This window comes from Coenobita brevimanus, chromosome 93, assembly GCF_032717465.1.
Source record: "Coenobita brevimanus isolate Jiangsu-jjx chromosome 93, ASM3271746v2, whole genome shotgun sequence".
NCBI lineage: Eukaryota > Metazoa > Arthropoda > Malacostraca > Decapoda > Coenobitidae > Coenobita > Coenobita brevimanus.
The window spans coordinates 45,599,465-45,671,553 of NC_137046.1; the positions used below are offsets into that span (position 1 = coordinate 45,599,465).

At 41.8% G+C, this 72,089-nt stretch overlaps 2 protein-coding genes across 3 annotated transcripts; one reads left to right on the forward strand and one right to left on the reverse strand.

Annotated features, from left to right (window-relative positions):
• Positions 1-20,660: 20,660 nt before the first annotated feature.
• On the reverse strand, positions 20,661-44,412 carry LOC145412521 (facilitated trehalose transporter Tret1-like). The gene is made up of 7 exons (XM_080282415.1): positions 44,298-44,412; positions 27,647-27,708; positions 25,220-25,370; positions 23,925-24,087; positions 22,460-23,272; positions 21,781-21,916; positions 20,661-20,885 (listed from the first exon to the last, which is right to left on the reverse strand). Exons 1-7 carry the CDS (start codon positions 44,344-44,346, stop codon positions 20,703-20,705), a joined length of 1,557 nt encoding a protein of 518 aa, XP_080138541.1. The 5' UTR covers positions 44,347-44,412; the 3' UTR covers positions 20,661-20,702.
• A 7,242-nt stretch (positions 44,413-51,654) lies between these two features.
• On the forward strand, positions 51,655-58,883 carry LOC145412619 (uncharacterized). Of its 2 annotated transcripts, none has more exons than XM_080282537.1 (3): positions 51,655-51,840; positions 53,815-53,920; positions 56,693-58,883. In XM_080282537.1, the coding sequence occupies exons 2-3, from the start codon at positions 53,816-53,818 to the stop codon at positions 56,855-56,857; spliced, it is 270 nt and encodes an 89-aa protein (XP_080138663.1). In that variant the 5' UTR covers positions 51,655-51,840; position 53,815; the 3' UTR covers positions 56,858-58,883. The 2 variants fall into 2 exon arrangements, with proteins under 2 accessions (XP_080138663.1, XP_080138664.1); XM_080282538.1 differs by having other exon boundaries at positions 56,702-58,883.
• The last annotated feature ends 13,206 nt before the right edge of the window (positions 58,884-72,089 follow it).

Genomic DNA, 72,089 nt, shown 5'->3' on the forward strand with positions numbered 1-72,089 from the left:
AAAATTTAAGTAAAAAAAAAAAATAGTCATACCAGGGTTTGGCCAACGTTTGGTGGGGTAGGATGGTATTTTTACCCCCATCGCTATGCGGGGGAATCGCATCTAGGCATAACGTATCTCAGGGTCTGCCTGTAGCCTTCCTGTCGACACGAGGCTATCTATCTATCTATCTATCTATCGTCAGACACCCTAATCCCATAAGGAGTGGCCACTTCATTTAAGCAGGATGACTTTTACATATGGGTATTATTTTTTTCAACTGATTGCCTTGTATCAGCACTCAATTAAAAAAAATACCCACACGTACGAGTCTTCCTGCTTATACAAGGTGGTCGATATGAAATATGTCTGTATGTAAGCTTTCCATCTTCTAGCCAGTGCTCAATACAAAGAAATACCTGTATGTAATGGTTTTCCTGTTGATATGAGGCACTGAATATGAAAAAATACCCATACATAAGAGTCTTCCTGCAATACAAGACCTCGATGTGAAATAATACCCATATGTAAGAGTTGTTCTGCTTATACGAGGTGCTTGATATGAAAAACTACCCATACGTAAAAGTCTTTCTATTTATACAAGGTCTTGATATGAAAAAATACCCATATGTAAAAGTCTTTCTGCTAATATGAGGTGCTCAATATGAAAAAATGCCCATAAATAGGTGCTTTCCCACTTATACAAAGTGCTCAATACAAACAAATATCCACATGCAAAAGCTTTCCTGTGCATGCAAGATGTTCGATGTGAAAAAATACTGATTTCTAATTATTTTCCTGTTCACATGACGTAACCAGTATGAAAAAAATACCCATAAGTAAGCTATTCCACTTACACATAGTCCCCAGTACAAAGAAATACAGTATACATATGTTCAGAGTTTTCCTGTGCAAATGTGGTGCTTGATATGAAAAAGTACCCATTAGTACTAGTCTTCCTGCTCATACAAGGCACTCAATATGAAAAGAAAAAAAGAAAATACTCATACGCAGTTTTTATGCTGATATAAAGTGCTCAATTAAAAGAAATACCTGTACTCATAAACAGGAGTTTTTATGCTAAGAAGTGCTCGATTAAAAAAAAAATACCAATAGCTTTTATGTTGATATGATGCCCCTTATTAAAAATACTCATACACTAGAGCTTTTATGCTGCTATGAAGTGCTCGATTAAAACAAAAATACTCATATGAAGGTGTTTTTATGCTGATATGAAGCGCTCGATTATAAAAAATACTCACATGAAGTTAACTGATATATATGATGCGCTCGATTTAAAAAAAAATACTCATAAGGAGTTTTTATGCAGATATGCCGATAGGAGGTTAGTGAGGGATGTTAAAGTTATAGGAAGTGAGGAGTGTGTGCAGCAGCACAAACTATTGATTTGTGATATGGTGCTTAAAGAAAAAGTGATGAAAAAGAGGACTTATGTACCTAGGAGGAAAATATGGAAGCTGAAAAACCAAGTAGTAAGGGATACCTTCTATAGCGAGTTGAGGAGAGTGGTGGATGAACAGGGAGCTGTAGACAGAGGCGTTAATGAACAGTACAGAGCCCTCAAGAACAATTTCTTGAGAGTTACTGATGTAACATGCGGCTGGACAAGAGGACCACCAAGACATAAAGTAACTTGGTGGTGGGATGAGGGTGTAGAAGCTGCAATTAAGGAGAAAAGAAGGCTTTTCCGGGAATGGAAGAAGGGTGGTAGCAAAGAGGAATATTTGGCTGCTAAGCGTAGGGCTAGAAGAGAGGTATACAGGGCAAAGTCTGAGTCACAGAGACAATTACTTGATAACCTAAATCATGGGGAAAGGAAAAATATATTTAGGGTGGCAGGTCAGGTGAAGAGGGATAATCGGGATATCATAGGTGAGCAGTGTGTGAAAATGATGAAGGAAGGGTAGTGGTGAACAGTGAGGATATTAAAAATGCATGGAGAGAGCATTATAACCGGTTGTTGAATGAGGAGTTTGACTGGGACAGGGAAGGTTTGGAGCCAGCAGATCCAGTGTCTGGCCCTTGCCTTTGATTGATACTGCTACTGTGAGTGAGGCAATAGGCAGGATGAGGGTGGGGAAGGCAGCAGGTGTGTCTGGGTTGACTGCTGAAATGTTGAAGGCCTCAGGCGATATAGGGGTGAGTTTAGTCACTGACCTGATAAATAGGATTATTTATGAGTGTGTTGTCCCAGATGACTGGCTGAAGAGTGTAATTGCAAATGTGTATAAAGGGAAGGGTGATAACCTGGAAAGAGGAAATTATAGAGGTATAAAGCTTTTAGATCAGATAATGAAGGTAATGGAGAGAGTTTTAGAAGGTATGATTAGAGAAAGAGTGAATATTGATGAGATGCAGTTTGGGTTTATGCCAGGTACGGGGACCACTGGTGCCATATTCATTGTTCGACAGCTTCAGGAAAAATATATTGGTAGGAGAAGGGATCTTTATTTTGTTTTTGTTGATTTGGAAAAGGCCTTTGACAGTCCCTAGAGAGGTGGTGAAGTGGGCAATGAGAAAGCTTGGCTTGGAGGAGTGGCTGGTTAGGGTGGTTATGGCCATGTATGTGGGTGCTCACACCCAGGTGAGAGTGAATGGAGATTTGAGTGATGAGTTTTCCGTGAATGTTGGTGTGCATCAAGGGTCAGTTTTGAGTCCCATGTTGTTTATCATGGTACCTGACGCCCTTTCACGCGACTTTAGAAACGGACTCCCGTGGGAGTTGTTGTATGCCGATGATTTGGTGCTGATTGCAGAGAATGAAAGGGAGGCGGGGGAAAGGTTTAGGAAGTGGAGAGATGGTATGGGGCAAAAGGGTTTAAGGGTAAATGCAGATAAAACAAAAGTGATGATATCTAGGGTTGGTAGTGGTGCTGACAAAGACGAGGGAGAGTGGCCATGTGCAGTTTGCCACAAGGGCGTGGGAAGTAATTCCATCTTGTGCAGTGTGTGTGATAAATGGGTGCATAAGAGATGTAGTGGTATCAGAGGTAGACTGCGAGATAATGCTGATTTTAAGTGTACGGCGTGCCGGGGTGAGCAGGTGGAGATTGTCAGGCGTGAAAGGATTGAACTTGCTGGTGAATCTCTTGAGTGTGTGGAAGAGTTTTGTTATTAGGGAGACATGTTGTGTGCTGGAGGTGGGGCTGGAGCTAGCTCTGTGGCTAGGGTGAGAGGTGGTTGGAAGAAGTTCAGGGAGCTCTTGCCTCTCCTGACATTGAGAGGGCGCTCCCTACGTGCTAAGGGGTCTTTGTATGCAGCATGTGTTAGGAATGTAATGCTGTATGGCAGTGAGACCTGGGCAGTGAAGGAGGAAGATATTCGCCGGCTCAGACGTACAGAAATGACAATGATTAGGTGGATGTGCAGTGCGTCCCTGCGTCCAAGACCTGGAGGGGCTGGGTTTACAATGGAAGAGTTGACATGTAGGATGGGACTGGAGTGTTTTTTGGTGTGATGAGGAGAGGTAGATTGAGGTGGTTTGGACATGTAGAGAGGATGGGGGATGATAATTGGGTGAGGAAGGTGAGAAGTGTTAATATTGGGGGTGGGGTTATGAGGAGCAGACCGAGAAAGACATGGGACGAGGTCATTAAGTGTGACCTTAGGGTTAAGGGACTGAACAGGGAGGCTGCAATGGATCGTGCAGCGTGGAGAGCCGCCATTAGGTGACCAAGGCCGACACATGCAAGCATGTTGGAGCCTTTAAAAACGAAACGAAACGAAACGAATATGATGCGCCTGATTAAAAAAAAATACTCATACACTGGGAGTTTTTATGCAGATATGATGCCCTTGATTAAAAAAAATTCCTGAGTGGACAACCTAACCCCTACAGATAACGGGGGTTTTCCTGTAAAAACAATTCAAATTATTATCATTATATTTACCTGCCATAGCAGTCGACACTGGAGTATGCATCTTCCCTTCGGAGGAATCGACGAGCCTGGCTGTAGGACCTGCCCGGACAAGGAATCATCACGGCCTGGACGAAGAGTCATCGGAGCCCAAACGAAGAATCATCGGAGCCCAAACAATCATCGGAGCTAGAATGAAGAATCCAGCTGGGCCTGCCAACAGCTCTAGACTCTCCCCATCCCCCCTGCCCCAGGACGTGGATGGTGAGCTGCAGTGTCGGTTCAGAGGCACATCCCAGACCATACACCATAGGACCGTACCTTAAAATGAAAAACGCCTTATTTTCTATATATGTACACCATTAAAATTCTCAAATATCACCAAAAAAATACCCAAATCCAATAGGTTCCTTTGCCATGTTAATTTCTAAAGCCTACCCATCTTGCTATACACTAAGATGGCTGACATGTTTGACGATGTAAAACTGCTTCCATTTTTCCTGCTCGGGAGCACCTGTGGCCGTTCCTGTATCAACGCCATTTTAATTTCACTAAAAAAAAAAAAAAAAAAAAAAAAAAAAAAAAAAAAAATCCCACCACAACATGAAAAGGATATAATAATCTACAGGTCTTTTCCATCCCCTTAATGGATGGAGGCAATACTCGGTGATTTAAATTGACACTCAGCCTGTCTAGTTAAATGGTCGCCACCGGGGCCTTTAAATCAAATGTAAACTTATTTCACCTTCCAAAATATTGCACCACACATCTACTTAATTTTCGTTGATATTAATCTCCAACGCGTACTCATGTACTGACGATATTCAAATCCAAAAAATAAATATGGATGCTTGAAATAACATGAGATTTAAAATAGCACCCTCTGCTAACTCGGTTTTAAAGGGACGTCTTGGATGCCTGGGGCGCACACCATCCTATATCGTCCTTGTAGCTAATAATTATACACTATATCAACCAGCTCCAATTCTCCATAAAGACACCAGATACTAATAAATATACAGACATGATAATTACCGTAAAAGTAAGCGAAGAAACACCATAAATAATAATAAATGCAGTCATCGCTCACCTCCATCATCCCCGTCTCATCTCCCACAATGCTCCTGTGACGTCACCCTCCACCCGTAAAATTATATACTTTTCAATGGCAAATTTTATGCACAGAAGCTCTTGAATATATTATCAGCTGTTCAAATAATAATTACTGTGCAAACTTTGTAATGAAGGAAGTAGGAAGAGGTCTACAAAACCTACCAGGCCACTTAGATTCAGGTTCACCCGATGACGTAGCAATGTCTTCAGAAACGGAGGAATCGTCTTAATTTGGGCTGGGATCAGGAAAGCCTTACTACACAGTGTACACAGAAAAAAATAAATTGAAATTTCAAATGGGGAGCCAATAGGGGGCCAGTGGGGGGCACCTGCATCATAGTTAGGTGAAAGTCAGAAATGTGAGACTTAATAAATAGTGATAGGTGGTGGCAACCATCATCCACTCACTTGATGTTGTGCTGCATACTTCTTCCTTAGCCTTTATCATTCTTTTTCTGTGCCTGCCCTCCTCTATTCCTATTTCTCCCATCTTTCCTGTCACTACTTATTGCTTTTCTTTCCGTTACAGGTGGCTTTACATCGAGTGACAAGCCAAATGGTTTCCTGTAAGCCAAGAAACCATTTACAACCCTGAGTGGTAACATATAACCAAACCATACGTGCTCCCTACGTGTTAACAAGTGGGTTGGTGGAGGGTTAGTGCCCCTCCCCCTAAAACAAATAACTCAAAGTCAAATGGCCACCCCTAACAGGATTATGGCGTCTGGCAATCGATAAACAGAAAAATGTGAATAAAGAGGCTGTAAGTAGGTAAAAAATGGAGTTAGATCAGGATATCAAAACAACTTTCATCACCTCACAATAAAACAATTTCATCTTGAAACAAAAATGCCCTTGACAGTTATATCTTAGTTATCTGTTTCCTTATCTAACACTAGCAGGCATATTACTGTACATAAATTACCTGCAAGAAATCAATATATATAGAATCAGGGATGGATAATTATCTAAACTTTCTTACTTTGTTTTCACAAAAACACTAAGATATCCTTAACTGAAATCTAAGACAATAGTTCCCAAACTTTAACATCTGCCGGAACACTTTCTCAATCGCTGTTGCTTCTCGGCCACACACACACACACACACACACACACACACACACACACACACACACACACACAGATTATCTATAGGATGATGATTACATATAATTATTAGAGGCTGTATGATTTCAGACAGGATAATCACCAGCCAACATCATTACCACTACTACCACCAACTACCGCTATTACCGCCAATATCACCAACTACCACCATAACCACCACCCCCACCGCGACCAACTACCACCATTACCACCACCACAACTAATTACAACCATTACCTTCACAACTAATTACCACCATTAACTCCACCACCGCCAGCTACTATCATTACCACCCATAACAACTACCACAATTACCACCACCACCACCAACAACAACTACCATCATTACCACCACCACTACCAACTACCACCATTACCACCACCAACAACAACTATCACCATTACCACTCCCATCATCAACTACCACCAATTACCACCACCACCAGCTACCACCATTACCTCCACCACCACCAACTATCACCATTACCACCACCACCATGAACTACCACAGTTACCACCATCACCACCAACTACCACCATTCCCACCACCACCACCAACTACCATCATTGCCACCATCACCACCACCAATACCATCACACCACCATCAACATACACCAACATTACCATAACTTAATCATTTCTGAATGGATTAGTCAGTGCTAGGTAAGTTCTTTCTTAACACACACACACACACACACACACACCACACACGTGCGCACGCGCGAGTTCATGACACGACCGTATTCTTATACACTTACTTCTCTTGTAGAGCCATGGGAAGGAAATGTGTGTGTGTGTGTGTGTGTGTGTGTGTATTCTCAGGGAGAATACAGTGAAGGGGTTAACAGCCTGTATCCACATTCACGGCTACATGACACTCGACATTTTTTTTTCCATTTTTATATAATTCATTTTCATTCAGTCATAAAAACATTATCTAATCTATAATACTATTACTATAGAAACTATTTTCCCTATGAAAAGGAAAGCAGTGCGTGTCAGTCCTGTCATATTACTCTTTTAACTATTTACTGGCACTCTTATCAGTCACTTCTTAACATTCCTTCGCGTATTTCATGTTGTTTTACTACAGTGTTCATGCCATTACAATATATTTAAAATGCACGATTGTTGTCAGTTATAAAACAAAGTAAAACGAATAGAGAGAAAAAGTCTTTGGAGTCCCCCGCCCCCCTCCTTTTGACAAGTGCTGGATTCGTCCGTGCCATGTCTGAGGTCCTGACATTCACGTACCACCTGCACGCTTCTTCCACAGGTGCTCATTATTCATCGCACTCCCTGATATTTTCTCATTTCTCTAACTCTGTGCTGCTGTTTTAACTTCAAATTTCTTCTCCATTGTATCTCAGATACATTAATCTAAAAATATATATATATATAGCATATCACAGACGGCATAGTTATTTTCGCAATTGGGCCACTTAAAGTTCGTGTTAGGTCTGATCAGTTTCACTAATTATTCCTCAGTTTTACAGCTGCGCTCAGACAGACTTCACGTACAATTTCTTGTCTCGGCAACTTTTATATATTTAACCAGTCTGAGATGCAGAACAGTATCCAGATCTAAACAGGAAGTAGTATGTTATTGAATATCATGATGGGCAAGACTGTTTCAAAACTTTACAGTGCAAAATAATTGATGGCGTTCGTAATGTCTGGTTATGTGTGATCTGTGTTGCATTTTGGTGATATTACTTCGTACACAAGAATGTCAAAAGCTATTCCCTTCTCGACGTATCCCTGGCATTAGTCTGTACGTGCTTTAATTTCCAACAAGGCGACAATCAATGTCCTGGTGAAGTTGTGTCAATTAAATTATGTTCGTGTCAAGGTTCACCATCAAGAGCGTCATGGTGGTGGTGATGGGAGTGTGGTCCCTAATGGTGCTGGTGATCATCACAGGCCGCATCAGTACGACAAGGAGGCAATTGGCATGGGAGGAGGTTCCTGGTGACGGGCGGATGGAGTTCAAGATAGTACGAAGGGAGGGGTCTGGTAACACGGGGATGGAATTCAAAACACCGCGGGGGGAGGGGCCTGGTGATGGAGTTGTGGAGTTCAAGACACCACAGATGAAGGAGCCAGTTGACGGGGAGTTGGAGTTCAAAATACTGCGAAGGAAGGGACCTGGCATGGGGTCCAAGATACTGCGGGGACGAAAGAGAATGGACTCCACCATACACTCGGAACGTGAGGTTAGGAATGAATCTGAAGCAAGGAGTAACAAAGGCCCTGCAGGAACACTTGCTGGTAAGAAACTATTGAGACATATTGTAATGCAATTGTTACTACACTAGAAGAGAAAGAAGAGACTGGCGGTATTAGTGTGGATGCCTAAGTAAGTTTTATTGCCACCCTTATTGTCATTTTGTATAAATGGTTCGTTAATTCATAAAGGAGAATTAATATTCAATGTCGTACCCAATTTTGTTACAGGTAACCAATGTACTGATCGCGACAGGGCACATTTTCGGCATACAGGATTTTGTACCAAATCGCTGAATACAGACGTCTCCTTGAAATGCTTATGTTTCAGAGTTTATTGACCCCTCTCTACTCAGTCCTCTGAGTTCTGTTTGCTATCATTACACTAGTATTCTGAATTATTTCAGATGATTTTACCTGAGTGAGGTAGGCCACCAGTTCCAAACCTGACAAATATCAAGTGAAATGAAAGCTAAAAGTAAACACTCTTTGTCTCATCACCATGCGTATTGCGATGTAGGAATACTGCCGATATTATAACTTTGCCTAAATTCCAGGCCCCGGTGAAAGCAAGAAGGTGGTATACAGACAGCTGGGAAGGAGAAGCGATGGCCCGTCTCACTCATGGTGGCCACATGATCCCAAGTGTGCCAAGTGAGCAATAGTTTTATGATGTTCGTGGTTAGGTGGGTATTTAATTAATTTGTCTATATTAAAGCCTTATGAGCAATATCTAATTTGACCCTGTTGTACGAGACTGATTTAATATAGAACATATACTGTGTAGGCGCTAACAAGGGGCCTACACGTGGTGGTGAAGTGCACCTTAAGTGGAGCAGTTGCAGCGTCCACCCAGGAGCCAAACTTCATATTATCCAGCACCTGTCAATGGGAAAAGACCCTGGTCCGATCCTGGTGAAGCGCCGTCTACAAGTGTTTGCCCGATCTCTGTACTGTGTAAATAATGTGATGTAGGACGGCCCCGCAGATGCACTTGCGTACATGTGAGCGACGGGTCTCCTCGACGAGAAAGACCGGAGTAAGCAACAACAACAGCCGTGTATGGTACTGAGCGTTCGTAATCGAACTGGTATTGATTTAAGAATTTTTGTAGCTTATCTGTCATAACATTTAGGCAACATATGACTGTATACTTTTCCTTACCTTTAGCTTTCTTGCATCATACACGAACATCATTGTTATTTTTAGTGGGTAGGTGGAGAGAAAATCTGCTATTTCTTTCTTCCGTTTCCTGATTCTATACGTACTTTTTCATAATCCCTCACCCATGTACTTACTATAATTTGTATACCTTAACCTGGCCCACAGTTCCGTCATTTTGCAGCTTATATCTCTTAGTACAAATGTAAAGTAGTAGTGCGGTCCAACATCCTTAATGAAACTTCCTTGTGATTAACAGTTTAACACCATATTCTAGAGTTAATATCCTTTACAGTTCGATGGTGATTATCCTACAAGATAAAATGGAGAGAATATAACGCACTATTCACTCCACTTTATTTCGCTACTCCTGCTCTTCCACATCATTCATTTCTTAGTATTTCCTCTCCCACCATGCCACTTCCCATCTCCAGTGAATGAAGATAAAGTTTTTGCCTTAGTTCCACCTGCATTCCTATTTTCATCGTTTATTTTGCAACCTACTAATCTTTTCCTCATTCTAACTCAGTATTATGCCACGTCATTTAATTCTTCTGACTTGTTTTACCTCATACTTGCTTTTTTTTTTTTTTTTTTTTTCATCGTAATTTCGCGGCCGATCTTCCAATTTTCAGTGTCCATCCTCCGGTTATCTTTCTTCCATTCTCTTTTCATCTTCATTCATTTACCTACCTTCTTTCTCACTTCTGCTCTCCTCCTTCTTCCTTCCTTCCTCCCACTCCCCACTCTCTCTCTCTCTTTTCCATCCTTCATCTCTTTCTCCTCCCTTACCTTCTTCCCCACTTTTTCTCCCATCTGCTTCCCTCCAATCCTTTATCCATTTTTCTCCCCTTCCTCTGTTTCCTCTTCTTCCTTTCTTTCTCCATCTTTCCCTCTTCAGCTAGCCCTGATCCTTAGCTCTTTCCGTTTTCCTTCCATATCCCTTCCTATTTTCATTTCCTTCCCTCCCTCCCTCCTTTTTCCTACCTGCCTCTTTCCCATCCTACCTGCTTCCATCGCTCTCTGTCTCTCTCATTTGAACATTACGATTCACCTCTCTACCATCCTTTCCTCTTCAGTCGCTCCCCACCCCCCATTTCTTTTGCACTCCCTTTCTACTAACTCCGTCTCCATTCCCTGGCTTTCTCTTCTCTCCTTCCTGTTCTCCTCCTCTCTCAAAATTTCCCACCAACTCTTGTGTTGACGCCTGTTGGCCTGGCGTCTTAAAACACCATTCATGATGAAATTCAGGCGCTGTACACCTCGGTTCGAATCGCTAAAAGGCTGCTTGATATTTTTAATTGTGTAAAAGCACCATGAAGTACAAGTAAACCGTAAATCCTCTAACCTTCAGCATTCTGAACTGTCATCTACTTGTACATTTTGCAAGGGATACCGTTAGACCGCCTATCACTATTAATAAGCCCGTCCATTTTCATTTCTCTGTCTTCCTGCCTTCCTCCCTTCCTGCGCCTCTACCCCAGCCTGACTGTGAGGTACGGACGCAACATCTCTGCCACTCTACTGCACTCCTATCCCCGCTCCGGCAACACTTGGGTCCGCTACCTGCTCGAGGGAGCCACTGGCATCTTCACCTCATCCATCTATAAGGACTTCTCGCTCATCAGGGCAGGTGTGTGTCTTTGTAAAGCTCCCCCAAAGAAACTCGAAACGTGCGTCCCACTCTCAGATAAATAATTATATAGTTGGATAAGTGAATTAATTGCTCAGTAAATTAACTGTTTCGTGAATGAATGGTTATGGTTGAGAATGTATGAGGTAATATGTGGATAAATGAATGAATGAGTTGGTGAGTGAATAAACTGGTAAATAAAACTATATTGCGTGATGTGCGTTTCAGAAATGAATAGGTTCACATAAACTCTGAATCTTCTCCCTCTTGGACAATGGAGAATCATGATCCATGGCAACAAGTAGTTTTTTGTTTAAACATATTGAAAAACAAGCTTAGGAATATTTTTAAAGGAATGAAAAAAAGTCTAAATAACTTTCTAGAAAATGTAAACACATCAACTTCATCTCAAACCAAATTCTTACCTAGATGTGATGAGTAGGATTCAGAAACAACGGGAGAGGAAGCATCTAAGAAGGGAAAGTGACAAACAGCATATCCCGTAATTTGTTTGCACATCATCATCATTATCAGGCATTCAAAGTCCTGGATTCATCTTACAGGCAATGCATTCTCCAGATTTTTGTAGGCGCTTCACAATCAAGTAAAAAAACGAAATACTGTCAGACTCTTGTTTTGTGCTCCTCTGTACATATTTCATCCACCCATTTCGATTCTTTGTCAGTTTCGTTGCTTCGTGAGCTTTCGTTTCTCGCTTTTTCACATACCTTTTTCATGGTCTCCCACTCCACCTTCCATTCTCTCTCTCTCTCTGTCTCTGTCTCTCTCTCTCTCTCTCACACACACACACACACACACACACAAGGGGACGGGTGTGTGCATGTGTGAAGGTCACAGCTTTGCCCTTAGATCGGACTATATGAGCTCTCAGCTCCCTTCCGGGAGGGCAAAAAGCTGACGATCACGACCATCAAGTGATCCTGACCGACCCGGTGAATTACTCACACACACACACACACACACACACACACACACACACACACACACACACACACACAGATGCGCGAGCATATCCTGTCAATATCCGAAAGGTTATTGGCAATTTCGGAAACATGAGCGCTGAGATATGCATTGCTACCAAAGATAAAGCTGTAAAAACAGCCCAATCTTATCTTAAAGAAATCGCTAATTAGCATCCAGAGTCTCGTTCCGAACTAAGCGATTCTCTTGATGGAGAGTTTTAACCGAGCGATACGCTTGATGGAGAGTTCAACTGAGCGATACTTTTGATGGAGAGTTTTCTACTTCATCTGGAAGCATCAGACAATATACACAGACTCTGCTCTTAGACTAGGGGATTTAACTGGATGCATGGTCTCACTATCCTCATTTTACTCTAACCTGGTCTAAAATTCCTGTCTCTCCATCTTGAATGCTGATTTGTAAAAACTGAAAGGCACTAGGTTATGATGGTTGTCACGAAGAAGAGCTAAGGAAAACATGTAGTGCGGTACCACTTTTTCATTCTGCCAAACAGCTACGTAAAATAAGCAGCAAAAGGACAAAAACCTGTGTCAAGTTAGTGTAAAAACGGTATACCATGATCTTTGCATCATTCTTCATCTCACACTCACGATGACGCTCCACACATCCACACACTCGACAGCTGCATCGACAACATCCATAGACTAACGACAAGGTTCATTCGTTTTTTCTCTCTTACGAATAATGATCCTGAACAGCGACGTCGTTCACCCAACTACATTACTATACATGATTCCACACTGATGAATAACTGGTAGAATAATAAGCATATTGGAAACTGCGCCTTGTGTTGTTTCTTCCTCATGATTCTCTCCAGCATACACGGGACACACACAAACTGACACCTGCATGTAAAGTTGTTTCATGGTCCGTTTGTTTTCATCTGGCAACAATCTATAACCCCTTTTAGCTCAGTTAAATGACAAGTGTAATTAGAATGGGGGATAAATTTGATTAGTAACCAAGGAGACTCATTCCTACCTCATACACAAGGCTCACCAAAGATCATGCAACTACGACTTAGTATTCATGCTGTAGGAGTGACTCAGTTTTGCCAGATGAAAACAAACCGACTATACTAAATTTACTCTACTTTGGCCATATTGCCACCCCTCAGTCCTGAATGCTTAGTTACAAGAATAGAATACCACTAGAATAAGACATTAAGTAGCGAAGTGCCATGGAAAGAAGGTGGACCCGTAGTATTCTCTTTTCCAGTTACTGACCTACGTGAAATAAGCTTCGGAAGCATGAAAATATAGGCCAAGTTAAGGTTAAAAAAGTATAACACTCATATTCCGCCTTACTGCTGTCCTACACACCACATACCTGTTGTCAATAATTAATCATACACTTCTGACTCAGTTTATGCAAGCGAGACGGAGTAGCAATTGCAACTGGGCAGTAAATCATCTGTCTGAACGCTATGTAAATAATAATAGTAACAAAGACACAGAATAATTCAGTGGAGGCGCTTTACCCCTTCATTACCATACTGTCATTTGTAATTTAGTCTGGTTAACGCTAAACGATTTTAGTCAGTTGAGAGGCTGAAAGGTTAAGTGTTAAGTCGTGTGCAAGTTCCTATGAGCATGTACAAGGTTGTGCATATGCAGTGTGTGTGTGTGCGTGCGTGTGCGTGTGTGTGTGTGTGTGTGTGTGTGTGTGTGTGTGTGTGTGTGTGTGTGTGTGTGTGTGTGTGTGTGTGTGTGTGTGTGTGTGTGTGTGTGTGTGTGTGTGTGTGTGTGTGTGTGTGTGTGTGTGTGTGTGTGTGTGTGTGTGTGTGTGTGTGTGTGTGTGTGTGTGTGTGTGTGTGTGTGTGTGTGTGTGTGTGTGTGTGTGTGTGTGTGTGTGTGTGTGTGTGTGTGTGTGTGTGTGTGTGTGTGTGTGTGTGTGTGTGTGTGTGTGTGTGTGTGTGTGTGTGTGTGTGTGTGTGTTTGTGTGTGTGTGTGTGTGTGTGTGTGTGTGTGTGTGTGTGTGTGTGTGTGTGTGTGTGTGTGTGTGTGTGTGTGTGTGTGTGTGTGTGTGTGTGTGTGTGTGTGTGTGTGTGTGTGTGTGTGTGTGTATGTGTTTAAAAGCGTAACTGGCTTGCTCAATTTACCATGATAGAAGCAGTAGCTGAAGTACTGAGTGATCAAGGTATAATAACTGAACTCGTGTCCCATCTGTATCATTCACTGTTAATATTTGCTTCTGCACTGATCTGTATTCGCTGCACAGATCAGATGAACGGTATCACAAAAGTATAACAAGGTAAATCAGGTAAATTATTAAACGCACACTTACTTTCTAGGGTACCTGGGTGAGCGGTCGAAGATCTGGTACAGGGACACCATCGTCACCAAGATCCACTTCGTCAAACACCTGGTCAAGTTCAGCACCGTCCCTGCCATCACCATCATCAGGAACCCGGCTAGGTGCCAACACAAGCCTAACAACAAGTCTCGGGGTCTCGCCACATTTGGGTCGAACTTGGAAACGGAGCCTTACTCGAGGCGGTTTATGAGGCTTTGAAGTACCACTTTCTTGGCGCTTTATTTTACAAGCGACACCTTAATTCCTTTATATTACACTTATTTCCTTACAGTATCGACATAATTTACATGAGTAACACACATGTGGATATTAAGGTGCAATGTGCAAAATAAATCGCTAAACAAGACGTGCTACGAAATATTCCGAGTCACCTACAACAATATCAACATTTCGAGACACACTGTTCGATCGTGTAGGTGAGAATAAAAAACTGGATCACACCGTTTCACCGGTTCACGTTCTGGGCAAGCTCTTCTTCAATGTAGGTGACGGTGAGACACAAAATGCCCAGAGAGTTGACCAGTGAATCCTAACTTAACCCAGACCTACACGGCTGAACAGCTGGGGTCAGAATATGGGCCGTATTTTAGACGTCATATGAGGCTTCGAAGCACCTCTTCCTTAGCGATGTATTTTGCATAGTACTCCTTACCATTCTTTTCTATGCTATTTGTATCGTTTCAGTATCGGCACAAAGTGCCTCGCCATCTAACATGAGGATCTTGAGAGACAATGTGCAGAATGAATCACTATAGTAGAACTGTTACGAATTTTCCACGGCCATTTAGAATACAATTTTATGTCTGATTCAGACCACAGTGTGGCGAGGCCCTCAGGCTCATAACCAGTATATGAAAACTGATGTACTGTACAATGACGGCTCGTGTAGTTTAGTTTTGCTGTTACCAAACGATTTTATTTGGGTATAGAGAGACCCTTAATGTAGAAGCTAACGAAAGCTATAAGTAATCCCTCCAACTTAAGGCAAATAAAGTAATCTGGATACATGCATGCATACATACACATATACATACATATAAATGTCGTAGGACTGAATCTGTTAAAACACTGTAAAGATGCTTAGGAATTATTTGTACTTCGGTATCTACCATTCTTCGAGAGTTGCCCACGTACTAAGTAGTGGGACAGTATAAGCTTATGATCTGGTGTTTCACTGTTGTCTCTGTAGATATTATTCCAGTACTCATCATATCAGGAGATATCTGTCTCATGTGAAAAAAGAAAAACTTATGATCAGTATTTGACAATATTAATTTGCGTATGTTCCAGGATGCTGATATCGCTGTATAACTACGAGCATGTTAAGAACAGACGGTACAAACACACGGCTGTAATAAACGCCGCTCTTTACAATACTACCGGTAAGGAAGATCACCAGGAGCATGATATATATAATTTTTGAAGGTTACTTAAGGTGTCAAAAACGATGAAACTACTGTAGTAGGCTCTGTGATAAGAAGGTTATTTCTTTGTTCACCCTCTGCTTGCCGGTTCCTAACCCTTTGAACATCCCATACTGTTTCCGATTTAATATTTCTAACATCAGATGACGCATGATTATTTCAGACAAACACCCATCACAGAAAGGTTAGTTACACATGTGCATTACAAATTGTTTTTATATATTAGTCCATGCCTTGTTGGAACTTTTTTCCTTTTGTATTCGCATATATGATGACCTCGAAAGGCCTTATGAACAAAAATGGCGGTTTTACGTTACGAGTACAGTACCGACGTTTCCCTGGCCTAAAAGTTTCTAATTTTACCCGAAAGTAAAAATTTGCCGCGTTAAAAATGGGGTTTATAATGTATATAAAATAATATAAATAAAATTTTTATATGGAACATCTTCATCACTTACTAAAATTCATCAACAGTCTTATAGAATGGTATGATCAAGCCCCCTGATTTAGATACTGATTTTTAAAACATGATGATGACAAAACATGTCTGATCTTCCTGTATCGTCACAGACACCACCACAATGTGGGATGCAGGTTAATTTCATGTGTTCAACAAATGGTCTTAAAGAAGAAATAGGGTCTTCCTGACAACTTCGCGCTTTCAGTTTCAATAACATGACCGTTATTTCTTTGCCAAAAGAGTTCCACAAGTTCGTGGATGGAGCTCTAAAGAAATGGCTGTGGACGACAAGGGTGTGCCTGGAGCAGACCAGGCGGCGCCTCCAGCTTCTGTACTACGAGCACATCCGAGACAACCCCATCAGGGAGCTCAGGAAGATGCTGGAGTTCCTGCAGGTGGCGCCTGACGAGGAGAGGCTGGCTTGTCTGCGGCGCCATACTGAAGGTGCGGCAAAGAGTGGGCAAAGAAATCTCAACCCCTTCACGCAGCGGGAGTGGGAAAAGATAGACAAGGCGGTGAAGGAGGTTCAAACTCTACTGGCCAAGCGAGGATTACCGCCTCTCCCTGACTACTCCAGATACAACAACTGAAGAAGGACCAGGAGTGGGATTCTCGAAAATATTTACGATCGATTCCCTGTCGTAACTTCGATCTGTTTTTGACAGAAGATCAAGACTAGAAGTTTCTGTAATTTCCTTCCCTTGTCCCCAAAAAACTCACAATTTTTCTCTCGTAACTAAGATGTTTTTGCAGAAAGAACAACAGACATGGGAAGACTGTACACTCATCTTGCCATTCCTGAAAGAGAAAAAAGTTACGAGAGGGAATCGATCTTAGATATGTCTGAGAATTCCATCTCAACATTGCACGAAAAGTATTAATAAGAAATGCAAGAACAGTGAGTCCTTGGTATATACAGCTTGTTGACGTTCTTTACTGCCTGTGAAAGTTGTGATGCTTTAAAAAAACTTATCCCGGACTTAGACCCGTATTCTAGGTGGCTTTGGGAACTTTGCAACGCCTCTTCCTTGCCTATTTGTTTTGCATTTTACACTACAGTATACTCTTGTATGTTTTTGATGCACGCTGTGTGGCTATCAACACAAGTAGCATACAAAACAATGTCAATGTATTATTTGCAAACGTTACTTACAAAACCTACCTTATAACGAGAGCTGCCTTCGATATCCATGCGTTTAATAATCTGAACCTAGCAAAAAAATTTCCATGTTCCGAGATGTCTAGTAATTCTGAGTCACTAAAAATTTAGGTTAAGATCAAGCAAGAGTAGCTTAATAAGTGAAATAAGAAAATAAAGGATATGATTACTGAAAACGGACATACATTTACTTTTAATCTCCTCGTTCCGTGTTTCAAAATGTAAACCACAGCACGAGTTTCGATAATTTTTTGGTTTCATATATCTAAAAACTAAAACGCTCTCACAGAACTACAAGCCTTTGCAGTGTATAGATTTACTCTCTCTTTTGCAGCCATGGATGCATCTGAGTATTTTGTTCAAGCTACAGGCCACTCCGTGTGGATATCTTCGTTGGTCACACACTCTTTGACAGTTATCCTACATCTTGGTAAACCTACACCCCACTAGAATCGTTTTGGAAGCGACTATAGTACTGATATCATCCGCCCACTCTTTTCATCTGAATGCAAGACTACCGTCATTGTTGACTTGATCCTTAACCTTCTTGATTATCCTACGGTTCCTACCTTTACTGTAAGCAATCACAGTCTGTATTCCATTGAGCCGCCAGTTATGATGAAGTCCGGTGCATCACAAAACCTGCCAGGATTCTGCATGCAAGACGTTATCCCTCCCTGAACAGACCAGGAAATGACTGGCATAATTACTGTCTAAGGTACCTCCTAACCTTGCCTTAGATTTAACCAGAATTTCTCAAAACCATCATAGGCTCCACACAACACACAAAATGAAGAACAGCGTAGACTAGGCCTGCCATGGAAGAATGAGAGTACAGTGGGGGACCAATGTGAGTATATGGGAGTCCTGGATGGCGCCAAAAATTGCACAGAACCTCCCCTGGTCAACAAAAGGTAAGGGTGGCGTTTCGCAAGCAAAGTCTTCGCAGGCCAGCTGATGCACCTAACTATCGTCGTGACTGGTGGCCAATGGATAACAGATTATGGCTGCTTGCCATACAGGCACTGTAATCAGGAAAACTAAGAATGATGTCAACTATGGTGGCAGACTTGCATTCAGATGAAAAGAGTGGGCGGATGTTATCAGTACCACAGTTTCTTCCAGAGATATCCCAATTGCATAGGCGTTGCCTAGTTCGATAACGGCCAAGCGGGATGTGGCAAAGATGTCCACTTGGAATAAACTGTAAATCCAGACTATTATATTCACCACAAGGAAATTCGAGCAGTCCAGGGGTTAAACAAGACAGTTTGGAACCCTTCCAGTGCCATAATTTCCTCATTTTGAAGTAAATCACCCTGTGATGTCATATAAAATAATGGTTGAGTCTATAGAAGGGTTAGGCCCTCGGAAAATGTAGTGCACAGTTGAAAAACTAACCGCCCTGAGGCAAGTGAAGACATTTGCTTGGATTGTACAGCAACTGTATGATCAGAAAATAAAGGCGCATGACATTATGAGAGCAGTAAGTAAGTATTTCAGCCTTAGTGTGTGACTGTGAAGCTGTGTGAAACAATGAATTCTGCAGAAGTTATGTACTGTACAAGCATGCCCATGGTGCACTGAAATACATATCATATGCTGTACCTGTCTGTTATAAGGCAATCTATTGAAAGGAGTAAAAATTATTAGTTTGTGTTTACATGTACCCCCATTGTGATATTGAAGTTTATCAAATGATTTTAACAGAAGTGAATACTGTACACCCATGAACATGAGTCTGTCGAAAGTCTACCAACATTGTGTCCTGTCTTCCGTATTTCTCATTTCTACCCAAACAACAGAGTATCCTTCCTTCTGATACTCTTTTGTTGCGTTTCATATTAATACACATAAAAACAGGTCGTGTGACACTTCCCATTGCCACTACCAGCAGAGAAGTGTCGTCGACCTTTTGCTGACGGCTGTACCTCATTTTAATACGAGGATGTGTTAGCTCAAATTATATACATTAGAGATATTAGACTCCTTGGTCCGTATTCTTGTCGGTTAAGAAAACTACCTAACACCTCTTCCTCAGATATTTATTTTACTTATTGCTCCTTACTGTCATTTTTTTTTTTTTTTAATAATTCTAATACCAGCAATTTCGGCATAAAACACAAGTCGATATTAACCAGCCGTATCCAAAAATAAATCGCTAAGGAAGAAGTGATAGGGAGCTCCCTTAACCGACATAAATACAAACCCTTGAGCCCGAGACCTTTCTTCTTTTCTTTTTCTTTTCTACACCGGATGATTATACTGAGAATAAGAGGGAACCCTAGCATTACCAGCGTTTATGAAGTTTATATCTAACTCTCAAACTTAGAGGGTTTCTTCTTAACTAAACTAATCTTCTCAGGGTGGCAGGAATATGACACAAATGACGTTGGTTTGTGATGGGGTTAACTTTTATGTAGTGTTTCTTTTTGCTTTGTTTTATTTCTTACCTCTCATTTGCTGTTTTTAAAATGAATATACGCTAAGTCTCCTTCGCCGTATACAAGAAGAAAGGCCAGCTATTATCACTTAACCACTTCTCTGCGATGACATGTATGCCTTTTGTTGGTTGGAAGGTGGGTTAGACATGAGGGTGTATTCTAGGTGGCATAAGAGACTTCGCAGCACCTTTTCCTTAGCGATTTATTCTGCCTATTGACAACGCAGCATTCTTTTTTCTTTATTTCATTTTAATAACGACATAGTTCTATCAGCAACACAGCAGAGGGTACTATGCCGTACTGTGCATTAATCGCTAAGAACGATGTGTTGCGAAAAATCCAAAGCCACTTAGAATATGACCCACAGTGTTATTTTAACCACTAAATAAGAGGGTTTTTAAAATGAATAAAATCGTCTGTGCTATGAATTAAGTAAAAAAATAAATAATACGGGATTCATGGGGTTAATATTACAGGTCCTATTGTAAGTAGTTTTTAGAGATTTCGTAACACCATTTTTTTAACGATTTATTCTACATAATACAAATTTTTATCCTCCGGCGCTAATGAGGCAAATTAGGCTAATACTAGAAATATACGAAAAAGAAAGGGGATCATTAAGGTGCAAAACTCATGATGAATTGCAGATAAAAGGGTGTTACGAAGCCTCCTGCGCCGCCTAGAATACGCCCACCTATCCTAAATTTATCCAATCTTCTTCCACTTTCCATCCAACATCCCTGTCCAATCTACTTCCACTGTCTATCCACGTACCGATCCAATTTTCTTTCATTTTCTATCCAACGTGCTCCCCTTTGGTTTCTCTGACGAAGGCAAAACTAACGATGATGCCGAAGACACAGACGGCCGAGCAGAACCAGTAGAGGCCCGCGGGGGTGAGGGCGTTCTGCATGGGCGTGAACAGCGCTAGAACGGCCATGTTAAACAGACTGCCCACCAACACACACACACTCGACATCTGTGGGCAACAGAGCTCTCATTAATTGACAAAATGTAATAATGATATTTGAAAAAAACACGATTTAAGATTTATGGATTCACACACACACACACACACACACACACACACACACACACACACACACACACACACACACGTGGCAGGTTGTCATAAAAAAAAAAAAAAGATTCACTGCCCTACACTTATTTCATTCCGTATGATGGTCTTGTTTTCTCCTTGTTTTTGCCATAAGATAATCGCCAACTCAGATAAGAATCATTCGTTGTGAAGGGGTCTGAAGCAATCTCCGTCGACCATTTCAATATTATTACATCTGCTCTGTTTTACTGCTGCTGCTAAACGGTTTTATTTATGTTGGGTCTCGTAATGATGAAGTTAAAACTGAGTAGGCATGGATACATGCTTGCCCCAAAACACGACGGTCCTTTATCTGCCATGAGGATTAAAGGAGGTTTCCCTCTACGTATGCCGAGCCACAGGTCGCACTGAGCAATAAGGCAGAAAAAACAATTTACTCTCATTACGGGTTTCACAAATGGCTGTCTGAAATAGACTTGACTCGTAATCCTTATGTTCTTTATGAAATGTAACTATATGCACCTTGAAATATAAAAGATAAATTTTATAGCTTAAAACAGTGCTCCTATGTGCGATCGAGTAAAGTATACTGTATATGTATGTATGTACAGTATGCATACTCGTATATGTGTTGTGTAGGTCTACTGTATATACAGTCGGGGTCATATTAAAATATTCACCCACTCTTGGCACAGTCCTGTCCTATCTACCCTCCTGTCACTATGGAGTGAGCCAAGGGAAGCAGGCTGTAGGAGGACGAGAATCTCCGCAAAGTGAGTGAACCGTAGGGTAAGCGAATCCTATCACTTCTCACCTGCGACCTGACGGTGGTGGGAAAATACTCATAGGCGAGGATGAATGGCACGGGCATGATCCCGCCACTGGCACCAAACATGAACACCAGCAAACACACCACGGGGACCCACGCGTACACCTGCGTCCAGCCGGATCTGGTGGAGAGGGAGAGAGAGAGAGAGGTCGATTGTTACTTATGATTTTGTCGAGGGTGAGAAACTATACCGCTTTAACTCTCACTTGGCCGAAAATTGCCATCTCTCCGTCTTGAATGCTAAGTTGTAAAAACAGGTTGACACTAAAATATGATGCTAGTCACAAAGTGCTATGAAAATGATGTAGGGACGTATTACTGTCTTTTTCCTCCATTGACTAAACTGAAATTTGCTGCAAAAGGACGAAAATCGCGGCCAAGTAAAGAAGAAGGAGTATAGTTAAGCTGATAGTCTGTTCAGATGATTGTTGATTTACGGTCCCTGTATGTAGGAAAGGAAAGTCTGTCTTGTTATCTGTTGATTATTCTAGACAGCGAGTGAAGCGAACGATCAGGAACACTATACTGTACTACATGCAGAGCACATTACCAAAATTTATAGCTCATTCACTTAAACGTTCATTTACGGTGTTTGTATGTGATAAAAATAGCATTTAATATTTAACACGAATAACGTACCAGTAAAAGGAAAATTTTCACTCACTTCATTAATACTGTCGGATAGACTGTTGCGTTGCTGATGAAGGTCCCTGGTGTGATTCCTAATGCTTCGACAAATGAAGTGTTCTTACCAGTCAGTGTCATCTGGTTAGAATTTACATATAATGAGTTCTCCTGTGTTTGCTTGCAGTATAAGTATGTTCCAAAAACAACTTGACAGACAGCTCCAATGGTCAGTGAGATTATCAAGCACTTGCGTCTTCCAATGACGTCTATGAGGTAGATAGAGCTACAAACGCCGACGAACTGGGACATGAAAACAAGCAGAGTGGCCACCCTCTCATCAATGCTCGTGCCAGAGGTGTGAAATATTCTAGTGGCGTTGACAATGAACAGCGTCAGACCACAAAAATTATGGACAAAGAAAAGAGTTATCACGACAGCCAATGACTTTGCAATGGCCGGCTGTCGGACGACTCTGAAAACTGACTCCTTTTGAACGCCCTTGTTTTTTTCTTTGAGATTTTGGAGCTCTTCCTCAATGTCTACAGCTGGTCCTCTTAGTGCTTTGAGTAATTTTCTAGCTTCGTCCTCCTTTTTCTTAACGGTCATATATGAAGGACTCTCTGGAAGGAAGAACATGGAAATCATGCATGAGATGCTGATGCCTATGGCCACGAACGGTATTTGAAACCAACGGAGAGCAAAACCCAGGCTGACGGTAAAAATGAAGCCGAGGATAATGAAGAGGGTCGTGAGAAGGGACATGCCTCCCCGAATGCTGGTGTCCGACAGTTCGACGATGTAAGTAGAGCCAGAAACCGTCGTCAGGCCACACGACATTCCGTTGACGAATCTGTGAAGGTAGGAGTGCGCAGTTTAGAAGCCATCATTTCATGCCATGGTATTAGTGCAATGAATTGTTCATGTGGAAGAATAAACCTTACGCTCAGCTGAAAAAGTTGTTTACTGAGAAGATTCAGGACAGTATTCCGAGAAGATTCAGGATAATATTATCAGGGTTTTATCCTCCCATTAAACAATTTTCTGATATGCGGGTTGCTCTTAATAACGGACTGTTGAGCATTTTATGATTGCAAATGACATTAACGGATGACAAATGTCTGACTGTAATGCAAGTGCAAAAAATGCGTAATTTGGTCTAGTCTAACCTACTAAAGTCTAATTCACCTAAACCCAACAGTTTAACCTTATCTCAGCTGGTTTCCTTTAGCCTTCCCTGGGCCCTACTGGTTAGTCCTAACATCTGTAGAAACTTCAGTCACCAATCCTCTCCTGCCTAACTTTTCCCTCAAGTAACGACTCCTCTTTTGCCTAACTGTTGCAAACCTCAAGTAACGACTCCTGATCTTTGCGAATCTTCCAGCAAGCATGACAACTGGGGATGGAACGAGTTTATTAAAAGAGGTCCATTCCTTAGTTATACTGCTTGGTGAACTAGGACAATGGGGAAAGGGGGAAAGCAACGACTCTTGACTTTTGCAGACCTGCCAGCGAGCATGACTGGTGGCGATGGAGCAAGCGCCACCAGACCCCAGCCCAGCAGTGCGGGGAGCAGCAGCAGCATCAGAACACGCCGCCTCCCCAGCTTCGCCACCACCACCCCACCTAACCACGTCCCCAGGATGGACCCAGCCGACACTGTGCTACCTGCAGGGGAGCAGACAGGTATATTAGCAAACATTTTCCTACTGAATGGTTAATGATCTATCTATCTATATCTATATCTATCTGTCTATCTACCCATCTATCTATCTGTCTGTCTTTGGTCTGTCTGTCAGACGCTCCAGTCCCGCAGGGGATGTCCTCCACACCGGCTTGTCCTCCATCATCGTAAGGTATTCTCTCCAACACACACCAATGATTCATATTGCCTTTCCATCTCATCCTCGTCTCCTCCTTCCCCGATGATCCTCCACTCACATACTCTCCAGTCTCTTCTTATGGCCAAATCATCTCAAGGTACTACTAACTGATTAACACCACGACGTTCCCGTACCCTCTCATTTTTTTTGTTTTTTGTTTTTGGCTTTCTCTGCACGTGACTCCGCACGCACCTTTCATATAATCTATTACTATTCCTCCTGCTCTTAACATATTGTCTTCAAGCAAAGTCTAGTCTCATTTCATCCGTTAGTACTTCATTGCTCACCTCCCTATTCCTTTAAACCATCATCATCATCATCATCAGCCTAGCCTTAATTCCCACTAACACTTATGGTTAGAAGGATTAGGAGAACCATCAACCAAGTGCCCAGTGAAAGGGGCAAGACTGCAGCGAAAACAGAGACTGAAGAAAGCCAGTAAAAGGAAAGGAGTTGATAAGACGAAAACCCGATTCTGAAGTGCTTTACGTAAGACCCCCCCACACACACATAATATACGTGTGTTATACTTCCCACAGCTGCTCATGGATAAAGAAAGTAAGGAGTCGGCTTAGTATACCCAGTCTCGGGAAGCAGATTTTGCAAAGGGGGGGTGGGTCTTTCCATGACTGATCCCGAGAGAAAAATACCCCAAGGATACTGAGATATCAAGGATTAAATTGTGTATTATTGGTGCTTCGAAGAACTGCTAGGTCTCAAGAAGCAGACTGCTTACTTTGTGTCTTAGTCGAATAACTTGAAAAAATAAATATATAAATAAAATCACAACACTAGTGAGTGAAATTGATTTTTCCTGTCCAACAATTATTTTAGTGATTACTAAATTCTCAAATACGAAAATGTTAGCTGAAACAGAGAAGAGAAGAAGAAGAAGAAGAAAAGAGATAAATACCAACCCAGCATGTCCTCCTGCGTGAGTGTGAGGTGGATCTGTGTGCCGTAGATGGTGGTGTTGGATGCCCTAAGATCTGCGAGGGCGGGGTTTGGCCAGGTAGCCATCATCCCAATGGAGAGGAAAGATTGACACACACACACCACCATCAAAACCTGCGGGAAGAGTTGAGGCGTCACGTAGGGGACGTGTTTTTGTCGGCCTAACCCTTCAGTCCAATGACGTATTTTTCCTTTATTCTTGTTATCTCCAAACAAATTTATTCAGCCCAGGAGAGATCTCTTATACTGACTGGGCTAATGCAGGCTGCAGCTAACTCCTCCAGTACAATAAAACTGACTGGATGGGAAATCAATAAAACAAAAAACACGTCATCGGATTGAAGAATTTAAAAGTTTTTCTAGCGCCTCTTCCTACGCGGTCCATTTGCATATACTGCAACACCTTATTGCTCTCTTATATGAAATGCTGGAGAAGGATGCCTTAATTTGGTGGCAGGAATATACGTGGGAGGTGGAGATGCCCGATTAGTCAAACGTCCCTCAACATCCGCCCTATTCCCCCAAACGGAGGACGGTGGGCTGCAGGAAAAGGGTAACTTCAGCCAGCAGTCCACTGGGTTCACATTCAGATCAACATGAGGCTACAACTACTACTACGTTCTTGCATTTTAGCTAAGTCTTGTTCCAAGGGTCGTATTCTCGTTACGGGCATTTCTTTGTCCATCTTTCACAGCGACATATCTTGACTACTCGTATTATGTGTAACAATAGTTTTCATCGTTATTTCTGCACGGTGTCGATATTACGCTATTACCGCACACTAGATCGTTATTACTCTATTACCGCACAATATACCGTTATTAAACGGATACGAATATCATAAAAATATAAAATTAATACAGTATGTAAGAAGTGTCACGAAATCTCCTAGGCCTACACCAATCAAAATACAGCTCATAATTAAGTTTGAAGCTTGGTGCAAGACACAGTAACTCCACTGAGTATGAGTAAGGTGACGTATCCAGACGATTTTATTCGTCTTAGTGGTGACCAGTTGTAGTGAAGGGGTCGGTGATAGCTATATCTAACACACACACACACACACACACACACACACACACACACACACACACACACACGCGAGTTCGAAAAGTCTCTCGTAAACTGAATAAAATCGTCTGGAATTAGTAAGAATGACAGAATTAGATATCGGACTGGAAAAGTTACTGGGAGGTGAAAATACTCTCGGTTAATCTATAATACGTGTATATACTGGTACTTAGAGGTCAAATCAAGGTTGCCTTCATCACGACCCCGTGGCTACCTGGTCGTACAGTATGTCCCTTTTATGCTTTCAGGATCCCATGTCTCAATTGAATGGCGAGGGCTGGAAGATACTGGAGTTGTCCCGACCATGAAAGGATTAATGGTGACAGTATCAACACCCTCACGATCGTAATATGACTTACTCTCAGCTGAACAAATTGTTGTGCGTTAGCAGGAATATAATACTTGACCTGCCCCGACTATAAAGAGGTTAACTAGTGATGAGTGGAATCCACAAAATGCAGAATATTTTTCTAAGGAGTTACTGGGTCGTGTTCTCGGTGGTTTAGGAGCTTTCGTTACAACTCCTCACCGATTTTTTCTGCCCTTTGGACCTTACTATCCTCTTGAATGTTAAGGGGGCAGACTATGATGATGTTAAAATGATTGGCTATGCAGAGTGGTCCGTAAATAGCACTCCATTAGAAATTCAAGTGGCGGTGTCCTGTGTGTTGCGGGAACGGCTCAGTTGGCTAGTGTGGGTGTCGTTGGGGTATTCAGAGTAGGAAGAGAACAGATGGTGCAGGGCAGATACCAATAGTCGTCCCCACAACACACGATATATCACCCGACACTACGATGATGGAGCGTTATATAAGGGTCACCCTGTACAATTAACGTACGATGGAATTTTTCAGTGTAATATACAATTTGAATCGCTCAAGAAGAAGTGCTACGAAGCCTCCTGTACCAGAGAGAATACGGGCAGTTGACATCCATGGGAATCGTAACTACATTAAGAAATATTTCACTGGTCATTGATCTGTTCTCTTAGTGGCAGTTTAGTTGGAGCTTAATGCCTCGTGGATTCCATATTCAGTCCGCTCTTTCACCATGAAATAATGGCTTGTTTTAACGGTAGTTTTAAACCTTTCAGTACTGGGATGTCTTTTTTTTTGTACTTTATTCTTGCTACCTCCAGACGATTTTATTAAATGTGCAAAGGACCTACAGACGTGTTGTTTTAAATAAAAATTATATCTAAGTCATCTAGTTCGAAAAGTTTCTCCTGAACTTAGCAAAATCGTTTGGAGGCGGCAAGCATACGAGTATATTACCAAATACGTCATCGTAGTGAAGGGGTTAAGGATATTTTTCTCTACCTGCTTGAGTATCCTGCGAAAACTGGCGAGGCGGGTCTCCTGTTGTGGCTGCATCTTGGACCCTGTGTGGTAACACTTGTATTAGTATAAGCAAAACCTGTGCTCGTATATTAATTACATCCGCACTCACAGAACGACAGCAGGTGCTGTATTTTGAGCGGCGCCTGTGTGCACGCGGGTGTGTTTGTGAATAAACTCAGTTTTTTTCCTCCATTTTGACTAAACTAATTGGAAGGTTATTGGATAGTTAAAGTAGAAACCTTTTTTTTTTTTTTTTTATTGCAAGGGGTCAAAGGTTATAGTGTTCCTCCTCGTAACATAGGGTTTGGGTGGAGTCACCCCCTCCCTACACTATTGCCATGTTTCCTAACCCTACGATGTATAACGCCTGTGGTTTGTGTAGTAGGAATGATACATAAACATAACTCATACTAATATAACTGTAATGAAAGTGCTGACATGTATCAAGGAAGAATAAAACTATTCTGCATACTATATTATACGATAATAGAGAAACGTGGCATAAAAATTTGGCAGTGTTGCTCTAAAAATATTCTAATTATTATTTACTTCCCCAACACTTCTAACATTGCTAATTAATTTAGCAAGTATAATTGCAAGAAAATTTGAAGGGATAAAAGTGGGAAGAGGCGATCCTTTCATAATTAAAATAAATATATCAAACAGCTCTGGGGTGGCAGCACTCACGCGACACGTGTTTGTGTGTACGCTGTGGGAGGTCACCACCCCCCTACAGGATTTAGGCCTATTGGGGAAACCTCTATAAAAAAAAACGCGCCGTGACTTTTACCTCAAGGGTGGTGCGGAAATAAAGTCAAAATTATAATCCATACATAAAAATGGAAGTAAAAAACCATGGATGACACATAACAAAATCTAGCGAGAGAGAGAGAGAGAGAGAGAGAGAGAGAGAGAAATAATAATAATAATAATAATAATAATAAAACTTTATTTCCACTAAACAGTGGGTATTCTTATACATTATACAGTAGTACAGCATACAGTATGAAAGTTCTATACACAATATAATACAAGTTGATACATATGGTGGAGAATAGTGACAGAGAGGTAAATGGTTTAAAAGGTGTGGGGACACTTAGGTTAAAAATAGATCAATTAAGGGATTTAGGAACGAAGGCAGTGGGAAGGATTAAGACAGATGGGATTGTAAGATTAGGGAGTTTGAGCAATAGGGTAGAATGTATGCTCTCAATAAAAGTATAGCAATTATCAACGGCTAATTATTATACAGGTGTTGATGGTGGGGGTCTATATTTATAGGAGGTGTTGGTGGTGGAGGTATAGCGGGTGTTGTTGATGGGGGTGTTGTTGGGGGTAGGGGTATAGGGGGTGTTGGTGGCAGGGGTATAGGGGGTATTAGAAAAACGGAGATCACAAGAGGGAAACAGTGTCAAGGTCATCGCTGATGGAGAGGTCAGCTCGGAAACGTGGCAACAGTGCAGGGAGGGGGTGACTCCACCAAAACCCTACGTTTCGATCTGTCAGACTATAGTAAACGGGCTAGGTCAAACCTTGGCCAACCAAAATAAATTTTTAAAAACTTATACCAAACTTGGGTAAATGAAGTTATTCAGTGTAGAGAAGAATCAGTCGATGGTCAAGTCACAGAGCATGGTCAAAGGTAGAGCTGTACGTGTGACTGTTAACAAAATACGTATATTTTAACAATCTGATTTTATCAAACTTGTTGCAAGGGTTGAGGGTCCGTCACCGTGTATATTTTTTGTTTTTTAAAACAACAGATCAAAGGTCAAAGTCAAAGGGCAAGGTAAACTTACGCACTTTTTATCCGCTTTAATAACTTTGTGGAAGGGTTGAGGACAGGGCTAAAATACAAAAAAAATAATTTTGAAAAGTCAAACATCAAGGTCACAGGGAAAAGTCAAAGGCAATGGTCACAGGACATGACCAGCTTAAATAATTATGATCTGATTTGAACTAACCTCAGTAAAAGTGTTAAGGATCATGCAAAAATGAAGGGATTAAATGCTGAGCACAGTCAAAGATGAGGGTCACGGGGCAAAGTCCAAATTTGACTGGTATATTTGTTTGTGAACATAATATTTAACCCGCCCCGTCCCATCAACTTATGGGTACGTTGCAACGATTTGCATTTGCCAGTCCCGGCGACGTACCGGTACGTCGTGCAATTGCAATGTGCATAATTTCGACAATTTTCAAATTTCGCGCTTGATTTGCGGTACGTATCCTCGCATGACCTTCCCCTACCTGCCACCAGGCAGGGACACTCGGCAACCCCGCGCGACCCGCACTAACCTGCCACTCGTCCACTCACCTGGTAGCAACGGTCCTGCTCAGACATGGCTAAGAGAGGTCTCTCAGACAGTGAAATTCAAGCCGCCCTGGACACCTTTACAGGCGACAGTGATTCCCCACTGGACGACGAGGTTATGGATAAGGATTATGTGCAGCCAGAGGAGGAAGAAACCACCAGCAGTGACGAGGAAGTTCCGTCTCCCAGGAAGCGGCAGTACGTGACTTACCGTGCTGCTAGAGAGGGGCAGCAGGCAAAGAAGGCACGTGCAACATCCTATCCCTATCCCCAACGTGATTTGGAACCAGAATTCGAGGACGAGGACGATGACAATGACCATGACGGAGCCGTGGGACGTGCTGCCACGTGGTATGGACGTGAGGTCATAACTCATTGTGGCCCAGAGTGCACACCACGTCATAGGAGCAGGTATGGGCCTAGCTTTTTGTTTGGGGAGTTAGGAAGTGAAGTGGAGGGAGTGGGGAGTGAAAGGGAAAGTGCAGGGAGGATTAGGGAAAGTGAGAGTGACGTGAGTGACTCATTGCTCTCCCTACATAGTGTGAGGCGGCGTAGTGGATCACGTGGGCGAGTGCGGGTGTGTTCATTATCACGTGGGGTTGTGAGGGAGGGGGAAGGTGGGGAGGAACCACTCCCAAGCACGTCTTATGCTCCCCAATATCCCCTAACACGTGGTTGAGCTAGGGTGCGTGAGAAAGCACGTGGTGTTGTCATGGAGGGGGAAGGTGGGGAGGAACCACTCCCCAGCACGTCTTCTGCTCCCCAATATTCCCCTATTTCATCCCCACAGCCCCCTAATGTTCCTCAAGGCCGTAAGGGTAAGGGAAAGGGAAAGGGTAAAGGCAAAGGGAAGAGGAGTGACAGTGGGGAAGCCCTCCGCACTCCTTCTCCCCCACCTCCCCAACCAGGATCTCCTCCCCATCCAGACGAAGGCGGTGATGGGGATGATGGGGACGAGGGATTTGTGGCGTGGAATTGGGAGGATGGGAGTGATTTTTCTCCCCTCATTCACCCCTTCACTGAGCAGGGGCGCTCTGGCTGCATTGCTCCAAGAATTCACCGTAATTCCACCAGGTTGGATTTTTTCCACCTGTTTTTTAGTGAGGCATTTGTGGAGCAGATTGTATACCATACCAACCTGTTTGCAAGCACCCAGCGCCTAGAGAGTGAAAGATTGGGAACAAGGAGTAGGCATTCTATCATCTATGATTACCCTGTCTCCCTTCCAGAAATGTTCTTATTTTTTGCCCTGGTCCTTTTGATGGGTATTATACGAAAGAACAGAATTCCTGCTTAATGGACTAGGGACCCTGTTATGTTTACCCCAATATTTGGTCAAGTGATGAGCCGTAATCGGTTTCAACAAATTCTAAGTCGCCTCCATTTCTATGATGCTCATGATCCTGCAAATGCAAACAACACTGATAAAATGAGGCGAATTAGGTTGATTTTTGATCACCTCAGGCAAACCTTTCGTTCCTCATTCTATCCCTATAGAGACCTTGTCATAGACGAGAGTCTCGTGTTGTGGAGAGGCAATATTTCATTTAGGCAGTATATACCCAGCAAAAGGCACCGTTTTGGGTTCAAGATCTTTGTTATGTGCGACTGTAGGACTGGATACGTGCAAGACATAGTCTTGTACACCGGTGCACAGACAGACATAATAGAAGATCGAAGTATTGGACTGTCGGGAGCAGTGGTAAAGACGATGATAGAAGACTACCTTCATCGTGGTCACGTCCTCTACCTGGACAATTGGTACACTAGCCCTCTTCTCGCTCGTTATCTTCACACACATGAAACTGGAGTCTGTGGAACAGTGAAGGTGAACCGGCGTCACATGGCCAAGGTAGGGCGGAAACTTGCTAGGAATGAGGTTGTCTTCTTCAAAGCCAACAACATCCTTGCAACTGTGTGGAATCACAATAGAGAGGTAAGCCTATTGTCAACGGTTCACCGCCCCTTGATGCACCGTACTGATTCAGTTGATTACCGTAGCGAGAACAGGCGTCGTATTTGGAAACCTGAGTGTGTCATGGACTATAATATAAACATGCGCCTCGTGGACCAGTCAGACTCCATGATATCGACGGTAGAGTGTGCCAGGACCACGATGAAGTGGTATAAGAAACTGTTCTTTCACTTGCTAGATATCACTGCTCTGAATTGCCACCACCTTCATGCCATGACAACAGGAGTTCAGGAAACATTTGAAGGGTTTGTGCGGGAGCTCACAAGAGAAATCTTTGCACGGTATGCTGTTGAAAGGCCCCAACATCGCACCCGCACTGCCCCTATTGCACAAACTCCCCTGAGAATATCCGGCCGCCATTTCCCCACTCCTATCCCTCCCCAGCCAAACAGACTTAGGCCCCAACGCAGGTGTCACGTGTGCAGTAATTCCCAGGTGAGACTCACGACACAGAGGAAGGACACCCGCTATGAGTGCGTGCAGTGTGACGTGGGTCTCTGTATTCACCCATGTTTCAGCGAATATCACACGTTGATGCAATTCTAATATGGTGTGAATGCGAAAGGACGCTGAAATTATGAGGTAAATGCGACAGACAGACGCTCAGTGAAATTATCAGTCATGTTGATCTCCAAATATTAGTATAAAGTGCATACGGGTATAACATAAGTGCAAAAATTGTATGTAAGTGTATAAATATGCCGTAAGTGGAAACATAAATAGCGAGGGTTTTATGATGCGATATTCTGTCGCTCAGTGCAATAAATACGGCCCGTAATTATATAATTATTATTATTGGAAATGCTTACGGGTATAAGTTCAAATTATTGTAAGTGCTGAAATATATTCTAAGTCAAATATTCATAGCGTGTGTATAGAGATGCGATATCCTGACGCTCAGTTGAATGAATAAAGCACGTAATAGTGAAAATAAAAGTCAGCAAGTGGTAAAGTGTGTAATATATGTGAAGAATTAGTATATAAGTGTGTGAGTATTATGTTGGTCGAAACATTCATTGCGAGGGTATTTTCATGCGATATTCTCACGCTCACTTGAATAAATAATGCCAGTAAGTATGTACAGTGCAGTATAGGGGTGTAAACGTGTGTAATGTAAGTGGGAAATTATAATTGGAGTGAATAAATAAAGTAGATGATGAAACACGAGTGTTTGAGATCGTGGTTGCTACGTGAATATGCGCTAGCATATCGCTAAATGCCCTCGTAATGAATGAAAATAATTGAAAACATTTACAGTGGTGGAGGAAAGGTTCTATGTAAAGGGAAAAATAATAAGAAAGTGATAAAACAATTTGGTATGTAGAAATACGAGTCATAGCGAGTGCGCTTACTAAGCTGATGTGCGCTAGACTTATGCTGCATGTCATCATAATGAATGGAAACATCTGGAAACACTTACAAACAGTTGTAATTGGTAAAATGTCATTGAAACAGAAGTATACAAGTAGAAAAAATGATAGGTTGACTGATACAAGAAACTTAGCATATAGCATGTTACGACTCGGACCAAACTCGCTATGCTCGCGCGATGGTACAGTGCTTATTTTTCATATATATGTGTCTGAAATCCATTATATTGTTACTGTTATTGTTTATTAGTTCAAATTCAATAAATATAGAGGTGTTGTGTGTTGTTTCTCCCAGTATTCCTTACCATAGAAAACGTGAGCGCCTGGCATGTCCATTATAGAACACGACACCTGGCTCGGGGGACCTCACCTGTATGGACCACTTATAGACCGCGGGAAGCCCTTTCTTTGTGATTTTCCTTCGTTTCTCAACCTAAGCGGAAGTTTTTGCCCCCCCCAAAAAAAAAATTCCAAAAAGGCTCGGGAATGGGGGATGTCCGAGGGGCGGAAAACCTCGGGACGTGACGGGTTAAAACAATTATGATTTCACTTGGATTAATTTTGTAGATCAGCTGACGGGCATCTCAGGGGATGACCTACTGCCTTTTTAGGAGAACAGATCAAACATCAAGGTCACAGAACAAGGTCAACTTACACTGTTTTTATTCGACGTGGACTACAGTAAACTTTGTGAAAGGTTCAGGCTGAAACAAGGATAAACATATATTCATTTCTGACAGCAATCAGTCAGAGGTGGAGGTCATGGGAAAAAGTCAGCGTCAAGGCCAAGGGGCAAAAGTTTACTCAGATAGATCTGCCCTGATCTAAGCAAGACTTGGTGGGAAGGTTAAACGTCAGGCAAGAATGAAGTAATGCAATTCTGAGAACTGTTTGTCAAAGGTCACAGTACAAAGTCAAATATTCGGCCCACAGACCAGTTGGTGGGCGTGGGCGTTGCACCCTCTGTGTCTCCCTTGTTTCTTCTCAAAAATTTAATGCTCAATAAAATTCAAACTACGAAGGAACAACTTTGTGTGTGTGTGTAAGAGAGAGAGAGAGAGAGAGAGAGAGAGAGAGAGAGAGAGAGAGAGAGAGAGAGAGAGAGAGAGAGAGATTATTCATCGCTTACAGTGCAATTCATCATCAATTATACGCATGCTAAAAAAGAAAATATTAATAAGAATACAGTATTACACAAAGTGCCTTAAAAGATTACTGATATGACTAAAAAAATCCAAGGTAATACGAAATACATGTGCATTATGATATTAACTGCAAAATGGCAGAAACAGTTATAGAAATACATTTTAAAATTTACGCTTCTCCGCTCCTTCCCCCAACACACACACACACACACACAATAAATAATAATAACACAAAGCTGACACAGCAACTGATTAGAAACAATCGGATTTAACCTATTCAGTACAATGAAATTTTTCTTTTAAGTTTCGCTGCTGCCAGACGGTTTTATTCATCTTTTGCAGCGGAGCCGTCCGGTTATATCAGTGCCACGGTGATAAGTATCCTCTTTCAGCACCTGTCATTGAAATGAAGGGGTTAAACGCACACACACACACACACACACACACACACACACACACACACACACACACACACCTGCCCATTATTCTCAATCACTAGATTCACATATTTCCAATATATCTCCGTATAAGAAATTAACGCAAGCAACGGCTTGCACGTGTTCACCTTGCTCCATGGCGCCGTTTCCAGATATTTTTTCAACAGGGACATAACAGGTAAATATTTTCTTTGGTGACTTGATACTTCAGAGTTACCTAATAATACTTTCAGTATTATGCAAAACAAGACTGCTGATAGAGGCCTGCTGAAAATAAATAATTATCTAAATTCCAAAGTTTTTTATGTCCCTGGTACCGGTAACCACATTAATGAACCAAAAGTTTAACTGGTAATACTAGCTTTCGACCTATGAGGCCCCGGTTGTGTTACTATCCAGACAATAATTTTAATTAGCCTAATTACATATATATATATATATATATATATATATATATATATATATATATATATATATATATATATATATATATATATATATATATATATATATATATACACGAGTATATGTATCCCCCTGAGGGACGTGGTTTCACGACAGTCAACTCATTGCTAAATAAAATCATCATCATCAACATCTTTAACAACTCGTTTTCTAACTAACAACGGAGAGAAATGAAATAATAAAGAATTTAAAAAATATATAAATGAGCGGAATTTATGAAGGGAAAGTGCTAGCTCGAAATGTCTAGTAAGTATACAATTTAATCCCTTCAGTACGATGATGCTTTAAAAAAATTTTATTCTTGCTAGTTCTAGGCGGATATACGCCACACAGGGGAGTACTCGTATCTTTGAACTATAGTGGTTCATTCCGACCCTGTGATGTGATCGTCGCCCGTATTCGCGGGAGATACCGAGCTCTGCGGAAGTGACTAGACCACCTTCCACCGCCAAGCCCTGCGAATCATGTAATGTTACCATGGCTGACTCATTCTCCCATCACTTCAGTGTTACCCTTTTAGACCCCCTGGATAATTGTTTTTTGCTTTGTGTGTCTGTTTTATTACAAATCGTGATGTTCTGGTGCATCGTCACCCTTTGTCTAGATTTTTAACACTCTAATACACTGACACACAGGTAACATTAAAAAAAAAAAAAGTACTTTGAAATAAGCAATTAAATGCTCTGTATGTTTGTAATGCTTTATCTGTTTGCTGTTTTTAAACTTTCCTCATGTAGAGTTGTGACTCCTTATTGTGTTACTAGCTGAAAACTGTACGATAACCTTTGCCCATAGTTTGCTCTCATTCAGCCAGTCCCAAAGAAGGGTGACCACTCCCAACCCTCCAACTATCGTCCAATTGCTTTAACGTCCTGTATTTCAAAAGTTTTCGAGTCAATTCTTAATAGAAAAATTTTAAGGCATCTTTCCTATCACAACCTTCTTTCCGATCGTCAGTATGGGTTCCGTCAGGGACGCTCCACTGGCGATCTTCTCACCTTCCTTTCAGACTCCTCGTCATCCTCCTTTCGGGACTTTGGCGAAAGCTTTGCCATTGCACTTGACATCTCAAAGGCTTTCGATCGAGTCTGGCATAAATCTTTAATTTCCAAACTGCCCTCCTACGGTTTCTATCCTTCTATCTGTGCCTTCATCGCTAGCTTCCTTTCTGGTCGTTCTATAGCCGCTGTTGTAGACGGCCATCGTTCTTCTCCTACATCTATCAACAGTGGTGTTCCTCAGGGCTCTGTCCTATCACCAACTCTCTTCCTTTTATTCATCAATGATCTTCTAAGCTGTACATCTAACCCTATCCACTCATACGCTGATGACTCCACCCTTCACCTTTCCATTCGGTTCCCGCAACGCCCATCTCAACAGTTACTTCCACAAACAAGGGATGAGGCTATGGCACACCTAATGTCTGATTTGGCTCGTATCTCTGACTGGGGTAAAAATAATATGGTTGTTTTTAATGCATCTAAGACTCAGTTCTTACACCTATCAACCCGACAAAATCTTCCACAGGTATACCCACTAATGTTTAATAATATTCAGCTTAATCCTGTATCATCCTTGAACATGCTTGGGGTTTCATTTACTCGGGACTTATGTTGGAAAGATCATATTACATCTCTTGTAAAATCTGCTTCCAAGAGATTGGGTGTGCTAAGCCGACTCCGCTCTTTCTTTACCCCTGCACAATTGTTGACTCTATACAGGGGTTTTATCCGCCCCTGTGTGGAGTACAACTCTCATGTGTGGGGAGGCTCCCCACATACAGCTCTTCTCAATAGGGTGGAGTCAAAGGCTTTTCGTCTCATTAACTCTCCTCCTCTTACTGACTCCCTTCAACCTCTGTCTCTTCGCTGCGCTGTTGCATCTTTATCTCTTTTCTATCGCCACTTTAATGGTCAATGCTCCTCTGAACTGTCTGCTTGCATTCCTCCACCTCTACGACGGGCACGTAGCACCCGTCAGGCAGCAAACTCTCATCCCTTTTCTGTCCAACTCTCTAATGCAAGAGTTAACCGTTACTCCCAGTCTTTCATTGACTGTAGAGGTGGAGTAGACTGTAGCACCAGTCGAGCAGGGCAGTACTCCCAAGGTGGATGGAAAGCTGATGACAAGGAGTGCTGGAGCTCCCGTTTCATCAGCCCTCAGGACTAGCTCCTAACCATCCCCCTTTGCTGAACTTTTTCAGTGTCTCAGTTACACAGAGAGTAGGCCAGCATGCTCTCCAGTACAAATTTCTCTATCTATCTTCACCAAACTACATGCACAGTACACACTACACTTCCTATTCAAAATTTACCAAAATGGCGTCAATTCACCCAGCCTCGGAGTCCCCAGGGGGGGGGACCATAAATGCCCCCGCCATCTGCCCCTCTCCCGGTGACGACTCGAGGTGCCTGGAACCACTGTCTGACTCTCTTCTTCTTCATTTCTGCAACATTCGCGGCCTTTCATCTAACTTTCGCTCTGTTGAGCACCACCTCTCCTCCTCTAAACCTCACCTTCTTTTTCTAACGGAGACTCAGCTGTCTGAGGCAACTGACAGCAAACCCTTTTCTGTATCCTCCTACTTTCTCTATACTCATTTCAAAGCCAAAGGTGGCTGTTGTGTATACATACGCAACGACTTATCTTGCTCTCGTGTTCCTGAACTTGATTCTTCTGAATTCTCCACTCTCTGGCTTCGGCTTTCCTGTCACTCTCTGACTAAATATATCTGTGCTGTTTACTTATCCCCTAATTCTACTGACTATCAAAAATTCTTCGACTATCTTACTTCTACGATGGAACACATTCTGTCCATTTCTCCTTTCTCTGAAATCTCCATTCTTGGAGATTTCAATGTTCACCACCACCTTTGGCTCTCCTCTCCTTTCACGGATCCACCTGGTGAACAAGCCTACATCTTTTCTATCCTTAATGACCTAGAGCAGCTTGTACAGCACCCTACCCGTATCCCTGACCGCCTTGGAGAGAGCTCCAACATACTTGACCTCTTCCTCACAACTAATCCTTCTGCTTACTCTGTTAATCTTTTCTCTCCGTTGGGCTCCTCCGATCACAACCTTATTACCTTAACCTGTCCTATCGCTCCAGTACGGCCTGCGGACCCTCCAGGGAAACGTCGTCTCTGGCATTTTGGAGCTGCGGACTGGGAGGCCCTCAGGCAGTACTTCTTTGATTTTCCCTGGAATGATTATTGCTTCCATGGCCGTGAGCCATCTGAGTGTGCCTTGCGCATTACGGAGGATTATTCTCTCGGGCATGGAAGCATACATTCCTTTCTCATATCCTTTGACTAACGCAAGAAAGCCTTGGTTTAATCACGCTTGTTCTAATGCTGTCCGCAACAAGGAGAAGGCCTACAAAAGGTACCGGAGCCAACCCACCCCTGAATCACATAATCTTTACGTTTCTGCCGGAATCGTGCTAAGTCTGTTCTTCGCTCTACTAAAAATAATTTCATCCATACTAAATGCTCTCAACTCTCCAACTCGAATTCTTCCCGCTCCTTCTGGCACCTTGCCAAAAATCTTTCTAACAACTTTACCTCATCATCCTTCCCTCCTCTTTTCTACTCTGATGGTTCTGTAGCTATTTCTTCTACTGATAAAGCAGATCTCTTCGCACAGAACTTTCTCCTCCAATTCCACCTTAGACGATTCCGGTTGCTGTTCCTCCATCACTTCCCCCTCTGACTTCCTCATGGCTGACATTAAAATTTCTTCAGTTGATGTATTTTCTGCCATTACTGGCCTCAGTACTAACAAGGCATATGGGCCTGATGGGGTCCCTCCTGTTGTTCTCAAAAACTGTGCTTCTGTGCTTACACCCTGCCTAGGCAAACTATTTCGCCTTTGTCTGTCAACTTGTACCTTTCCTTCTTGCTGGAAGTTTGCTCTCATTCAGCCAGTCCCAAAGAAGGGTGACCATTCCCAACCCTCCAACTATCGTCCAATTGCTTTAACGTCCTGTATTTCAAAAGTTTTCGAGTCAATTCTTAATAAAAAAATTTTAAGGCATCTTTCCTATCACAACCTTCTTTCCGATCGTCAGTATGGGTTCCGTCAGGGACGCTCCACTGGCGATCTTCTCACCCTACCTTACAGACTCCTGGTCATCCTCCTTTCGGGACTTTGGCGAAAGCTTTGCCATTGCACTTGACATCTCAAAGGCTTTCGATCGAGTCTGGCATAAATCTTTAATTTCCAAACTGCCCTCCTACGGTTTCTATCCTTCTATCTGTACCTTCATCGCTAGCTTCCTTTCTGGTCGTTCTATAGCTGCTGTCGTAGACGGCCATCGTTCTTCTCCTAGATCTATCAACAGTGGTGTTCCTCAGGGCTCTGTCCTATCACCAACTCTCTTCCTTTTATTCATCAATGATCTTCTAAGCTGTACATCTAACCCTATCCACTCATACGCTGATGACTCCACCCTTCACCTTTCCATTCGGTTCCCGCAACGCCCATCTCAACAGTTACTTCAAGAAACAAGGGATGAGGCTATGGCACACCTAATGTCTGACTTGGCTCATATCTCTGACTGGGGTAAAAATAATATGGTTGTCTTTAATGCTTCTAAGACTCAGTTCTTACACCTATCAACCCGACAAAATCTTCCACAGGTATACCCACTAATGTTTAATAATATTCTGATTAATCCCGCATCATCCTTGAACATGCTTGGGGTTTCATTTACTCGGGACTTATCTTGGAAAGATCATATTACATCTCTTGTAAAATCTGCTTCCAAGAGATTGGGTGTGCTAAGCCGACTCCGCTCTTTCTTTACCCCTGCACAATTGTTGACTCTATATAGGGGTTTTATCCGCCCCTGTGTGGAGTACAACTCTCATGTGTGGGGAGGCTCCCCACATACAGCTCTTCTCAATAGGGTGGAGTCAAAGGCTTTTCGTCTCATTAACTCTCCTCCTCTTACTGACTCCCTTCAACCTCTGTCTCTTCGCCGCACTGTTGCATCTTGATCTCTTTTCTATCGCTACTTTAATGGTCACTGCTCCTCTGAACTGTCTGCTTGCGTTCCTCCACCTCTACGACGGGCGCGTAGCACCCGTCTGGCAGCAAACTCTCATCCCTTTTCCGTCCAACTCTCTAATGCAAGAGTTAACCGTTACTCCCAGTCTTTCATTCATGCAACAGGTCAGCTCTGGAACTGTCTCCCTCTGTCTGTATTTCCTCCTGCCTATGATCTCCAGTCTTTCAAACGCAGTGTGTCCAGGCATCTCAAAATGATCGGATCTTGAATTTGGCTCTCTATTGTATTTTGTTTTTCTCTTGGAGGGAACTGTTACTGCGGGCTCATGGCCTTTGGTTCCTTCTTCCTCGCATTAAAAAAAAAAAAAAAAAAAAAAAAAAAAAAAAAAGGTCAGCTCTGGAACTGTCTCCCTCTGTCTGTATTTCCTGCTACCTATGATCTCCAGTCTTTCAAACGCAGTGTGTCCAGGCATCTCAAAATTATCGGATCTTGAATTAGGCTCTATATTGTATTTTGTTTTTCTCTTGGAGGGAACTGTTACTGCGGGCTCATGGTCTTTGGTTCCTTCTTCCTCGCATTAAAAAAAAAAAAAAAAAAAAACAGACCTTATGGTCCTTTCGAGGCTGTTTGGTACAAACACAAGTCAAAACATTACAAAATTCCACTCAGCCTACATCAGCTCGAACAAAGAAATCAAAACAAAACAAAAGTTCTACTCAGTTCCGAATGGTTATGAACTGTTCTTACTGGTGAAACAACATACAGTTAACACTCACCCAACTGTAGCTCTAATTTACACAGGGTAATACTGATCACTTCCACTGAATGGTAAATAATCTAAAGGCGAAAAACGATATATAGCCTTCATTAAAGCTTCAACTACGAAAGGGCACTCTTCCACGCTCAGTTAAGTCGTCTCAATATACATTATCGTACAGTAACACTGATACATGGTCGACTGATTGCCAAACGGTTATATTATATGCTGAAGGGTCTGCTGTACTCCGAAGGTCGCATCGCTAGGCTTCAAAAGACATTGCTTACTGAACCTAAAGAAGTGAATCGATATAGATGTATGGATCTGTACTTTAAGGATAAATAAATAAATAAATAGATAAATAAAAGCCGTGGTGGCAATGCAACTGTACGGGCTCTGCGATTGTTATCTTCGTGCAGGTGAGGAGGTTGTACTGACAGCATTCACGATCACTCGCGGTGTGGATGATAAGGTGAGATATGCCACATGTATGATTACATATCGTGGTGGTATGGTGGTGGATGGGGTGGAAGGGACGTGATGTGGGTGGCACTGGAGAGCCTTCGCAACATCTCTTCCTTAGCGACTTTTTTTTTGCATATTACTGAGAACCTTCGCAACACCTTTTCCTTTGCGATTTATGTTTGCATATTACAGGACAGCCTTCGTAACACCTCTTCCTTAGCGATTTGTTCTGCATATTACATAAGAGTCGTCGCAACACCTTCCTTCGGCCTTTATTCTGCATGTTAAAGGACAGCCTATAAATGGGTTCAGGAAAACCGTGTCTTATCTCCCAAGTTCGAAGTTTTCCCCTAAGCTTAACAAAGTCGTCTGGAAGTACATTATTTGTTGTTGTTGTTACTGTTATTATTATTATTATTATTATTATTAGTTGTTGTTGTTGTTGTTGTTGCTGTTGTTATTATTATTGTTATTACTGTTGTTGTTGTTGTTGTTGTTGTCGTCGTCGTCGTTGTCATTGTTGTCCCAAGATCATCCAAACATAAACCTGGTGGACTGCATGCTGAAGCAGTCCCTCCCTTCCAGCCCACCATCCACCATAAGCGAAAATGGAGGGAACTGTAGGACTTTCATATAGTCGGATTTACATCATCGGATTACATGGGTTAACAATATCTATCTATCTATCTATAGCCCGACGCCCTAATCCCGCAAAGGGTGGCCGCAGACAAAACGCCTCCAAGTCACTCTGTCACCCACCATTTGACTACCCTCCCCCCAACTCACCCCCCCCTCCCTCATATACCTCTCAACTCCATCCCTCCACCTCATCCTCGGTCTACCCCTCCCTCTCCCTCCCTCCACCTCACCTACATACACCCTCTTAGTCAGTCTTTCATTCTCCATTCTCTCCACATGTCCAAACCACCTCAGTGTATTTCTCCTAATCTTCTCAACCACATCCACATCTACCCCACAACGTTCCTTCACTTCTTCATTCGTCAACCTGTCCCTCCACGTCACTCCACATGCTCCTCTCAAGTAACTCATTTCCACTGCTCTCACTCTTGACTTGTTCCCCTCTTGCAAGGTCCACGCCTCGCTTCCATACGTCAGGGTAGGGATCACAATGCCATCATGCAGTGACTTCTTAACTTCCATACTCACCTCCCTATTTCTCATCACTGCTTTCAGTGTACCAACAACCTTCCTTCCCTGCTGTACCCTTTCACGTACTTCATCCCCCAAAGTTCCATCCTTACTCATCACACTACCCAAGTACTTGAATGCACTCACATTCTCCATATCCTCACCATCCAACCTCACTGCACACTCTGTGACTTCATTCCTCTCAAACACCATAACTTTACTTTTGTTTACATTAATTTTCAGCTTCCTCCTCCTACACACTGTCCCAAATTCATTCACCAAACCTTGCAACTCCCATTCATCTTCACTCAACAATACTGTATCATCAGCAAACAGCAACACCGGAAGCTTCCAAATCTCACCCTCATTCATTAGGGCCAGCCCCACATCCACTGCCCTACCTTGCACCTCCTTTACAACCCCATCCATATATATATTAAACAGCCATGGAGACATCACACACCCCTGTTTCAGTCCCACATTGAGATCAAAGAACTCACTCAGCTCACCATCCACTCGCACCGAAGCCCTAGCTCCCTCGTACATACTCTTCACAGAACTCAACACCTTCCCCTCCACTCCATATATTCTTAATACCTTCCACATACCTCGCCTATCTATTCTGTCATAAGCTTTCTCCAAGTCCATGAAGGCAGCATACACTTTCCTTCCCTTCTCTAGATACTTCTCTACTAAACATCTTAGAACAAATATCTGATCTACACACCCTTTTCCCTTCCTAAATCCCCCTTGTTCTTCTCCAACTAGCTCCTCTGTCATATGCCTAACCCTATCAATGAGTATTCTACCATATATTTTACCAGTCACATTAAGAAGGCAAATACCCCTATGGTTACCACATACTTCTCTCTCCCCTTTTCCTTTGTACAGAGGAACAATTATACCTGATTTCCAGTCCTCTGGAACCCTTCCCTCTTCCCAAGCCAATCTACACAACTTCCATATCCACTCCACAACAATCTCACCCTCATACCTCAGCATTTCACCACACACTTCATCAATTCCTGGGGCCTTTCCCAGCTTAATCTTCTTCATCGTTTCCACTACTTCCGCCCTACTGTTCTCTTCCTCCCTCCTCTCATCTCTTCTTCTCCCAGCCATTCCCCAACCACTTATACTCACACTGCTCTCATTCTCTACATTCAACAAATCCTCAAAGTGCTCCTTCCATCTCCTCAATTTCTCTCTCTTCTCCACCAACAATCTATTATTCCTATCTTTCACTCCCCTATTATTTCCCCTTTCACACTGCCTTACTTTCTCTACCTCCTTCCAAAACAATTTCTTACTCTCCCTCCATTTCACACTCAGATTCCTCCCAAACTCTTCATCCACTTTCTTCTTACTCTCCTTCACCAGTCTCTTAACCTCCCTTCTCCTGCTCACATATACCTCTCTCTTCTCTCTCTCTCATCTTCTCCCCTACCTCTACCCGCCAACCATTCACCATATGCCTTCTTCTTTTGTTCCACAATATAATGAGATCATAATACTGCACTACCACACAAAGAACACTCACCGACAAGGGAATCCACAGCTCCATCCGACACTTCCTCAGCTTCTGCCATCTCTAGTAATGCAGCGTCACCTTTGCACTTATTTTCTTGTGTCCATCAGTTTTATCTTCGTTTTCCCTCACGTTTCTGTTGGAGTCAGTCAAAATTTTTCTTCTTGTCGCAGTTTTACTTCACCAGATAGTTTTAGTATTACACACACACGCGCACGTCTTCTTGGGGTACGTCCTTTGTATCCTTGGAAAATGAAGAGCAGGATTTATTGTGATGATTAACACTACTGTCTCCAAAATAGCGTGGCAGGTTCCATCAGTTTTGGAAGAAACAGTTCAGTATACATTCATATGCTGGAAAAAATATAAAGGTCACAATACTGACAAACTTTCATACCCCTTCATCAGCTATAAATATCTGATGCCATGGATAACAGGTAGAAGGAGCAAAAGAAATCAAGGGAAAAGATATCACAGAAGTTGTAGGGAATGACTACCCTTCACGCGTCTCCCTCTCCACCGGTCAGCGGAGTCTGTCTCGCGTTAACACACTTAGGGGACTCGATCTTATCTCACTCCCTCTGGCGGCGGCAGGCTCAGTCATACGATGGAGATATTTCGTTTCGATTAATGCGCCCACATGCACCTAAGTCACAAGACACCTGCACAACATATTAGTTCCATTATGAAATCAGCAAACCACACACACACACACACACACACACACACACATTTACTAGGACCATAACCAGGATTTTTTTTCTTGAAGTAAATCATCGCAATTTACCTTTCAGAAATATTAGGATATTCATTGCCGAAAGACCTCGACAGTTCGGGGTAATTTTTCAGAAATATTAGGATATTCGTTGCCGAAAGACCTTCGACAGTTTGGGGCAGTGAAACAGTAAGAAAATATAAATGGTGATAGCATATTACGAGATATAGCACCCTTTGAAAAAAAAAAAAAAAAAAATGTTTCTTGCCGTGCTTAATACACTGAGATATGAACGAAATATTGTGGTGTGTGGCCGCCATATAACGTACATTAAGTGCGAAAACTGCCCTTTGCACTTTTACTACCCTGATTACACTAAATAGCGAGATAGTGGTTGCTGTAGAGTCTTGGGTACGACTTTAATGGATCAATCTGTATCCATCCAACCTCCCAGGCAACACAAGTTTTGTTGAATATGCGCTACCGTGTTTAGTTGCACCCACACCAGCGAAACAAGAGGTGTTTTTGTTTGACGTGTGTGTGTGTGTGTGTGTGTGTGTGTGTGTGTGTGTGTGTGTGTGTGTGTGTGTGTGTGTGTGTGTGTGTGTGTGTGTGTGTGTGTGTGCGTGAGAGAGAGTAAAATATCAAAGTTTTCATTCGATTTTAACCAAACTTGGTGGAAGGGTTGAGGACTTGCCATTAAGTTTATTATTTTTTTCAACAATGGGTCAAAGATCAAGGACACGGGTAAGTCAAGTGCTGACCTAGGAATATCAACTTCAACAATTTTTATCCAAACTAGATCAAACTTGGTGTAACGGTTGAGGGTATGGAAAGAATGATATGATTCAGTTCTGAAAACATTCAAAGGTCAAGATCACAGGGCAAAGTCAAAGTGTGACCCGCCTGTTAACAGAATAACTTAAACAGTTTTGCTCCCATTTTAACTAAGCTTTATGGATGGGTTGAGGGCCTGCCAAAGATTTTTTTTTTTAAGAACAACAGGCAAAAGGTCAAGGTCACAGGGCAAGGTCACAGTTTTTATCCGATTTCGACCAAACTTCGTGGATGGGTTGGGGATAAAATAAGACTGAAAGGATTCGCTTTGGAGAATAGTCCGTTAATGTCACAGGGCAAGGTCAACTCACACCATTCTGATCCTATCTGAACCAAACTTGATAGAAAGGTTAAGAATCAAGCAAGAACAAAGTGATCCGATTTTAGAAAGAATCAGAGGTCAAGGTTACAGAGCATGTAAAATTTCGACCCGTGTTTTTGTGTGAACAAAATAGCCAGAACAATCTTGAATTGATCTGGAGATCATACTTGGTGAATACGTTGAAAATCACCCAAAATTTTGACATATAGTTTGTGGGAACTAAGTCAAAGGTCAAGGTCATATGGCAAGGTCAACTTGAACAGCTTTTATCCGATATAGACTAAACTCTGTGGATGGGCTCAGTTTGAAACAAGAAAAAAAAAAGATTCGATTTTGAGAACAAAGGTCAAGATCACAAAGAAAGGTCAACGGTGAAGGCTAAAATCAATTCAAACAGATTCAATATGATATGAACAAAACATGGTGAAAGGGCAAATGGTTGGGCAAGAATGAGGTAATCTGATTTTGAGAATAATCAGTCAAGGGTCAAGGTCACAGGGCAAAGTCAAATTTTCGGCCCTTTGACCAGGTGGTGGACGCAGGTGTTGAAGTCTCCTAGTGCTTTTTTCTTGTTTGTAATGTTTTTAAGAAGGTGAAAAAAAAAAAAAAAAAAAAACATTAAGGACATACAAGTTACAGTGATCCGGACTTCGTGACCTCAAGGAAGAAGAGAAGGAGAGTGGCTTATATGACGGAAGCCTTAATCAATGTACGCCAAGGACGAACTAATCATGTAAATCAGACTGGCGCCAGAGAACTTTGTTAAACTTCCCGACGGGGCAGTATACTCCTAAAGGAAAGCAGATCACCTAATATTGCCTTCACTCATCTCGAATTCATCATCTCCTCCAGTACAGTGAAGTCATTTTCTCAGTATTATTGATATCTCCAGACAGCATTATTCAGCTTTGGAGATAGCTTTTTTCTTTCTGAGTGGGGGTTTTGCATAATCTTCATTAATCCCTGTACTACTAGGACACTCATCTAACCTAATCATAATGTCTAATATTAGCAAGAAAAATGTATAAAGAGAACGTCACCGTATCGAAAAGTTTACCTCTTTCGCTGCGATGACGTATTTCTCTTGCTCTCACTAGACGATTTTGTTCAGCTTCAGAGATGTCACGTAGTGAAGGGCTTACTGGAGGCTACATCTAACACTTGCAATTTGGAAAGTTTCCTCTAAGCTGAGCAAAATCGCCACAAGTTAGCAAGAATAGAACAGGCAAGTATAAAAATAATAAAAACAGACAAATGAGAGAGCTTCAGGACCCTACTATGCGGCTAAAGTTGCTAAAGCCTATAAGAGTGGCGTCCTTTCTTTCCGTTAAAAAAAAAAGTTAGTGTGTGACAGATGGACAGGACCGCTTGCAGAGGTGTTCTCTTATCTAAAAATAGGTCACTGGATTGATGCGCGCGCGCGCGTGTGTGGTGTGTGTGTGTGTGTGTGTGTGTGTGTGTGTGTGTGTGTGTGTGTGTGTGTGTGTGTGTGTGTGTGTGTGTGTGTGTGTGTGTGTGTGTGAGAGAGAGAGAGAGAGTCGGGGGTAGAGCTACTCGTAATTTGAAGTGAATCTTATAAAACATAGGTTTGGTAACAAGCTAATTGGCTGATATGAAGAGTAAGCAGCTGTAGTCTAGTTATTTTTAGCACATCATGTATTTTCTTATAGGTCCGTTAATTATTGCTATTTTTCACATAAGAATATATGCAACCAATTCCTATTCACCTACCTCTCTCGATAAGATTTTCTATTGCTGGGTCTATTATTTTGCCTGCCGGTCAGTTTTTCCGTCTACCTTAACACATGTATAAATATCTGAGGTTTTGTCCATCTTTTGAACGACGGGAACCAATGGTCAAATGAGTAATAAGGCAATAAATTAGTTGAATGAAAACCAGGAAAAAGATGAGAACAGATATGGGAAGTATTATTATATTAGGAAAATTCTTATTAGTTTCAGGAATATTAAGAAACTATTAAAGCTACGCACATGAATAACATACAAAAAAAGGCAATCCTACATTATCTGTTTTGGGACGTAGGGGCTCGAGGCTAGGTTACTATACATAGGGTAGGCAGTCGACACATACCAGTGATAGAATAACCTTGACTCACTGCTAGGGGATTAGAATCATTGCGTGTAAGGTACAGATGTCATTACGAGTTGAGTGTGTTTAGACGGCATTGGTTGCATAGGGAAATATACAGGGTGGTCAGTAAATAGCGCTCCACTTGAAACCTATGTGGCAGTATCTTAAGTGTTGCCGGGACGGCTCAGTCGGCTAGTGTGGGCGTAGTTGTAGCATTTTGAAGTAGGAAATGTATAACTGATGCAGGGTATATACCTACTACGCTGACTGACCCCGTCCCCACAACACCAGGGAAATCCCTCGATGGTGTGCAAGAGGAGGGTTATAGATGGCCAACCTGTGTATACGAATAAGATGATGGAAAGTATACACGGTGGACGGACGTAGAAATGAATGCTCTGTATGGAAGATGTAACAGAAGAATTTATGGGGCATAGAACGATGTAAACGCACATGGTGAGGTTTCATGACCCTTTTTAGTCAGCACTCAACGGAATTCATTCTGTTTCAGAGGCAGTAGGAAGCAAATTTCTGTGGAACATTTGGCCTGTGAATGTGCAATCGAGAGTTAAGAAGGCCTGAGTGATGACTGGATGGATATATCACTCATTTCACTGGGCACGCTGATGGTTTATGTATTCTGTTATTTATTTTTTTATTTTTTGGATTCATAGTTCATGTATATGTGAGAAATATGATGACGACGACAACGACGACGACGATGATGATGATGATATCCTAATTATGATTCACCAAATGTAACCTTCTATCACTGTGGATGTGAAGATGATTAGCATTTACATAAAATTATGAGCTTACACAGGTAAGAATACTATTAAAAAATATTGCGTACTGTATATTAATCAGTACATTCTTGAGGCTGTTGGGCAAGTGTTGGCGTTGTGTGGAGAGCAGTGTTGGGGAGTGTATGGAGTCAGTGGGGTCACGCAGGGTTATTGTAAACCAAACGGCGCTAAAACTATACATCTTGGGTATTGTATGCATGGGGAAAGCAGGAAATTTTGCAACAGCCGTAACAGCGACAGGAGAAAAAATGTTACACGGTAGGCTATGTTGAATCCGAGAAGGTTAACTCACACCAAACATTACTAAAAATACCATATCCATGCATCCAGCAATCATCCAACCCGTTTTAGTTTCGTCAGGAATGTTCAAGTCCGTGGCTAGGCTACTCAGTCTCGACATTTAAGGCGAGGGTAACCAACCTCACTCTTCCAAGAGTGGCATTATGTAAGCCATAAATTCCAGCCATTCCCCAGATATGTACCTTACGGGATTAGTCTGACTGGAGCACCTGAACCCACATGACCATTAGACAATTTGACTATGTGGTTACCACATACAACAGTCAATGGTTTCCTGGTTTAATGGAAGCGATTTGGCTTGTCAATGAATTTAGAATCACCCGAAGGCAGCAGCACATGAAGTGAACAAATGGTGAGTGTCCCCACCTACCACAAAGAAATGTCTTATACTCACTATAAACAAAAGACGAGAGGAAAAGGGACAATCATATGGTAAGCGTAACAACGACGCAAGATAATGTATTGCACGCCTAAGAAAACTGTATTATAAGGGCAAACTTTGGACCATTTGGAAGTCACCATTTCCCATATGAATAGTTAGAAAATAAATAATGATCGTTAAGATATGGGGGAAAAAACGAGTGAAACAAAAGACGTAAAAAGTACAAAAACAAGAGAGCATTTGGAATATATATATATATATATATATATATATATATATATATATGTGTGTGTGTGTGTGTGTGTGTGTGTGTGTGTGTGTGTGTGTGTAATATAATAATGTATGTATATAATCAACGTCTGTCACGTCATTACCAACACTTCCACCCATTTTCGTTCCTTAGTACACATTCAAATAAATCACTGTCTTGATTACACGTGGTTCATATATAGCTGATACTCACTGCTCCGGTTATGAAGTTACAAATCAGTGGCTTCACCAGCATCCTGCCAAAGTATGCTCTCCTATACTCCTGTGACTCTAATCTAGCCTAAAATTGCCATCTTCTTGTCTTGAAAGCTGAGTTTTAATGACAGATTAACACTAAAATATGATGCTAGCCCCAAAGAAGTGCTGTGAAAACTCTGTGAAAGCGTAGCATTGTACTTTTTTTTTTTTTCATTCAGCTACGTGAAATAAGATACAAAATGAAGAAAATCTAGGCCAAGTTAGGGTGAAAAAAAAAAAAACTATAGCAGTATGAGAAGAGGCTAGAGAAACGTTGAGATTCCTCGCTTATGTTTATAAACAGCCCGCCAGTGACGTCATTCTTCTTGAACTTAAACAAAACATTTACATGTCGGAACGCTCTTTCTTCGTCCGAGATATATCCTTGAAATGATTAATATATATATATATATATATATATATATATTGTATAATGATTCCTGTATTTAATATTCAGTCATTCTGTTACAGTACTAGGGCATCTTTTTCTAGGTAACGCAAGACGATTTATTTGGCTGATGATAACTTTTGGAAGTCGAAGGGCTGTTAAGTACCGATTACACTGTTTCTGGTGGAATAATATGGTCTGGCAAATATTGCAGGATTTACCGTGAATATCTGACTGGGATTCGCACATGTCTAATGGTAAGGCTAACCTATTTAATCATTTATACAAAAGTAGCAAAGGCAGCACATAGAAAAGCTCATCTACTGGACAGATTGTGTTATTTACAGGATAATTAAAACAGCAAAATAATACTTCACTGAAGCATGAGTAGTCCCACATCCACTCAGATCCTCCCACGCAGTAGTCTAGTTACTACGATTTCTCAACAACTTCCCCCCTCCCCACTCTGTCCTGTCTCAGCTTGGCGACCTAGAGAAGGCCAGGCGAGGAAGTGGCGGGAGGCGGGTGGGATGTTAAGACCTTGGTGGGAGATGCACCACAGTCACCCCTCCTTCCCTCTCTCCCCCTCCCTCTGCCCACGCCGCCCGCCAGTTTGTTTACATTATCCTCCGAAATTTGTTGACCAGGTTTTGCAGACTTGACAACCACATTTTCTTAGAAATATTGACATACCATATTTTCTACATGGAGGACTTTGGAGTTTCAAGTTGCTTATAAACAGGTCTAAATCGGAGTGCTCGGAAGACTTTGATTCCGGTCGGATCCGCTGCAAGATATTGGGCATGTTTGTTGGTGCCTGGGTAGTGACGTCACGAGAGTGGCTCGCGCACCTCCTTGTGGGGCATGATGATGGGCACATGCTAGCCAGTGCCTTTCTTCTCCATCTCTGTGCCCTGTCATACTTTCTTTTTTCTTTATTTAACTGGCCAATATGAGCTTCTCTGAATAACTGTATGCTTCTTCAGCCTTCATTTCCTCCCAGCACAGCCGCTTCCTCGTCTTCCCCCTCCTTCGCCCTCTGTGTCCCTTCCCCTCCCTCTCTACCCTCGAGGCTTAAGAGGGGAAACACACCCCATGCCAGACACCACCGCCACATCCACGCCTTAGTCCTGCTGCCCCGCCCTTACCCTCCACCACGCATCCCTCCACGAACACACTTCTAACCTCGTATTCTAGTCTCTAAAGGTATGTTGCTCCTTAGTATGCTCAGAATATGTGGTCCTTTTCTTCCTTGACGCCTGTGGTTGATATCAGCTGTAATATTTGATCCGTAGTGATGTTACTGACCTATGTTGGTGCGTTCGTTTGTGTGGCTGAGACCTTTTAGCTTCAAGTGGGCGAAGATTTGCATTCCTTATGAAGATTTTGCTGTTGTGTCTCGTGTTGGGTATATTCTCAAATTATAGAATCGGTTAACTGAGTGTACAAGAAAAGACCCCTAACGAATATGTAGTATAATTTTTTTTCTTGCATTTACATCCAACTGATTAAGTATAGTTCTACAAAACGAAATGTTCTTTCATAAAAGTGGAAGTAACTTCAGAAAATGGGATAGCAAAAATAGTAAGAACGAAACAACTACCGTACGTTATGCAACACTCTTTTAGCCTCCAAATCTGAGCGTTTTCAGAATGTGGACTAAAAAAATATACAGGCCGGGAACTCGAATCAAAAGAGCAAATAATGGGGAAATGATAAGAGTGAGTAGCGTAAATGCGTGGAAGGTACGAGAAGTGAGGAATAACTGAAAATAAATCAGAATCAGTGAGAGGCGGGAAAGAGACGAGTGGCGGGAAATTAGCAGATAAGGGAACCATTGTTGAAGAGGAAGGTGTGAAAAAAAAAAAAAATGACAGCTGATTAAATGATTGGACAAGTTTAACATTTTCCTCTGGCTAATACAAGACGCTTGACGGAAAGTACATCCTAGGAGAGAGTATTAGTTCTGTCTCCATTAACCCTCTCATTTTTGGAATGTTCTTGTTCTGGTTCCAGCCAACACCAGACGATTTTATTCAGCTAAGAGTGAGTCCTAGGAGCCTAATGGTGTTAATACTGCCATCACTAACACTCAGACGGCCGAGACAGTTCTAGTATTCCACTCCATCTAACACCAGATGATTATATTTATCTGAGTAGGAGCCTAGCAGAGTTAAATAATTTCCGGTCCCGGGAGAAAATGTAGATTAAGTTGTGAGAATGGGACCAAGTTAAGAAACGGCGAGAGGAAAATGCGTAAACCCGCACACATAACATTCATCATCTGCTCATGGTTCGAGCAGCTCAAGTATTCCAATCCAGCTAACGCCACAGCGTATTATTCAGTTGATAGTGCGTCATAAGATCCTGAAACAGTTACCACTGTCGCCATTACCTTCTTCATGACCGGGACAAATCTGATTCCCTATTTCACCTAATCCCGGGTGACTTTTTGCTGAGAGTGAGTAACTGGAGTCTGAGTAAGCATAGAAAACACACACACACACACACACACACACACACACACACACACACACACACACACACACACACACACACACACACACACACAACACGTTCATCACATGATACATCAACACACAAGAGCGCCCTTAACAGGACAAACATTTTGTCACTACGACAAGTGATTTTGCCGTAAAGACAGAAGCAGACGCAGACGCTTTCAGACGCAAACAAATGCACATTAAACGACACGCAACAAACACATACCAAATAGAATTTTGTTTCTCCCACGACGATCTTCAATAGTAGATAAGTAGGCTATGCAGTGAAAGTTCAGTGGTTCACCTATCCCTCTGACTGCGGCGATTTCCTGTGAGCTGAAGAGAATAGTTTGTCGTGGCTTGGAATACCATACGGGGTTCTATCTCAGCCAGAACGTCGATCATGATAGTTCTGTAAATTTTTGGTGCAATGGTTTTCTCCTGGGTATAGAAGGATTGTTTGATACTATATTATTTTTCCTTTAACTTGTTCTATAATTGCCTTCTTCCCCTCTTGAATGCTGGACTATTACAACAAATTACACTAGAATGAAACAGTATTCACAAACATGAAGGTGAAAAGAGTATAGCTGAAACATAATACAAAGTATGTACGGTATTTCAGAGCCAAAGGGTTAATATTTTTCATTCTCGTCTCCCTCCCTCCCTCCCTTAGAATGGCGCGTCATATCCTGCCTTTCGTGTTGCTGTTGGTGGCGCTGGTGGTGAAGCTCATCATCTCAGCCCCAGTGGGTCAACAGGATCCAAACGAGGTCGACAGCGTGAGTATCCAAGCTAGGCTGGGACCATGTTGCTCTCGTGTGTTTAACAGGCTTTCCAATATTTTTCCTTAGCGATTTATCTTGCCTGAGAAGGGTCATCAACATCTTTTTTGGTGGGCTCACAGATTTTACGAGCTTTTTCACAAGGCTCTGTTTGCAATATATTTGGCCTGAGGATACTTTGGAGCACCTCTTTCTTAGAAATTATTTTTAGGCTTAAGGTTTTTTCTACCACGTCTTCTTTAGTGATTTACTAGTGCTTCGAAGTTTTTTTTTTTTTTTTTAATACATCATCTTTACGCAGAACTAGGAGTAATGATACGGGCATAGTTACTTAACTGAAAAGCAATGGGTAATGCTTGTCGTCATGGATGGAGATGACACACTTCTACGGTAGCAATTGCCCATGTCTTATGCACGTTGTGATTCAGCGTAGCGCTCATGCAATAGGGTGACTGTGCACCTGCTTCCAGTCCCACACCTCTCACCATGTTTTCTGAATAAATGTTCAAGCTTCGTCAAGCTTTGAACGTTAAGAAAATGCTGTGGTCCAGCTCCACATGACGTGGTGCAGGTGGTGCATGGGCATCACGGTATATGAATTACAAATGTTAGAACAAAGCAATGTAATATTATATATATATATATATATATATATATATATATATATATATATATATATATATATATATATATATATATATATATATCCATCATCCAATCCTACGTTGCCCCATGAGGAGCGTAGAAGCCCGGAGCTAGACAGTTGGTCCTGACATTTAAGATGAGAGTGACAAGCCTCACTCATCCCTGAGTGGCATTACATGAGCAATAAACCCCAATCACCCCTTGGATATAAACCTTCACCGACCTTCAATCCGACTGGAGCACAATAATTACCCACTAAACCACCAGGCGCCAAAATTTGGTTTTATGGTTACCACCCAGCGTAGTAAATGGTTTCCTGGTGTACAGGAAACCATTTGGCTTGTCACTCAGTGTAGAGTCACCCACAGGCAGAAGGGAGAGGAAAGAATGAAGGAATGAAAGACAGAAGAGGGAGCGTAAAGTCACCCGTAGGCAGAAGGAAGAGAAAAGAATGAAAGAAAAAAAGAGAAGATGGAAGGAAACAAGGATGGAGGAGAAGACAGGGCAGACACCCGAGAGCAGCACTACACTGAGTGAGTGGATGGTGGGCGCTCCTACCTACCTACAATATATATATATATATATATATATATATATATATATATATATATATATATATATATATATATATATATATATATATATATACTGTATATATCAATCTATCTATCTATATACACAAGTATATATATATATATATATATATATATATATATATATATATATATATATATATCAATCTATCTATCTATATACACAAGTATATATATATATATATATATATATATATATATATAAATCTATCTATCTATATACACAAGTATATATATATATATATATATATATATATATATATATATATATATATATATTATATAATTATATATATATATATATATATATATATATATATATATATATATATATATATATATATATATATATCTGTATCTATATCTATTAATCTATCTACCTATATATGCATGTATGTATATAAAAGCAGAGAAACGAATTTTCACAATATTGTTTACCAACAGTCAGTGATGAGATATACGAATAGTGCGTGTCTTATCTGGGCCATACAGAAGCCTGGACCTCCCATTGTTGTTGAGAGGCAAATCTTAAAGAACAACAATAGATGTCGAAACATCTGTACTGAATGAGCAGCCACCAGTAACTTTATACTGGTATTTTTTTTTTTTTCCGATTTCTGTCCCCATGGGTTGAGGACGTAATCAGCTTCTGTCGCATGTTTTGATTTCCCTCTACGCACCCATGATGCTGCTGCCTGAATTTTCTCACAGATTTTTGTCACCGGATTAATATCTTTTTATTCATCAACGAAAATGTCGCAGCGCGAAAATTCCTCACTATTTTCCAAGCGTCAAGGATTAGTCTTTGCTTTATGCCTTTGTGTTTTTTTTTTCTTTAATCATTATCGGTGTCATCACACACTCTGATGATTCCATAAATTCTGGCCACATTATAAATTATTTTGGTCACACACGTTCCCTTAACAGAGAAACACGGCCTTGGTTTGGCTGCTAGTAGTGATAAGAAAGGCGGAGAGAGATGGCCTGACAGGTAATATGTGAGGATATGGTGTTTCTAATTAACGGTCGTCACGGTTCTCTGTCACAGTCTTGAGGTGGTGAGGTGAGCAGTGAAAGGATAATCATTCAATAGAGTATCTAACCTTGATCATGACATTGGTTAAGATAATCAAGCTATTCATTAGGTTATAGATCTAGATATCATAGCACTGCAAAGCATGTGTCCTCTATGCTTCAGATGTAAACTTTGAATTCTTTGCTCATGACATATTCCTCCTTTGGTATGTTCAACAATTTGGACCGACAGAAACACAGACACAGTTGTTTGCATGATTAATAAAGTGACAGACAAATAAGGAGATTTAATGGCTTAGCAACAAAAATTCATATATAGCCCATTAATGTGAGAAAAGTCCAACAGAATTAAACATATTACTGATAACTTGTGACTCGGATTCTTTTGAACTTGAACTGTATGAATGTCTCTCTCTCTCTCTCTCTCTCTCTCTCTCTCTCTGTATGACTATCTATCTATCTATATCCAACACCTCAGTTGTAACCTATTCCTCAGATTCAACAGTCCTTCGACGGAGAGTTAGTGAAGCCCTCCATCTTTCACGCCCTTGCTGACCGCCCGTGTCCCGGCCGCTGCTACCTCAGGGGCCCCGGGGGTCGCTGTCGCCTCAACTTCTCCTGCATCATGACTGGGTGGACGGAGGCGGACTGGAGGAACTAGTTGAAATGGACGGACTAGGCGCTATCATCACCGTGCGCAGGGCATCTCTAGGACTCGTTGAAGTGCGCGCAAAGTGACTCTTCAGACTGCGTGCAGGCTTTTCTTAGAACTCTTCAAAACTGTGCACAGGGCCTCTCTAAGACTATTTAAACTGTGCGCAGTGATTCTCTTGGACTCTTCAAATTGCGCAGACCATCTCAGACTCTCCTCACTATACACTAGATCTCCTTTGAACTCCTACTGCTTTAGTCAGGGTTTAACTCGGACTCTCCTTAATGACCTTTTTTTTTTCTTTCTTTTTTTTTTTTATAAGGATTCTCCCCACTGTACGTTGGGTTACCCTTGGATTCATCAATCTGTGCGCAGGATATCCTTAGAGCTCTTCACGCTTACTGCTGGGTTTCTCTAGGACTGGCTTTACTGTAGGCAGGGTGTTCATAAACTATCCTCACTGCTTGCAGGACCTTTGCAGGACTGTCTTTATTATATACCGAGTATCCTTTGAATTTTCCGAACGTCCTCCATGACTGCATCACTTGGGTTTATTTGTCTGTGTAACCTTCCACAAAGGATAACCTATATTGTGCACTCAGTTCTCTCTTCATGAGAAATTTTTACACTTATAATTGATAGAAAGTAGCCTTCTGTTGTGTCGCTCCACATTAGACACACTCCACATAGTCTCTTCAGTCTCTCCTTAGCCACTTGATTCAGGTGTCGTCTCTTTTAGTTGTTTCTAGACACATCCGGACGATTATACTCAACCTAGGAAAGATGTCTCATACTGAAGAGGTTCATGGGAGCTATAACTAACTCATTCTCCTCGGAAAGCATCTCCGAAGCTGAATATAATCGATTCATAGGAGTAAAAATAAAACGGATTAACAAAGAATCTCCTCACTGTCTACCGTTCTCCTCGTCACTAAGGTCTTTCTTCACTGTCCGCTGGGTGTTCCGAACAAGCAGGTGTTTCTTATCGCCTTCGCTACGATAACGTTTTTCCGTTTCATCCTTGCTACCCCTCCATTAAGTTTTGAACAGACTCTTAAAACTGGATGAATCTGATGCAGTCTTCATTAACCCCTTCAGTGCGTGGGATCTACCCTAAGCTGAATAAAAAATGTCTGGAATTTGTACCATCAAAATACACAAATAGGTCATGGTAGTCTCTCTCTCTCTCTCTCTCTCTCTCTCTCTCTCTCTCTCTCTCTCTCTCTCTCTCGTTCTTTTTCGTCACTATGGACGAATTGGGTGAATGCTTAGAATAAAATAGCTTTTTTATGACGATTTGTGAAAGCTCTTCCCTTTTTTTTCCTTTTTGCATACACTACTCTAGATGATATATGAGCCCCTCACGAAAGAAATATTTTCCTCTGTGTATGAATGTTTTATCCCCATCAGTCCCATGACGTACTTTCTATATTGTTACCATCTGTACATGGATGACCTCTTGTAACGAAGTGAGTTAATGAGGCCATATCTAATCTCCCCCCATTTCGAACTGTCTGTCCAAAACTTATTAAAACCGTGTGGAGATAGCAAGATAAAAAGTTCGTCATTGTAAAGAAGGGAAAAATAACAGTAGTAGCAGTAGTGGTTATAGCCTCAGGTTCATCTGAAACGTGGACCCAGAGAACCACAACCTGAAGTTACCACGACCTGCAGTCCACCGTCCCTCTTTCAGGGAATGAGGGAGTTGAGGGACGTTTATGCAACCAGGCAGCACAGCCATCTGGTTATATCGATGCCATCACATGAAGGCGCGCTTCCTCAGCGCCGCTGAAGGGGTTAACAGCTACAGAGCATTATCTCCATATACTTGCCGAATTGTAACTTGCTACTAATAACTCAAACTAATGACATTATAATGCTTACTGAACAATTAACGAAGGACAAAAATTACACTATTTATCTGGGTAATGTTGACGTATCAATATTGACAGTTATATGCTGATTCTGTATTACTTAAGTACTTCCCTCCTGTAAGTACAATTAAAAGAACATTATACTAAGGCTCCTGAATAAAACCCTGAAGTTACTTTTGAGGTGTTCTTCATAAACTTTTAAACTTTGTTCTTCCCGAAAATTCTAATATAATAAATGTACAATATTTGAAGTGAAAGTATAAGAACTGTATGCTACACACATAATCAAAAAGGACTACTAAAACACTGAACAGATTCCCGAGTTTCTCCTAAACTGTATGTGGCGTACACGTAATTCCATCATCTACTTCATTCACACACACACACACACACACACACACACACGTTTTCCTTCACCAATGAGTGGTTATTATTATTATTATTATTATTATTACTACTACTACTACTATTATTATTACTATTACTATTATTATTATTACTGGGTCATCTTGCAGTTAAAAAGCTTCAGGAAAACTAAGGCAACTTCACTTTGCAATTAACGTGGGCGAAAACGGGGGAAAAAAAAAATCTCAGATGGGAATTAGAGGAAACTAATATGTCTACAGACTCCACCTAAAACGTATCCATATTGACGTTTTTCCCTGTCTATATCGGTGTGCTTGTTGTGTTCTTAATGTTGTCTTGGAATTTAATTATGTCTTGCAAGGGCAGTGATTATATAGTGTGTAATGAAGAAAAAAGGTGAATGGAGAATATTATTGGGAGTGGTGAGATTATTTGTCTTTTATCCTGTGTGTGTGTGTGTGTGTGTGTGTGTGTGTGTGTGTGTGTGTGTGTGTGTGTGTGAGTGTGAAAGGTTTAAAATACACAAAGGCAGTATACAACACACCAATATAGATATTAGTTCACAGTTTAATCCATGTATTATTTATTTACGAGTATTACCCTCCCTCTTGTTTCTCAAGCATGCCTTCATTTAGGTGAAATGACTTAATTTAGTAAAAAAAAAAAAAAAAAAAGAGGTATTCTAACTATAATTTTCCTCACGTTCACCATTAACTGCTCATGAAAGACGGGACGTGCTGTATAATTCGTAACACTAGCAATTGCGAAATCATTTGTGTGTGTGTGTGTGTGTGTGTGTGTGTGTGTGTGAGAGAGAGAGAGAGAGAGAGAGAGAGAGAGAGAGAGAGAGAGAGAGAGAGAGAAAGGTAACTCAGCGTGATGTGCTAATGAATGGCGAGCTTTGAATCAGTGAGGGGGTTTAAGTACCTTGGCGCAGTGATACAGAAGAGAGACAAATACACAAAGGAAATGGAAAACAGAGTAGCAAATGGAAGAAAAATGGTTGATGTTATGATCTTGACACAAAACAGTGGACTAAGTATCGCGATTACAATAGGACTGCATGACAGACATATAGTGCCAGATTAACATGGTGCCCATATTAACTCTGTTGTGGCATGAAAAGGAAAAGTCAAGTTAGAGGAATGGACATGGGATTATTGAAGAATGTGTGAGGAATGTAGAGATTAAAGAGGGTATGAAATAATGTAATTAGGGAAAGGCGTGGTGTCGGGAAGACAGTGGACAACTGAAATGAAGGGAATGTCCTTTGATGGTATGGCTGTATGATGGCAATGGGTGTAAATATGGTGGTGAAAAGGGAACAACTGAAGATAGGACACGGCGTGTTACACCACGGTGGGCAGATGGTAAATTAGAGAGGTCAGGAGACTGATGAGGCTAGCTGCGTGAATCGTATGAAGGACCTCATAACAATGGGCTTGGCACGCCTTTATTAACTTCACAGGTATCAAACTCATTACATAACAGGCAGTATGGAGTGCATAATGTGAGGATGGTTATGACTGTGAGATGGAGTTAAGATTCCAGGGTCTTGAATGATGAGTAAATGGGTGCGTGTGGTCCATTTCAATGGACATGCTATTGATTAGTTCTCCATTTACAATGGTTTCTCGTTTCCTGTTCTCCGGACCATATGTCATCCCTTCTTTGGGTAGGAAAAGAGGTTGGAACGATAATAATGAAGATGATAAGTGAACAAGGGAAGCACATCTTCCATTCAGGAGTTGCGACACAGTAAAGATGTTGGAATTCAATGATGACTGAATAAGGTAAGCATATTGTCCATTAAGTAGTTAGGACACACTACGTTAAAAAACAATGCATCCATAGATTATATATAAGAAGATATAGTAGCGGTCAGTGAGCAATATAAAGTACTGAGCCTAAATGACAGAGCAGAACACGTAATATAAGTCTGTATTGTGTTTATATGTAAAGGAAGCGTAATAAGCAATGAGATCTCGGCTGCTCGTTTTCCCCCAGATAAATGAGAACCTTTCTACGATTAAAACAGATGAGTGAGGTGTACACTGTACAATACGAGTACATAGGAGAATCATGAAAAGCAGAGACACCTTTACAGTTAATATTTCTCCCCAGACTAACTTCTCATTTTCAAATATTCCTACTTACCAACTCCTTCAATCCGATGACATATTTTGTAGTCTGCTCTTCCTACCTTTTGACGATTTTACTCTTGGGGAAAATATCAAGTTGTGACTTTAAATGAAGCGTCTAAGCTAGTCGTTACATACAGTATCTTCATAGTTAAAATAATCGTCTGGTGATGGCAAAAATACACTAAAACTATACACCACTGGACCTATCTGTAGTGAAGCGGCAGGGATGAACAGGAGTAGTGACTAGCAGCCAAGGTCGCTCAGAAAGGTACGAGAGAAAACGGCATATGAAGTGGGATTCTTAATTAAAAATAGCATGCGAATATTGTCTCAGCCTAGGATGCTTATCATACACAGCTACCACACGTCATTGTTTTTTTCCAGATACGTCTTCATTTCCTTGCTTGAGAATCAGTCCAAGCAGATCCAAAATTAGCCATTCCCAACTCAGCAAATTCATGACTGGGAAACATCAAGCTCATACTAGCTGTCTATCTATCTATTGCCAGACGCCTCAATCCCGTTTGAGGTGGCCACAAACAAATCGCCTCCAAGTCGCCCTGTCCCCCGCCATTTCACTGCCCTGCTCCCAACTCACACACCCCTCTCTCATATACCTCTCCACCCCTACCCTCCATCTCATCCTCGGCCTCCCCCTCCCTCTTCCCCCCTCCACCTCACTCACATACACTCTCTTCGTCAGTTTTACACCCTCCATCCTCTCCACATGGCCAAACCACCTCAGTGTGTTCCTCATAACGCTTCCTATCACATCCACATCCACACCACAACGCTCCTTTATATCCTCATTCGTCAGTCTGTCTCTCCATGTGACTCCACAGGCTCCTCTTAAATAACTCATTTCCACTGCTCTCACTCTTGACTTGTGGCCTTCCAACAACGTCCAAGCTTCACTTCCATACGTTAGAGTTGGTATCACAATACTGTCATGTAGTAACTTTTTCACTTCCATGCTCACTTCCCTGTTTCTTATCACTAGCTGTCATTATGCGTTAATCTGCACTTTCGTTGAAGATTTCTGCTGTTATGACCTCTTAAAAAAAAAAAAAAAAAAAAAGTATATTATCAACTGTAGACAGCTAATTGAAGAACGTTTATACCATAGTTCATCTCTGAGTCCTTATTTTTTGTCAAGTAACTATAGGCTTAGGGAACTGTGTGAATTCCAGTATGCCTGATACAATGAGGTTGACATACTGGACGTATCAGACAGGGAGAAATGAAGAATGAGGAAGGTTGTTCCAATATTACCGGCTGTATGCACAAAACACTGAAAACTGAAAATAAGTTTACTTTTGCACGTACTAATGGCAACATCGAGAGAATGGATGTGAATATAGCAGTGAAAAGGATGAATAAACAGAAAGGCAAAAATGACGGCAAAGTGAAGTGGCAGGATAAAATAAGTATGGAGATGCACATGGGTTGCAACCAGCAGATATTAATCAGGTGATGCATTTGATTGTGATTATTTCCTTTGTATGGTGGAGTCGATAATTAGTAATTCTGAAGGCCTGAATGGTGTGTGCTCAGATCTGTATGGTCATAGAAACTTTTATGACAAAATAATGACCCATTTTACTGGGCCTTCTAACTCAGATTCTCCATTTCTCGTGTGTTCTTGTTCCTGTATGAATGCATGAACACCGTATATATTAATACACTAATGTGCCTCATCACTACCACTGTGTTCACAAACACAAACATTTGAAGGGCCATCAGCGGCAGTGAAAAGGGGACCGTAGGTATATAATAAAGTAAAACTGGGACAGAAAGGGGAAGTTTACGCAAAGGATCTGTCCTTCTCGGTGTTTGTCCACCGTGGGTTCACGGCTATAAAACATTTGTGACACGCTTTGTCCTTTCTTACTTCAGGATCAGTAAGCTGTATTTATGTTATTGTGGCTGTTTTTGGTGGTGACCTTTATTGTGGAGGTTTAATCGGTGTTCTAGTGGAGTCGACTGCGATACATGGGGGGGGGGGGGAAGCTAGCATTAGCACAACCGGTGTGAAGGACAGGATGATGTCAACAACTAACAACAACACTGCGGGGGTGGAATGCGGGCTGAGTGAGGGTCGTGTGAGTTCGTGTGAGGCAGTCTGATGAAGGAGGACAGGGTCACATGGAAGCCATTCGTTTGTGGCACCTGACCATGGATAGACAGATGGGCATTTCTGATTAGTGACAGTATTACATTTGCAGGTACTACATTTATGACTGATTTTCGGATTACATTCACGGATACACTGTGGATGGCTGTGGCAGTAATATAGTCATAAATGATAGTATAACATTTATAAAGATGGTCATCAGAAAGAGAAATAGCTGACTGGTGACATCACATCAATTATCTATCACCAAATACGCACACGTCGCACTCAAAAAGCTTACCAAAATGCACTACAGGTACCAAGATACTCGCTATGACGATCAAAAACCACATGCAAGACAAATATTGAATAACAAATTCTGAACAAAGCTAACTTTACTTATCTAAATTAATGCAACCTGATTTGATTCACGATGGTCCCTAGACAATTCAAAAGGAATAATCATGTATGTATGTATGTATGTATGTGTGTATTGTATTGGCCGGATTGCGCATTCCTGATATATCGACCAGCTCTGCTATACATGGTCAAGCCGCGTTTTATGAGTCTCAAATAACAACTGATCCGCAGGCCCGAGGGACACCACCCAAAGCTTAACGCAGTGGTATTGGAGTGTAGGGTGAGCGGTGTATGTGGAAACTGTGTTGTAGTGGTTGTGTTTGGGAGAGAGAGTCTTTATGTATCAAGGAAACCTCAGCAGGGTGCGAAAATGTAAAATAACATAAAAGGACATACTACTGCACTCTCTTAATTGTCCGTCCTTGTGGGAGACTGAACCCACATTAGGAGAGCTGGTACGTGCACTCGCATCTCACACAAGGTTAAGCTGAAGGCCTTAAATGGATACAGTCGGCTCTTCCGTCAGTCATCGCAGCACTCTTTATCAAACCTCACTACAGCACCACTCACCGCACCATTACAACATCACTCATCACGTCTTCACACCACATCACCACTTACCACACCACCACTCACCACACCACCATTCACATCATCACAGCACAGCTCACCACACCACCGCCACAGCACCACTCACCACACCACCACAGAACTTCTCACCACACCACCATCCACCACACCATATCACCACCACGCCACCATTCACTACACCACCACTACAGCATCTCTCACCACACCTCCACCAAAGCATCCGTCACGACACACCACCATCACAGGATTTCTTCACCACACCATCATACCACTCCCTTTAGCACCTCATCACCAATGGCGCAGCTGCCTTTAACACATCACCACAACGACCCCCTTCACCACACCATCACATCATACCACCACCTTTACCTAACCTCCAACACAGCACCTCTCACCACATTATCATCACAGCACATTTCACCACGCATTCATCACACCATAGCACTTCTCACCACACCACAGTACCCTTCACCACACCAACAGACCACGACCTTCATCAAACCACACCTGTCGTCGCCACACCATTACATCACGACTATGGCGTCACCATAACACCAGAAGCTTCATCACACCGGCGGACTCTTAGCCACACCATAACATGACAACTGTCGCAACATAACAACTCTTACTACACCTTCACAGCACGACTTTCACTACAGAACAATATTTTCATCACATCTTTAAGACCAGAACGTTCACTACACTACAACACGCTTCACTACAATTCAGCACTATGACTATCATCACACTACAGCGCCTTTCACAAAATCATATCACTTTTCACCATACCACGGCCTTCACTGCACCACAACACTCCTCACCACAGCACGACGCTACGATCTTCATTACACCACAGTACCGTCCACCAAACATACCTCTTACACTGGCAATCCACCCGACGTATGTGTTACTAGGGGGTGCGCCATTTGTGTAATTTTTATTATGTAAACCTTACACAATAAAATTTGTAAATCAAACCTCTTACACTGTCTATACCAACACTGCCATTTAACCCAAACATATACTCAAATACGCCATAATTTTCTCCAGTACGAATACCCCATCACATCACACACTCTCCACTGGTCTCCACTTACCACGCTCTCGCTTGTACTTCACTACTCGTTTCATCAGTCCCTCACCCTATCATAGCACAGTGTTCCTCAATAACATCACAAGACATGAACTCCAGACACGTCAGCATTACAAATACCTTTTCCACGAACCTCACATCTGTGCAAAACACACCCACCCACATGCACCCGCCAATCCACCTGCCCACACCCACACCCACCCACCCACCCACATCCACACACACACACACACACACACACACACACACACACACACACACACACACACACTGTATACAAGGTTCAAATTACCAGCACTGTATAACTCTCCCTCACAACAACATTACACGAAACCACAACATTACGGTTAAGTCTTATCACACTTGCCATCTTTATCATCACATGCACCACAACAGGGCGCTTGAAAATGCGTGAATCATCATCATCATCATCATCATCATTATCACTTGGAAATTCACGTTCATTATTCACACTCAAGGTTCACACATCAGCCCCTCATTATACCAAAACAACCATCATCATATCACTACGATCACCGTTACTAAGCACACCACAACAAAACACTGTGGTATTTTAACGTCAGCTTTGCTGCAACATAACACCTCATCCTAAAAGAATGACCCTCACCATCAGAGCACCACAGCCTCCTTCACCACATCCATCTACCCACCAGACAAAAAACAGTTACCATTTTTATCCTTGTGTGACATACCACTCTCTCATCACAACACAATGCACAGTACTCGCTCAACGCATCCCCTGAATAACCCTCACCACACACATGCATGAAAACACCAAGACATACACACGAAGTAATCACCTTCATCACTCTTCATCCTTGTACATCACCTCATATTATCTATGGGGTGCTTACGATTTTATTAGACACATTAGCCTGCATCCCACATTACAAAGTGCAGTCAGTTACGATATAGAAAAAAAAAAAAAAACAGATACGTTCTATTTTCACAGTGTGCTTTAGAAATCGTCAAGAACTGAGGGCTTAAGTACACTCTCGTCATCTCAGTTTTTAATGACGGCCGTAAGCAGAGTCACTACAATTCACAATACCAGCACAGTCGTTCAAACCACACCCTTTCATCATTCAACCCTCACTCACATCGTCAGAGCAAAACAATAATTTTCATTAAACAACACACATGCTCATACAACTTTTTCTGTACGATGCCGACTTATTCCGGTTATCTCCAGACCAAAATGCATAACTTAAGAGACCAATCATATACGATGGATTAATGAAGGCTGTATCTAACGTCTTCATTTCAGAAAGTCTCTCCCGAGTTAAATAAAATCGCCTTGCGGTGGCAGTCTTTTAAAAATGTGCGGGAGGGGTTGACGTTGTAACGCATTACCGTTTCATCATTACAACACGATCACCCTGTCCGCCATAAAACCACACACACACACACACACACACACACACACACACACACGGCAGCAAAACAACCAACGTCATCTCTCTTCCTCTCTCTCTCTCTCTCTCTCTCACACACACACACACACACACACACACACACACACCAGTCAATCACCAACCATAGGAAGGATTTCTAGTGCTGAGGATGTTAGGGTTAACTAAGGGGCGATTCCACAGTAGTTTTCGTTTGTTTGCTTCCTCCCCAACCACACTTATAACTACATTTTTTTCCAAAAAGTTCAGTATCCACTTTCACTATCCCTGTCAAATGGTTAGATAATTAAGATTGCTACATAGTTTAGTCACCAAAATCATCATATAATTCAGTCATAAGTCATTTACACAGTTCAGAGTCTTTCGTTTGGGTGCTTGCAAACCACTACAAACAACTGTGGAATCGGCCCTAAGTATATACGAGTATATTGACCACATATAGTTAAAAAGTTATCTCTTATGGCCTGAGCTGTATGCATTTTTTTTTTCACTTTCATTCTTCTCTTCCCTAAACTATATATTTTTTTCGGTGGAGGAATTGGATATAAGCTTTACTAATCTCGTACTTTTTTTTTTTTTAGTATATTCTTGCTATCTCCAGAACATTTTTTTTTTTTTTTTTAGCTCAGGAGAAACTTTTGGAATTGGGGGGGGGGATGGCTGTAGCTTTATTAACCTCTCCAGTACAAAGCTTCTTCAAAACCTAAGTAAATCATCGTCTGGTGGTTGTCCGAATGAAGTGAAAAGTACGTCATAGAAATACAAAAAAACGTCGTCAGGATCAAGGGGTCAGGAATTAAAGAACGTCGTGAGATGGAAAGGCTTAGCACAACAGTTCATCACATCACAGCATCCCATATGGTAACACCAGGATCCGTATTCACTGAGAGTCTCGTGATAAACCTACGGCCATAGAAAGAAATAAATGTTTAGGAATAATTTTGCTGTGTTGTACATTCAGGATTTTGCTACAGTTGCTCGAGCCGTGGGGGTGTATTGTATCTTTCGGCGTGTGTGTGTGTGTGTGTGTGTGTGTGTGTGTGTGTGTGTGTGTGTGTGTGTGTGTGTGTGTGTGTGTGTGTGTGTGTGTGTCTGTTAGAGTGTGAACAGCATAACTCAAACAGATTTGATCCAACTCAGACCAACCTTGACGGAAAGACAGAGGGTGAGGTAAGGATAAAATAATCAGATTTTGAGAACAATCTATCAAAGGTCAGGGTAACAGAACAAGGTCAAGCGTTTAATTGTATATCTAAGTTTATAATCGATTTCAACCAAACATAGTGGAAGGTTTGAGGTTCAGCCAAGTATGAAAAAGTTTGATTTTAAGGACAGTAGTTTGGCAGAAGGTTTGACGGTCAAGCAAGGATGAAGTAATTATATTCAGAGGAGAATCGGTGCAAAGTTAAGGTCAAAGTGCAAGGTTAAATGTGATATTCTGATTGACTGGAACGCGTGTGTTGCAGTCTCAGTGTTTCTTGTTCACTCTGGTTTGGTTCTTTAAGTGTTTGGTAGTTGCAGGAGGTAAGAAAAGAACAAAGGGATGCACAACTCAGCCCTAAGAAAGTTTATGAATACCAGTCAAGTTCACACACACACACACACACACACACACACACACACACACACACACACACAGCGCTCAGACGATGATCTCAACACAAACACCTCACAAACACCCGGCACCCACTCAGACACTTGCAACACATCCTCACCCACTCCAACACAGCACATTTTCACATCTTCTCTACCACAACACATTCACTCTCTCTCTCTCATGAAGCAAACACGGAAAACAAGTAAACAAGGACGTCTAATGCTTAGGGGTGTGGGGATGCAAACAAGTTGGCAAGATAAACAAACCTATGCTGGGCCCTAATTATAAATACTCTTAATAGTGTACACAACTGCTTGTATTTACCTTACGTTTATCGTTACTCACAAAGCTACCGAATACTAAAAAATCAAACTCGCGTGAATGTTAAAGTGACTAAAACAAAACAAAACAAAACAAAACGGTCTCTGATAATATAGTTAACTGTTACGAAGGCTCGATTATCGTTAAAAAAAAAATGGTTTGGAGCTTTTATAAATATGACCCCTGATGTTATGATGACGTGCCAGACTGTGCTTACGCTGATGCTCCTTTGATGGTCATACTTGGCTTGCCGTTAGCGAAGGGCATTAGCTTTTGTAAAATTGTATGCTTTTATCGCATTTTCTCGACTATTTTGTGTATACGTGTCAGATGTTTACAAATGGACATCAGGTACGAAAAACTGCACAGTTTTCGTTCCACTTTCCTGACTCTTCTTCTGCATACATCATCAGTGTTAGTGAAAAATATTGCTCTTAATACTTCATGTTCTCTTTTCTAATATCACTTTCTCGATGTTTTATGAACAAGGGATGAGCGAAAAACTGTTGCTGCTGTCATCGATGTGCTATTATGATTATGCATATACAGGAAAATGTACATAAATGCGTACATGGATGACTGATTAATTAACGATCATATGCTTCTCAGTCATATTTATTTAAAGAATCTTGGTGTGCTACTTTCGTGTCGATCAGTCATTAACCTTAAGCCTAACCTTTAGGTACACACTAAATCTTTCCACGTGATATAGAGATTCACAGGTCTGGCTAGGACACCTGCACCAGAAAGCTGGTGCCGTGGTTCCCCAGTCTCTTCGTCTTTAACCCTCTTCCTACAAAAAGTTTCTCCCACCTGAACACAATCATGCGGTTTCTAAATTAAAGTAAATAAGTCGACATCCTACTCAAAGGGGTGAATAGCTATTAAAAGACGTCATCGTTTTGATATGGTTTATGCTACTGAGTAAAGCCCTGTCACTGGCATTGGAATATAATTTCAATGACCAGTTTTTGGTTGACATGACTTTCGTGGTACAAGGTGAATGACTTTATTTATTTGTGGAATTAGGTTGGTGGGAAGAATCGCGTCACGAGCTGTTACGTAATCTTTTCTTTCTTTCTCTCTCTCTCGCATTGTAAGTTTAACTGGAAATGGCGTATAACATTAAGAAAGGGCAGTTATATGTGTGGTATTCCTGTTTTTAAATGCATATAAATACATGGACCTCCCCCACATTACTCATCCACGTCATAGAGTTTAAAGTGACATCTGTTCGCCAGGTGTGAGGTGTCCGGGGGAACGTAATAAGACAGGTGTTAGATACTGATAAGCTACAGGTGTGTCAGAGCAGGTGTGTGTACTTGTGTTATTAGGCTTAGGTTGCCAGAAGTGTCACACGAAGCTTGAGTGAAGTAAGTTGGGGTGCAGTGTCAGCTTTTGGGTGTAGGTTGACGTGTGGGAGGTTTGGGTGTCATATGCCAAAACTATCTCATGTCGATGGATTGTTTTGTCCGTGTAAGAACAGTCAGCACGTGTAGGAAGGATCATCACACTACACTCAGCTCTTCCCTCAGTCATATGGAATCACACAATGTGTGTCTCATCAAATCTCTCCACCCTCATAGTAACTTCCTTCGTTGTACTGGTTTCTCGATGCTATGGGCTTGTTCACACTGAGACTAAAAACCGGACGTATTCTGACACAAATTATCCGATCGTGTAGGTCGGAACAGAAACTGAAAGACGAACACTCAGATTTACTAGCACACTTTCTGGATAAACAGATTCTCAGTGTCAAACATAATAACATACTCGTAGGAAAGAAAGGGGTTGAGGATTGGACTGTCTGCGCTCTAGACGTTGCCCAGTGAAACGGGGTGGTGTTCTTCAATTTCTATAAACTGACCTACATTATCGTACAGTTTGTGTCAAATATGACTAATTCTTTGTTCTTGACAGCAGCCCCTTATGATATATCACAGATCTCCAATCATCTTAATTTTACGACTGCAAATTTCTGCTTTGAGCGAAAGATTGTCACCTGATCACTACACCGTACACCCGTTTCGGTCGACCTCTCTAATGCAAGGGTTAACAGGTATTCTGAGTTCACATGTACCTGTATGGTCAACTAGTCAATTGTCCAAGTCTATTTCGGTCTAACATATTCATTTTTTGACTTCGTCTCTCAAATTTGGTGTGTGCCGATGCATTTAGGACTGGAAAGTCATTGATTTTGGCTTTACGGCAAGGTTTATGTAGGTACTGATACATATAGTTAATCATTTCTGCATTATATATATATATATATATATATATATATATATATATATATATATATATATATATATATATATATATATATATATATATACTCGAGAGCAGATGAAAGATTATTAGATATATGACAAAGACATTATACGTTAAATGTAGCTGTAAGATGCTAAAAAAGAGTTGGGTATGCCCGATAAATGAAAGACTGTGTCACAGCATGACGCTTGAGGTTTTAGTGAAGTGTTTGTGTTAGGTGTATAGGCGGTGTCTAAGGGGTGTCAAGTGTGCGGTTGGTATGTTTGTCAGTGTATGGTGGGTGTTAGGTGTATCACTGGTGCTGGTGTCAGTTGTATAAGGGGTCACATGTGTATGCGGGATGGTGCTGTCATGCGTAGAAGGGGTCTCTGGTGTATGAGGGGTGGTGGTGTCAGGTGTATGAGAGGTGATGGTTTCAGGTGTACGAAGGGTGTCCGGTGTATGATGGGTGTGCGTTATATGGTGCATGGGTGTCATCTGTACGACGTGTCATACGTATGAGGAGTGGTGGTGTTAAGTGTATGGGTGGTACTGGTGTCAGGTGTATGGGTGGTATTTGTGTTATGTGTACGATCAGTGCTAGGAGCATGAGGGGTGTCAACTGTATGGATGGTGTCAGATGTATTGGTGGTGGTGTCAGGTGTTTGAAGGGTGTCAGGTGTATGAGGTGTGTTGGTATCAGATGTCTGAGGGGTTTCGAGTGTATGAGGTGTGGTGGTGTCACATGGCTGATGGGTTTCAGGTGTATGGGTCGTGGTGGTGTCCGGTGTATGATGTGTGGTGGCGTCAGGTGTATGGGTCGTGGTGGTGTCCGGTGTATGAGGGGTGGTGGTGTCAGGTGTATGGGTGGTGGTGGCCGGTGATGTGAGGGTCGTGACGAATGGGTAACAGGCAGAATGCGACGTATCCGTAGGGGCTCCATATTCCTTTTTTTTTTCCTTCACCCCCCCTCCCCGTTCTTCACTACAAGAGGTCTCTATTAAGCTGAATAATATGGCCATGGAGTAGCAAAATGAAAATGGAAAAGAATACATACAGAGAGTACATACATACAGTATATACACAATATATACTCTCT

What these genes read in the sequence shown, in the direction of transcription:
- LOC145412619 (XM_080282537.1), top strand. Translation starts at nt 53,816, where the DNA reads ATGGCGCGTCATATCCTGCCTTTCGTGTTGCTGTTGGTGGCGCTGGTG. An exon ending in ATCCAAACGAGGTCGACAGC is followed by an intron (nt 53,921 to 56,692) that starts GTGAGTATCCAA and finishes CCTATTCCTCAG; the next exon opens with ATTCAACAGTCCTTCGACGG.
- LOC145412521 (XM_080282415.1), bottom strand. Translation starts at nt 44,346, where the DNA reads ATGGCAGAAGCTGAGGAAGTGTCGGATGGAGCTGTGGATTCCCTTGTC. An exon ending in CACGCAGGAGGACATGCTGG is followed by an intron (nt 24,088 to 25,219) that starts GTTGGTATTTAT and finishes GCTCCCCTGCAG; the next exon opens with GTAGCACAGTGTCGGCTGGG. An exon ending in CCACCACCGTCAGGTCGCAG is followed by an intron (nt 20,886 to 21,780) that starts GTGAGAAGTGAT and finishes TGTTGCCCACAG; the next exon opens with ATGTCGAGTGTGTGTGTGTT.